The sequence below is a fragment of the Bos indicus genome, chromosome 15 (assembly GCF_029378745.1).
Source record: "Bos indicus isolate NIAB-ARS_2022 breed Sahiwal x Tharparkar chromosome 15, NIAB-ARS_B.indTharparkar_mat_pri_1.0, whole genome shotgun sequence".
NCBI lineage: Eukaryota > Metazoa > Chordata > Mammalia > Artiodactyla > Bovidae > Bos > Bos indicus.
In genome coordinates this window covers 49,764,948-49,837,036 of record NC_091774.1, presented here as the reverse complement: position 1 = coordinate 49,837,036, position 72,089 = coordinate 49,764,948, and the positions used below count along the sequence as shown (strand labels likewise).

The following is a 72,089-nucleotide window of genomic DNA, read 5'->3' as shown; positions in this document are numbered from 1 at the left end:
AATGACTGTCTGGGGAGGTCTTAACAAATAGCTGTGAAAAGAAGAGAAGTGAAAAGCAAAGGAGAAAAGGAAAGATATAAGGATCTGAATGCAGAATTCCAAAGAATAGCAAAAAGAGATAAGAAAGCTTTCCTCAGTGATCAATGCAAAGGAATAGAGGAAAACAACAGAATGGGAAAGACTAGAGATCTCTTCAAGAAAATTAGAGGTACTACGGGGATATTTCATGCAAAGATGGGCTCTATAAAGGACAGAAATGGTATGGACCTAACAGAAGTAGAAGATATTAAGAAGAGGTGGCAAGAATACCCAGAAGAACTGTACAAAAAAGATCTTCATGACCCGGATAATCACAATGGTGTGATCACTGACCTAGAGCCAGACATCCTGGAATGTGAAGTCAAGTCGGCCTTAGAAAGCATCACCACAAACAAAGCTAGTGGAAGTGATGGAATTCCAGTGGAGCTATTCCAAATCCTGAAAGATGATGCTGTGAAAGTGCTGCACTCAATATGCCAGCAAATTTGGAAAACTCAGCAGTGGCCACAGGACTGGAAAAGGTCAGTTTTCATTCCAATCCCAAAGAAAGGCAATGCCAAAGAATGCTCAAGCTACCGCACAATTGCACTCATCTCACATGCTAGTAAAGTAATACTCAAAATTCTCCAAGCCAGGCTTCAGCAATATGTGAATTGTGAACTTCCTGATGTTCAAGCTGGTTTTAGAAAAGGCAGAGGAACCAGAGATCAAACTGCCAACATCCGCTGGATCATGGAAAAAGCAAGAGAGTTCCAGAAAAGCCTCTATTTCTGCTTTATTGGCTATGCCAAAGCCTTTGACTGTGTGGATCACAAGAAACTGTGGAAAATTCTGAAAGAGATGGGAATACCAGACCACCTGACCTGCATCTTGAGAAATCTGTATGCAGGTCAGGAAGTAACAGTTAGAACTGGACATGGAACAGACTGGTTCCAAATAGGAAAAGAGTGTGTTAAGGCTGTATATTATCACCCTGCTTATTTAACTTATATGCAGAGTACATCATGAGAAACACTGGACTGGAAGAAACACAAGCTGGAATCAAGATTGCCGGGAGAAATATCAATAAGCTTGGATATGCAGATGACACCACCCTTATGGCAGAAAGTGAAGAGGAACTACAAAGCCTCTTGATGAAAGTGAAAGAGGAGAGTGAAAAAGTTGGCTTAAAGCTCAACATTCAGAAAACAAAGATCATGGCATCTGGTCCCATCACTTCATGGGAAATAGATGGGGAAACAGTGGAAACAGTGTCAGACTTTATTTTTCTGGGCTCCAAAATCACTGCAGATGGTGACTGCAGCCATGAAATTAAAAGACTCTTACTCCTTGGAAGAAAAGTTATGACCAACCTAGATAGCATATTCAAAAGCAGAGACATTAGTTTGCCAACAAAGGCCCATCTAGTCAAGGCTATGGTTTTTCCTGCGGTCATGTATGGATGTGAGAGTTGGACTGTGAAGAAGGCTGAGCACCAAAGAATGGATGCTTTTGAACTGCGGTGTTGGAGAAGACTCTTGAGAGTCCTTTGGACTTCAAGGAGATCCAACCAGTCCATTCTGAAGGAGATCAACCCTGGGATTTCTTTGGAGGGAATGATGCTGAAGCTGAAACTCCAGTACTTGGGCCACCTCATGTGAAGAGTTGATTCATTGGAAAAGACTCTGATGTTGGGAGGGATTGGGGGCAGAAGGAGGAAGGGACGACAGAGGATGAGATGGCTGGATGGCATCACTGACTCGATGGACGTGAGTCTGAGTGAACTCCGGGAGTTGGTGATGGACAGGGAGGCCTGGCGTGCTGCGATTCATGGGGTCGTGAAGAGTTGGACATGACTGAGCGACTGAACTGAACTGAATGAACTAAGGTAATGTGCCACTGTATTTGCATATGGCATTTAAATATCCTTTTGGTAATAAACCATGTATCTTCTACTTCAATTTGCTATATGCAGGACAACATATAAACTGTTTGTACTCAGAAACTAGTTCTGATTCCACTCTTACCATAACATCTGTAGGGCCCAAAATACGAAAGAAAGAAAGTGAAAGTGGCTCAGTCGTGTCGGACTCTTTGCGACCCCGTGGACTATACAGTCTATGGAATTCTCCAGGCCAGAATACTTGAATGGGTAGCCTTTCTCTTCTCCAGGGTATCTTTCCTACCTAGGGATTGAACCCGGGTCTCCCGCATTGCAGGCAGATTCTTTATCAGCTAAGCCACAAGGGAAGACCCCAAAATATACAAATAATTGATAAATATTTGTTGAATGGATACATATCTCAATTAATTAAAAATAAATTCTAGTGATTTTATGTAACAACCCCCGATATATCTTTATGTATTATGTATGACATACAATTAAAACATTCATTTCCTTTCCTCTCAAAAAAATTTCCTTTAGCATCCACAAGTATGACTTTCTTATCTCTTCAGGACCTTAGTGTATTAAAGATTCTTTTGGTGACAAACAATAGAAATTACCTTTTGTTAGTTAAAGGAATCAAAAAGCAGGATATGTCATGGTAACATTCTGTGGGATATTATGACAGCCAAGGATAATTGAATTTCTATTTCTCAGGTAGGACTAAAGTCAGGCTGCAATTAGACCTCACCAGCAGGAATGGATAGCTTCTTAATTGAATTTGGGCTTCCCTGGTACCTTAGCTGGTAAATAATCCTCCTGCAATACAGGAGAACCCATTTGATTCCTGGGTTGGGAAGATTCCCTGAAGGGGGACATGGAAACCCACTCCAGTATTCTTGCCTGGACAATCCCCATGGACAGAGGAGCAAAGAGGCCTACAGTCCATGGGGCCGCAAGGAGTCGGACATGACTGAGCAACTAAGCACACATACCTGGTCTTAGTTACAACGACTGTGGGACAAAACATATGATTTCTGTATATAGGATCAATTGCTAAACTTGGATCAAACTGTTGTATTTCTTATTCTGATTTAATGGGGGTGAAATTGTGTCAGGGTAATTCTGAAAAAAAGGGAAGTATAAGTGGTCTGAATTCTGTTCACTGGATTCATTTGGCGTGTTTATATTAGCACATGCAATCGTCCTAGTTTAGCTCTTCCTACACTAAACATTCTATTATATTCCATAGTACTGGGACAAACTTTATCATCTATGAACTCTCATACCATAATTATTGCAATGTAATTCCTTATCTCCCCTAAGAAATATTCACCTCTTGATTTACAAAGGAGATAAAATACTTCTCTGGCATCAAATAGTAAAGACGTGCATCATGAACATAATAGAAACATATACATGGTCAAGTGGTTGAAGTAATTTGACTGTCTTGAAAATATTTATATTGTTTATATTTATATAAATATAAATATTTATATAAATATAAATATTTATATAAAAAGCTATTTATATAAGCTTTTTATAAATTATCTATATAATCATGTAATTATCCATACTATAGGTTTTTTAAAATTGTTTTAATAGTTATTCAATGGAAATATTAAATGACTAAGTGTGCTAATGAAATATTTTGCAGCAATATTTTATATAGAGGAAAATGCTAAACACTTAGATGGTGAAATTGGTACTGATCTTCTCTGCTCTGACTTTTTGCTTGCTATCATGTTTTGCCACAAAGTGTTTTCTGCAGCACGTTGTTGTTCAGTCACTCAGTCATGTCTGACTCTTTGCAACTCCATGGACTGCAGTATGCCAGGCTTCCCTGTCCTTCACCACCTTCTGAGCTTGCTCAATCTCATGTCCATTGAATCACTGATGCCACCCAACCATCTCACCCTCTGTTGTCCCCTTCTCCTGACTTCAATCTTTCCCAGCATCAGGGTCTTTTCCAATGAGTCAGCTCTTTGCATCAGGTGGCCAAAGTATCGGAGCTTCAGCTTCAGCATCAGTCCTTCCAATGAATATTCAGTGATGATTTCCTTTAGGATGGACTGGTTGGATCTCCTTGCAGTCCAAGGGCCTCTCAAGAGTCTTCCCAACACCGCAGTTTGAAAGCATCAATTCTTTAGTACTCAGCCTTCTTTATGGCAAGAATACACAGAAGGACTATATAAAAAAGATCTTAATGACCCAGATAACCATGATGGTGTGATCACTCAGCATAAAGATGACCAATGCATAGCACAAAGGTTAATGTTTGATATAATGAAAATAATTGCATTGCGTTTTTGCTTAATAATAGGGGATTGGAACACAAAGATAAATTATTATTTGGCCTTCTGGATATATACACATTTTTCAGGTAGGCAGACAAGGCTTTTAGAAGGCAAATAAATAATTATGACTTCATCAAACAACATAAAAAGCAAAGCCATCACTTTGCTGATAAAGGTTCATGAGATGTGATGGTTGGATAGCATCACCCATTCAATGGACATGAACTTAGATCAACCCCGGGAGATGGTGAGGCATAGGGAGGCCTGGTGTGCTGCAGTCCATGGGGTCACAAAAAGTCAGACAAGACTTAGTGACTGAACATTACTATATTTTACAATATGAGTAAGAGTGTCTCTTAATTTGTAAGTCCAAGTACAAATGAGATAGACACTTAAATCATATTATTGTGAATTTGGGGAAGGACAAGAGGCCTTCCTCTTTCAATAACACTATCTACTTGCTGGGACTCTAGCTTTTGTTAAATTTTTGAAAACAAGATAGTGCTTCTGTTCTCAGTTCATAATACAAACTTGATATCCATTCATTTGTATATTCAGTCACTCATGTCTTCAATGACTATATTTTATAGGGAGAGTTATCTTAATTTTGATAATGTGTTTTTTTTAGTGTGTTTAGTAAAGTATACTTTATGAATATGTATGTCGACTGCTCAGTCATTTCTGACTCTTTGCAACCCCATGGACTATAGCCTGCCAGGATCCTCTGTCCATGGGATTTTGCTGGCAAGAATACTGGAGTGGGTTGCCATTCCCTTTTCTAGGGGATCTTCCCAACCCAGGGATCAAACCTGGATCTCCTGCATTGAAGGCAGATTCTTTACCATCTGAGCTACAAGGGAAGCCCCATTTATGAATATAAAGTACCTCTAATAATATATCTTAAGAAATATATAGAAGATAGCAATTTGTAAACTCAAAAATTGGCCTGTATATTTACATACTCATTTGTATATTTTTGTATTTACATGCAATGCAAAATCTAAGATTCAATGGTTTAAATATATTTGTTAGCTAAAAAAATGATAAAACTTTTCATTTTTCAGAGCAGAAGCATTATGATAGATGTATTCAGCAAGCAGACACTAAAAATATATTTTGAATTTGAAGATTTTATAGAATGGCTATAGTTAAGTGAAGTCGCTCAGTTGTGTCCAACTCTTTGCGACCCTGTAGACTGTAGCCTATCCAGCTCCTCTATCCATGGGATTCTCCAGGCAAGGATACTGGAGTGGGTTGCCATTTCCTTCTCCAGGGATCTTCCTGACCCAGGGATCGAACCCTGGTCTTCCACATTGCAGACAGACGCTTTACCGTCTGAGCCACCAGGGAAGCCTGATATACTTATATGGTATACAGCAAATGATAATGTTCACATTGTCTTCCAATATTTATTTCTATTAATTTTATCTTATTTATTTACTGTAGGAAATATTATCTAAATTTGATGTTCATATATCTTGCTTTATTTTTACTTGATATCTGAAAGTGCTAAAGGAGAAGAGTATTTAGAAGTAGAGTCAAGAAATAGGATAAGAGGGATGGGAACAGATATAACTGAATTAAAACTAGGGAACAGAAATAAGTCATGGGAAGTCTTAGATGTCCTTCACAGGTTTGACATTTGAAATGGTAATCTCAAGTTAATAATACCTTTTTTGTCATGTGAAATGTGGGCTTATGACAGGTGAAATCTCTTTCTCCAAGATTTTTTTTTTTTAAATCAAATAAAACTAGTCGTTCTTTATCCAGTGATTGATTCATTCCTTTTCACTTATGCACTCAATAATTATTAAGTGCATAATTTAAATAAAGATAGTGTTGGTTCTCACAGGTAGCAAGCTGCATGAGACACAGTTCCTAGTGTAGATAGAATAAGATTTGTGAAAATTTATTATGTATTATTAAGATCAGTATACATATAAAGCATCCTTAAAGGCTTTTTTCTTTCTCACTTATTTGTCTTTGAACAAGTGTAGACATGTGAATTAAGAAATTTCAACTAGAATTGCAAGTTTCTTATACAACTCTATGCATAGCCATGCACTAGATCATTTGAATAATATGAAAAGACAGTTTATATGCCAAAAAATTGTAGAAAAAGATTTATATTTTATGACTCTTACTGTCATAAACATAAGTAGCTACACTTCAGTTAGTTAGATGTTTTATGTTTGAATACTATATCCTAAATTATTGTTAGATACACTTAATCCAGTGGATTATAATTACTGGCTTCATAAGACATCTCAGGGATTTCAAAAACTACTGAACTTCAGCTTTCTATAAGATTAAAATTATTTCAGAAAATTAAGTAAAAAATGAAGGTTGCCCATTTCTATACCTCGAGAAATTCAACTTCCTGAGAAAATACAGAGCATGTGTATAAAATTTTAAAAGATGCTTCTGATGCACCATGAAGATAGATAAAATGCTTTGAGCTCTAATATACTTTTATATCAAGATATGATCATTGCCATCTTTAATAAAGGTAACTTCAGCAGACTTACAAACACACTTATAACAAGAAAGATAATGTAAGATTCCCAGACAAATGCAGTATGTCAAAAAGCACAGAAATATGGGTTTAGAATGATCAAGGAAAATTTTATGGACAGGAAACCATGAATCAGGGTTAGGATTAGAAATGAGAGACAATAGATTTAAATGGTATCTAACACATTGCATTCCAACATATTCATGCCTAGAGGAGATTTAGAAAACATGTGTTAAGTCAGTCTGTATAATCCCAGTGGACACCAACTCTCTAATTTAGGACATCTGCAGGATGTAATGTCAATTTTATTTGTGTCATTTTCAGTAATATTTTATTGGAAATTCTGGTGCCAACATAGCATGTAGAAAAATCGCTATATATTTACAAACTTAATATTTATGCCATCATTGTCTTGAGGACAAACCTACATCACAGAAGAACTGATTTTTAGGGGGAAAAGAAGGCACAGAACTCCTTGGCGGATCTGCTTTGTCTTCACACTATAGATGACTGGGTTGAGCACAGGTGGAACTAGCAGGTAGATATGAGCCATGAAGATGTGGATGAGAAGGGATGAATGTTTGGCAAAACGATGGGCAATAGAGAGCCCAATCATAGGCACATAAAGAATAAGTACAGCACAGATGTGGGATGCACATGTGTTGAGGGCCTTAAACCTCCCCTCCTGAGATGAAATTTTTAACACTGAGTGAAGGATGAAAACATAAGACACAAAAATACCCAGAGAGTCCATTCCCCACAGCAAAGTGATCCGAACTAACCCATAAATAACATTAAACTTAGTGTCAGCACAAGAAAGGCAGATCACATCCTGGTGCAGACAGTAAGAATGAGAAAGTGTGTGAGAATGGCAGAAGGGAAAGAAGGCCAGCCGGGCCACATTTGGAATCACAGGAAGGGCACTTCTAAGCAGGGCTGCAATTCCAATTTTAGTGATAAGTGTAGGAGTGAGAATGGTAGCATATTGCAGTGGGTGGCAGATGGCCACATATCGGTCAAGGGCCATGGCCAAGAGCACAGATGATTCAGTGAAGGAGAAAGTGTGAATGAAAAACATTTGGACTACACAAGTGTTGAACTGGATCTCCCTGGATATGGACCACAGCACCCTGAAGAGCGATATCATTGTGTGCAAGGACATGCCCATGTCAGTGAGAGAAAGCATGGCCAAGAAGTAGTACATGGGCTCATGGAGTCTGGGGTCTGTCCAGACAATATGTAGGATAGTGGAGTTGCCCACGATTCCAAGAAGGTAGAGGAGACAGAATGGGATGGAAATCCAGTGGTGAAATTCCTCATATCCAGGGATACCTGTGAGATAGAAGGTGGAGGACAGGATGTTACTAGAATTTGCAGTTTCCATAGGGCTTACTGTTAAACCACAATGTATATTCACAATCACACTCCAGAGGGGGAACAAATGATAAGATCAGCACCTGTGTCACAAAAACAAAACAAAACTTCAGTCTGTCCTATCATCACTCCTAGATTTACCCTCACAGTTTTGCTTTGTTTTTCTTCATTTCATTGCTCAATGTCATCAGTTAAGAAAAACATCCACTTTTATAACCATAACAACTTTCCCTTCTCCTCAGATGCAGAACTATTAACATGCTGTTTGAGCATGCACAAACTCCTTCTAAAAACACTATCCCCCAGAGCAGCACACACAAACCCACTGTAGATTACATTATTAATTAATACTTTTCTTTAGAACAATCTTGACCAGAGTTACTGGTCTTATATTAGTCTGCTTTGAAAAAAAGAAAAAAGACTCCTGCAATGACTTATATGAATGTCTTTGTCTGAGCTTGATAGCTTTTTCAGCAATACTAGAGTATCATGCAAGGCATCTCTACAGTATTCAGGCAAGATTTGGTCAGGATGTTTTTTATTCTTACTAAATTTATCTCAGACTATATAACTAATACCACAGTGATGGCATTCACATATGCATGCTAAGTTGTTTCAGGCATGTCCTACTTTTTGTGACCCTATGGACTGGGACCTGCCAGTCTCATCTGTCCAGGTGATTTCCCAGGCAAGAATACTGGAGTGGGTTGTCATATCCTCCTCCAGAAGATCTTCTTGACCCAGAGATCGAACCCACAACTCTTAGGTCTCCTAATTTGGCAGGCAGGTTCTGTAACACTAGTGCCACTTAGGTGATGGATAACAAGGGAATGGTAGCCACATAGAATCAACTCTGATATCAATATGTTCCTGGATTAGCATCTCCTTGAGACAAATATAGCTTAAGATGATTTAGTAGAATGTGTACAATTTAAAATTTATAATTATAAAATAAATAATTTTATATGTGATGTTAAGCAAACTATAATTGATTTTGAATCTGATTTAAAAGATTCAGAACATTCTTCCTGTTATGTTTCAGAACTAATTAATCATTTAGAGACTGATTCATTCTACCAAAACTACAAAACAAAGGATATAGGGGTTTTTGAGAGAGTAGAAATTTATCCTTCAAACCAAAAACAAGAGAGAAAACAACAACAAAAAAAGTAAAATGCACAAAAAATGTCTACTGGCATCTGACCTCCACACTAAAGCTCTTCTGCTCAAATGAGAAAATATATCTTCCCCCTCTAGATTCCAGGATTTCTTCTGTGGTCAAGAAAGACATTATTAAGAAAGGTGAGCCATTTCTTAAACTCCACTTGCTCATCAACTGCCCAGCCTCCATGCTCACCAAAATATCAGTTTAGGAATTTAAACTCTATGGGACAAATTACCTTCCACTGTAAACTAATAAATCAGTATCTTCTGTCTTGGAAAGTCTTCTTTGACGTTCTGTGACATGAAATACCCTAAGTCTCCTCTAATTCCATGTAATATCCTTGATTACAGAAGATATTTCCCCCAATTGTTTAATAATTTTTTAAAAAAACACAAGATCCATAATCAAGACATCAAATAAATAAATTCCAGAAACAAATTCAGTCTTCCTGACTGTTCATATTACACTTAGTTCTATTGACATACTGTATGAACTGATACTTCTTATGGCCCTGCTATTTAACTTCTCAAATTCCTGTCTATCTCCTTACCTTTCTGTCCAAAATTTCACTGATTATTACTTTCAATGCTCAGAGTGCCCAATATTATTATTTCTTTTTGATGATTCTTTTCTAATTTCTATTCTATAATCAAAATTTTAAAATCTGGTTCTTTTTATCTTACTGCTTAGTCAATTCAAACCATTTTTCCAATTTTATAAATGTTCTCTCCCATGGCCAAGAAGAAGTAAACATGAAGTTTCATTGAAAACTGGAAGATACGTGAACTAAAGGTCATTTTTCATCATATCACTGACCTTCTTCTGAAGTTGAAAGGAGACTTATATCTAACATCTCTCTTATGTAGAATCTATTTCTCTGGCTCTGCAATCACATTAACTTGTTATATTCTGGTTTCATAGCTTACTCACTTTAATTTAGACCAAATGACTTCTTTTTCTGTCTCTCTTCTGTAGAGGAGTTGTCTCCACTATAAACTGAAGATAATAATAATTTGATGGGATGTGCTAAGGTGAAGGAGATAATGTGTGTAAACTTGTTGGCATAGAGCCTTTTCTATGATGATGATAGTGATGAAAATGAGAACAATGATGATGACAACAATAACAATAACACCAACAACTGTTTGATGTATAATGAGAGGAGGAAGACAAGGGGAGACTGTGGAGTATCCTCCTCTAGAGGAAACACCATGAATGGCTATGTTAAAAGTGACCTAGATGGTCTGAGAAGTAGAAAGTGAACTGTATCAGTTTCATTTCCTTTTTATCAACTAAATATTTAGTATAGCCAGAGATATGAATTGCTCCTTAATATTTTTCTACCCAGAAATTCCTCTGATCAATATGATGACACTACATATACACTTTCCATTTTATTCAGCACCAATTTTGGGGGATAAAAATGTCCAAAATAGAATGAGAAATCTCACCAAGAGTTAAAATGAGATCTTTGGGATTTCAGTGAAATAGGAATCTGAGCAATCACATTAGTATTCTGATGTTACTGCAACATATGTATTCATTATTCTCCATATTCACTTGTATCTGGTCCATCTATTTTTTTCACAGCCCCCATGTTGCAGTACCTGTTTGATTAGACAATCCAATATCCACTGATCCTGATGCTCTAGTTTCAAATTCTTTCACATTGCCTTTTGATACCTTCTACATCCCCAGAGTAGGACAGTAGAGTCTGGAATTAGTTAATAAATTCAACAATATGAAGGTCTTAAGGTTTAGAACATAATTAATAATTAATATCATGTTAAAAATCACTGATACATGGGATTAGAAGGGACCTGAAATCTTATCTGCTGTAATCCCACTCTTATATTCTGGATTCCTCTTCTGTTATGTCTGGTAATATTCCTTTACGCTGTGTAAACAGTCACGTGCACTGACAGACAGGGGACTACTTGCCATGAAAGTCTAGGGTATATTAGGCAAGTTCTATCTGAAAAACCTATGTCTGGCTTGAATCCTCTGTCTATGGGTATGGACAATAAAGATCTGGAGAAGGTACGCACTCTAATCACCTGAGAACCTCTTCCTTCTCAAACCATTCCCCTGGTCCTTCTTCTCACACTTTGGGTGTCTGCCCTGCTCTCTTTGATCTCTCAAGCCCCCTCTGTATTTTCCTATTACCTCCCATTTTTACTTCTCCCAATCCTCACCTAATGATAGAATAGTTGCTCTTGTCATGAGTGACTGCTCTAATTCTCAAGGAAAGAAGGATGAGTTAATAAGTGTTCCTCCAGTCCTTAGAGATGTGAGTCCCCATGAGAAATGCAGGACCATGCCTGTAACCCTGTCTGAACCACTATTTTACTTTAGGGCCCTTCCCCACATTCTCTGTTTTCCATTTCCTATAATGCAGTTTGGGAATGCAAAGGCAGGAGGTTATAGAAAGTTCCAAATATTTATCACCTCAATGTCTGGAACAAATGTGGTAGTGTGACATGTAATGAAATACTATCTTGCATCCAGAATATGGCAAGGTAATAAAGATGCTGGGCTTCCCATGTAGCTCAGTGGTAAGGAATCTGCCTGCTAATGCAGGAGGCACAGGAAATGTAAGTTTGTTGCTGGGTCAGGGAGATCCCCTAGTTAGGAAATGGCAACCCACTTGTCATTCTTGCTTAGAAAATTCCATGGACAGAGGAGACTGGTGGGCTACAGCGCATACAGTCATAAAGAATTGAGAGAATCAATTTCTAGGTAGATTGACAAGAAGTCCAGGGTCCCTGAGGAGGAGAGAGGGGTCTGGGGCTTTCAAAGAGGAGACAGAGGTCTGGAGTTCTCAAGTAGGAAAAAAGGACAAACATTTTTTCTACATTGTTTTGTTTTAGTCAATATAACAATGTAGCTTGCTCGAGGACATGTTTTTCCTTCTTAAGACTCTTCTGACTAAGCCTGTCATTTAAAAAATGTATATTGTGGGAGTGGGTCTGGTAAGATCTCTCTATTGTTAGTTCTAATTCTGTTATATTAAAGTGCAAATTGTGGAATTGGGTCTGGTAAGACCTTTACAACCTTGAGACATTCTTTTGATTTACTGTAATAAGCAATTGAAAAAGTATATAACTCCCTTGTTAAGACTATCAAAGGGGGCACTCTATGTCCCCTTTCTGATATCTATGTCAGAAGCTTTCTCTGTCCCCTTTTATAATTTAATAAAACTCTGCTACACAAAAGCTCTTGAATGATCAAACCTAGTCCCTGGTCCCGAAGCTAAATCTTCTTTGGACATCAGGAACCCTTCACCATGAGCTATCAGAGTCTTATAAGCCTGAGTGACTGACAGGCATGCTTGCACTCAATAAAGAATGTTAGCTATGGAGTAGCCAATCAGAGGGACTTATTAAGGACTTAAACTGTTGAGGAACATAGAGTCTACAACCTAAGGGCTGGGAATGACTCAAGTTCAGTTCTGTTACTGTGCTTACTCACTTGTGTCCAACTCTTTGTGACTATAGCCCACCAGGCTCCTCTGCGACGGGGATTTTCCAGGCAAGAATACTGGACTGGGTTGCCATGCCCTCCTCCAGGGAATCTTCCCAACCGAGGGATCGAATCCAGGTATCCTGCATTGCAGGTGGATTCTTTACTGTCTGAGTCACAAGGGAAGCATGCGACATGGCTAGCCTATCCAACCCCCGCAAAGCAGGACACTTCGTTGAACTATTCTGCAAATGTCATGACAGCCAAAGGTAATCTTAATGTCTACAACTTAGGTAGGAAAAGGAGCCAGGCTGCCATAGGACCTCAACAGCAGGAAAGGATGAATTTTTTTAGATTTGGTGACCCTATCTGGTCTCAGCTACAATGATTGTTGGACAAGGAGTTTAACTGCTCTATATTGGGTCAGATTGCTAATTTGAATCAATGTATTTTATTCCTTCTTCTGACTTAATGGGGGTGAAATTATGTCAGGACAAATTCCAAAGAAAAGGAAATGTGTGGTAATGATCAGGATTATGTTCACTGGATTCATCTGGCACTTTTATGTAAGCACATGCATTTTCCTAACTCAACTTTTCTTATGCCATTCTTGCAAATTGTATTCTATGGTTCATGGGACAAGATTTATCATTTATAAACTTATTTGTCATAATTCTTATAATGTACTTTCTTATCTCCACTATAAAACATTTACCTCTTCTTCATTTATAAAAGAGCTAAAATATTTCTCTGGCATTAGACAGTAAAAAAGTACATGATGAATATAATAGAAACCTATATATGGTCAAGTTGTTGAATTAAATGAATTGGGTGTCTTAAAAATATCTGTACTATTATTCTTTTATAAATGCACATGGCTTTTTCTCGACTTTCTGGGTAATGAGGTGGTTATCCACACTGTATTTTTTTTAAAAGATAATGCTTTTATGGTTTAAGTTATTCAAATGACTGAATGACTAAGTGTGCTAATGATGTATTTTGGAACAATGCATGTATAAAAGAAAACACTAAACACTTAAATGGTGAAGGGTGTTATTCTCTATTCTGATTTTGTGCTTTTTTAATTTTTTTGTATTTTGCCACAAAGGGCTTTCTGCAAATAAAGATGATCAATGCATAATCCAAAGAATAACATTTGACATCATGAAAATAATTGTATTGCATTTTTTCCTAGTGATAGGAGACTGGAAAAAATGAATTATTATTTGGTCTTCTGGATATCTTACAGATTTTTCAGATAGGCAGACAATACTTTTAGAGGACAAGCAAATACTCATGGCTTAATGAAGCAAAACAATATGTGTAAGAGTGTCTCAGCTTATAAGTCTATATAAAATTGGGTTAGATGCTTATACCATATTATCATAATTCTAGGCAAGAGTAGGAGGGCTTTCACTTTAAGAGAGATAGCTACTTGCTGGAAGGCTGGACTGGACAAAATAATGCTTCCCTTTTCAGTTCATAATATAACTGTGGCATCTATTCATTCGTTCAGTCATTCATTCATTTGTATAGTCAAAACTCATCTCTGATTCAACAATTGTACTCCTGGGCAAACACCTGGAGAAAACATGGTTAGAAAGGATACATGAACCCCAATGTTCAATGTAGCACCATTAACAATTGCCACAACATGAAAGCAACATAAATGTCCATAGGCAGATGAATGGATAAAGATGTTGTACATACATAAAATGGAATATTATTCAGCCATTAAAATAACAAAATAATGCCTTTTGCAGCAACTTAGATGGACCTGGAGATTATCATTCTAAATGAGGTAAATCAGACAAAGGCAAATATATGATATTGCTTACATGCAGAATAAAAAAAAATACAAATGAACTTATTTACAAAACAGAAACAGACACACAGACTTAGAGAACAAACTCATTGTTACAAATTGGGGGAGAGTGGGAGTTTGGGATTGATATGTACACATGGCTATTTTTAAAATAGATAACACAGTATAACACAGGGACCTCTGGTCAATATTCAATAGAAATCTAATAGAAAAAGAATTTTAAAAAGAATAGATACATGTGTCTGTATAACTGAATTACTTTGCTGCAACATTATTAATCAAATATACTCCAATAAAAATACAAATTAAAAAAATGAAAATAATAAAATACTTAGGAATAAATTTACTTAAACAAAAGACATATATAGGAAAAACTATAAAACACTGATGAAAGAAATCAAAGATGACACAAATAGATGAAGAAATATACCATGTTTATGGATTGGAAGAATCAATATAGTGAAAATGAGTATACTACCCAAAGCAATCTATAGATTCAATGCAATCCCTATCAAGCTACTAAAGGTGTTTTTCACAGAACTAGAACAAATAATTTCACAATTTGTTTGGAAACATAAAATACCTCAAATAGCCAAAGCAATTTTGAGAAAGAAGAATGGAACTGGAGGAATCAACCTTCCTGACTTCAGACTATATACTAAAAAGCTACAGTCATTAAGACAATATGGTACTGGCACAAAGAGACAAATATAGATCAGTGGAACAAAATAGAAAGACCAGAGATAAATCCACACAGCTATGGACAAAGAAGGCAAAAATATGCAATAGAGAAACAATAATCTCTTTAACAAGTGGTGCTAGGAAAACTGGTCAACCACCTGTAAAAGAATCATACACAAAAATAAACTCAAAATGGATTAAAGATCTAAATGTAAGACCAGAAACTATAAAACTCCTAGAGGAAAACATAGGCAGAACACTCTCTAACATAAGTCACAGAAAGATCCTTTATGATCCACCTCCCAGAATATTGGAAATAAAAGCAAAAATAAACAAATGGGACCTAATTAAAATTAAAATCTTATGCATAACAAAGGGAAATATAAGCAAAGTGAAAAGGCAGCCTTCAGAATGGGAGAAAATAATAGCAAATTAAGCAACTGACAAAGAATTAATTTCCAAAACATATAAGCAACTCATGCAGCTCAAAACAAGAAAAATAAATGACTCAATCAAAAAATGGGCCAAAAATCTAAACAGACTTTTCTCCAAAGGAGACATACAGATGGCTAAGAAACACATGAAAAGATGTTCAACATCACTCATTATCAGAGAAATGCAAATCAAAACCACTATGAGGGACTGTCTCACCCTGGTCAGAATGACAGCCATCAGAATGTCTACAAGCAATAAACGCTGGAGAGGGTGTGGAGAAAAGGGAACCCACTTACACTGTTGGTGGAAATGCAAACTAATACAGCCAATTATGGAGAACAGTGTGGATATTCCTTAAAGAACTGGAAATAGAACTGCCGTATGACCCAGCAATCCTACTGCTGGGCATACACACCAAGGAAACCAGAACTGAAAGAGACACATGTACCCCAATTTTCAACACAGCACTGTTTACAATAGCTAAGACATGGAAGCAACAAAATGTCTATCCACAGATGAATGGATAAGGAAGCTGTGGTACATATACACAATGGAATAGTACTCAGCTATAAAAATGAACAAATTTGAGTCAGTTCTAATGTGGACCCTATTATACAGAGTGTCGTGTCCGACTCTTTGTGACTCCATGGATTGTATAGTCCATGGAATTCTCCAGGCCAGAACACTGGAGTGGGTAACACTTTTCCCTTCTCCAGGGGGTCTCCCCAACCCAGGGATTGAACCCACGTCTCCCACATTGCAGGTGGATTCTTTACCAGCTGAACCATAAGGGAAGCCCATACAGAGTGAAATAAGCCAGAAAGAGAAACACCAATACAGTATATTAACACATATATATGGAATTTAGAAAGACAGTAATGGAGACCCTATATGCAAGACAGCAAAAGAGACACAGATGTAAAGACAGGCTTTTGGACTGTGTGGGAGAAGGTAAGGGTGGGACGACATGAGAGAATAGCATTGAAATATTTATATCAACCATAAGTAAAATAGATGACCAGTGTAAGTTCAATGCATGAAGCAGGTCACTCAAAGCTGGTGCTCCTCTGTGACAACCCAAGGGATAGGGTGGGAGGGAGTGGGAGGGGGATTCAGGATGTGGGGACACATGTAAACCCATGGCTGATTCATGTCAATGTATGGCAAAAACCACAATATTATAAAGTAATTGTCCTCCAGTTAAAATAAATTAATTAATTTAAAAATAAAAAATAAAATAACACCTCTACACCAACTAAATTCTTCTAGGAAGAATTATCTTAATTTTGAGAATAGGTATTTCTAAATTTTTTTGTAAAATATATTTCATGAAAATCATGTAACTAGTGATACACGGTAAGAGTTAGAATGTGCTCAGTCACTCATTCATACCTGACTCTTTGCGACCCCATGAACTGTAGCCCACCATGCTCTTCTGTCCATGGGATTTTCCAGGCAAGAATATCGGAGTGGGTTGCCATTTCCTTCTCCAAGAGTTAGTATAGAGGGTGATATTTTGTAAATTAAAAACTTAGATTATCTATGTAGATGTTCATTTAAAATAATTTTACTGGCATGCAAAATGCAAAATTTAAGATGCAATGGTTTGAATATATGTTAAGGAAAAGCTTTAAAATGTTTCATTTTTTGGAGTAGAAGCATTAGGAAAGATATGATCAGCATATCTTTTTTAAAAATGTAAAATTAAAAATAAATTAAAAATATTAAAATATTATAAATACATTTTGTATTTGAAGGTACCATATGAAGGATGAATATAAATATTTAAATGTTGCTTGTACATCTGAAATTAATGTTCACATTTCTCATTTTTTATTTTTCATATTAATTTTATTTTACTTATTTACTATAGGGAATATTATCTAAGTCTGATGTTCACATATCTTTATTTTTATTTGTTGATGTTTCAGACAAGGTGAATGTGCTAAAGGAGAGGGGTAATTAGAATTAAGAAATAGAATAAACAGGGATAGGAACAGACATAATTGAATTAAAACCAGGGAAAAGATATAAGCTAATGGAAGTTCTAGGTGTATTCAATATGCCTGACATCTGAAATCATAATTTAAAGTAAGATATGTTTTATTATAGGAAATATGGGTTCATGAGATGTCAAATTTTTCACTCCAAGTTTTTTAAAAATCCAATCCAAATGAGTCAGTCTTTATTCAATGATTGATTCACTTCTATATAACTTATGCATTAAATAATTATTAAGTGACTCTTTTACACTAAACATAATGTTGATTTTCACAGGTAGCAAAGTCCTTGAGACACAGTTCCTACAGTAACAGAATACGATTTGTGAAAATATGCTACCTATCATTAAGATCAATATAAAAACTGGGAGTTACAAAGCATTCTTAAAGTTTTATTTTCTGCTTCATTCCTTTCTTCTCTTTCAGTAAGTACAGACATTTGAACTAAGGCATTTCAATTAAACTTGCAAGTTTGTTAATACTACTCTGTGCACAGCTATGCATTCAATAATTTCAGAGAAATGTGAAGACAGTTTATACATTGAAAAGGGTTCTAGATAAAAATTGAGATCGGTATTACCTGTTTCCTACTACTATAAACTTATAAGTATCTACACCTCAGTGAGTTAGATTTTTTTATGTTTAAATACTATATCCTAAATTATTATTAGATACATCTAATCCAGTAGATTATATAATCACTGGCTTCACATGACATTACCTCAGGGACATAAAAAATCACTGAGTTTGGCTTTCTGAAAGAGTAAGAGTAATTCTAAAAATTAAATAAAACTATGAAAGTTGCCCCTTTCTATTCCTGATGAAAATAAATGTCCTCAGAAAGAACAGAACATGTGAGTAAAATTTTAAAAGATGATGCTGATGGACCATAAAAGTTCAAAAATTTCCTTTTTGAAACCTAATATGCTCTTACATCAAGGTAAGGTTTTTTTCCATTTTAAGAAAGTTAGCATAAGTAGATTTACAAGCACATTTACATAATGAGAAAGGTAATATAACATTCCCTGACAAATATACTGTATCAAGACGCAAAGACATATGGGTTTAGAATAAACAAGGAAAACTTCATGGGCAATCAGCAATGAATCAGGATAGAATTACAAATGAGAAACCACAGATGGAAGTGATTTCCAACACACTCTGCTCCAACACATTCATACTTGGAATTTAGGAAATTTGTGTTAAGTCAGTCTATTATAAATCCAGTAGACACCAACTCTCTCCTGTAGGATTTTTCACAATGCACTGTCAGAACTATTTCAGCTTTTTTTTTTTTTAATTAATCTTTTATTGGTAACTCTGGTGCCAACATAGAGAGCAGACAAATCACTATATATTTACAAACTTAATATTCATGTCATCACTGTGTTGAGGACAAACCTACATCAGAGAAGAACTGAGTTTTAGGGGGGAAAGCAGGTGGAGAATTCCTTGGCGGATCTGCTTTGTCCTCACACTATAGATAATTGGGTTGAGCACAGGTGGAACTAGCAGGTAGATATGAGCCATGAAGATGTGGATGAGAGGGGATGAGTGTTTGGCAAAACGATGGACAATAGAGAGCCCCATCATAGGCACATAAAGAATAAGTACAGCACAGATGTGGGATGCACATGTGTTGAGGGCCTTAAACCTCCCCTCCTGAGATGAAATTTTTAACACTGAGTGAAGGATGAAAACATAAGACACAAAAATACCCAGAGAGTCCATTCCCCACAGCAAAGTGATCCGAACTAACCCATAAATAACATTAAACTTAGTGTCAGCACAAGCAAGGCAGATCACGTCCTGGTGCAGACAGTAAGAATGAGAAAGTGTGTGAGAATGGCAGAAGGGAAAGAAGGCCAGCTGGGCCACATTTGGAATCACAGGAAGGGCACTTCTAAGCAGGGCTGCAATTCCAATTTTAGTGATAAGTGTAGGAGTGAGAATGGTGGCATATCTTAGTGGGTGGCAGATGGCCACATACCGGTCAAGGGCCATGGCCAAGAGCACAGATGATTCAGTGAAGGAGAAAGTGTGAATGAAAAACATTTGGACTACACAAGTGTTGAACTGGATCTCCCTGGATATGGACCACAGCACCCTGAAGAGCGATATCATTGTGGGCAAGGACATGCCCATGTCAGTGAGAGAAAGCATGGCCAAGAAGTAGTACATGGGCTCATGGAGCCTGGGGTCTGTCCGGACAATATGTAGGATAGTGCAGTTACCCATGATTCCAACAAGGTAGAGGAGACAGAATGGGATGGAAATCCAGTGGTGAAATTCCTCATATCCAGGGATACCTGTGAGATAGAAAGTAGAGGCCAGGATATTGCTGGAGTTTGCAGTTTCCATAGGGCTTACTGTTAAACCACAATCCAGATTCACAATCACACTCCAGAGGGGCAACAAATGAGAAGATCAGCACCTGTGTCACAAAAACAAAACAAAACTTCAGTCTGTCCTATAATCACTCCTAGATTTACCCTCACAATTTTGCTTTGTCATTCTTAATTTCTTTGCTGAGTGTTGTCCGTTAAGTAAAACATCCAGTTTTATAACCACAAGGATCTTCCCTTCTTCCTCTCAAATGCAAATGTATTATCATGTTCTATGAATATGGGTAGTCTCCTTCTAAAGACACTACCCAGAACAGTACACACAAAACCCATTCTAGACTACATCTTTAATTTCATACTTTTCTTCAGGAAGATCCTCAACCAGAGTCACTGGCCATACGTTAGAACTTTTTCTTTAAAAAAAAAATGACTTGGGCAGTGACTTACATGAAATGGATTTTCTGTCTTAGCTTGATAGATTTTTCAGTAATACTAGAACACCATGCAAAGCATATTACAGAATTCAGGTAAGTATTGATCAGCATGGTTTTTGCTCTTACTAACCTATCTCTGGCTATATAAGTGATGCCACAGGGTTAGTACCCAGTGAAAATCAACTCTAATATCAATTTAGTATCAGGCTAGTATCTGCAAGAGCTAAACATAAGTTAGGATAGACAGAAGAATGCATGATTTTTAAAAAGTATAAATATATAATTTTTATGTAATATAAGCAAAGAAGAATTGACTGACTCTGCATTTAAAGAGTCCAAACCTTCTTCCTACTATGTTTAGGAACTGATTTATTATTTAGAGAGAGGCTCTATCTGCAAAAAAAAAAAAAGGCAAAATAATAGGTATATAGGGATTGGGGAAAGATTGAGTAGAAACTCATGATTCATAGCAAAATCAAGAGAAAACAAAATAACAAAAAGAGTGAATGACAAAAAAAAAGCCTACTGTGCCTAATCTTGACACTAAATATTATATACTTGGATGAATGAGTTAATACATTTTCACCTATTAGATTCCAGTACTTCTTCTGTAGTCAATAACAATGCCTCTGAAGTAAGAAGATGAGCCATCACTTGCCCTTCTCTTGACAAGCATCCATGCTTACCAAAATTCTAATCCATGGGACAGATTGCCTCTAACAGTAAATTAATAAATTGTCATCATGCTATCTTGGAAAGTCTACTTTGGCTTTTGGGAGATCAAATCCTCTCAGTCTCCTCTTGCTGTTGTTATTTTAGTTGCTAAGTCAGGTCCGACTCTTTTGTGACCTCATGGACTGTAGCATACCAGGCTCTGTCCATGGGATTTTCCAGGCAAGAATACTGGAGTGGCTTGCTGTGTTCCACTTCAGGGGAATTTGCTGACCTAGGGATCGAACCCGTGTCTCCTGCATTGGTAGGAGGATGCTTTACCACTGAGTCACCTGGAAAGACTGCAGTCTCCTCCAGTTACATGTAAAGAAACCCTGACTGCGAAAGATTCTTTCCTTGGATGTTTAATAACTTTCTAGGAAATGAAAGATTCATAAGCAAGACACCAAATATGTATACTACAGAAACAATTTCAGGCTTTTTAACTCTTATTACAATTAAGTTCTACACACACACATAGTATGAACTGATACCTCTTACAGCCCTGCAGTTTAAGTCCCCAAATTCCTATCTACTTCATCTTCCTGTCTACACCTGCACTAATTATTACCTTTAATGCCCAGATTTTCCAATATTATCCCTTCTTTTGTTGATTATTTTCCAATTTCTACACCATAATCCAAATTTAGAAATCTGGTTTTCATTTCATTGCTCACTCGATTCAGAAACTTTTAATGATTTCACAAGGTTTCTTTGAATCATCAAAAAGGAGTAAACATGAAGTTTCTTTGAAAACTGGGAAGATACCTGATCTAGAGTACATCTTTTGTCGTCTTACTGACTCTTCACTGAGATTTTAAGGAGACAGTTATTCAACATCTTCCTTATTTAGAATCTGTTTCTCTCCTTCTGCAGTCACTTTAACCTAAGCTGTATTCTGGTTTCAATGTTGTGCTCCGTTTAGTTTTGACCAAATCACCTTTTCTTCTCTCTGTACCAAAACTGCCTCCTCTCTGAACTGAAGAAAGTAATAATTTGAAAGGATGTGCTAAGGTAAAAGATATATTGTGTGTAAAATACTTAGCAAAGAGCCTTCTGGATGATGATGATAATGACAACAATGATGATGACAACAGTAATACCAACAAGAATTGTTTAAAGCATAATGGGATTAGGAATATATGGGGAGACTATGAAGTATCCTCCTTTAGAGGAAACCATCATGAACAACCATCTCACAAGTTACTTAGGTGGCCTGAGAAGTAGAAAGTGAATTGTATCAGTTTCATTTCCTTTTCATCCAGTAAATTTCAGTATAGCCAGAGATATGAATTGCTTCTTAATCATTTTTTTTTCTATCCAGAAACTCCTCTGATCATTATGACACCACATATTTACTTCTCATTTTATTCAGTGCCAGATTTGAAAAAAGCAACAACAAAAACTGAGTCCAGGATAGAATGAGAAGTCTCATCAAGAGTAAGCATGAGATCTTTGGAACTTTAGTGAATTAGGAATTTGAGATATTAGCATTCTGAAATTACCACAACATAAATATCCATTATATTCCATATTCACTATAATCTGGTCTGTTATTTCACAACCCCCTTCAGGTAGCACCTGTTCATTTTGATAATCCAATTCCTATTGTTCCTGATCTTACAATTTTAAATGCATTCACATTGCCTTGTGCTTTCTTCCACATCTCCAGAGGAGGATGGATTTTGTGGAGTTAGTTTATAAACTCAGAAATCTGAAAGTCTTCATTTGAATTTATAATAATTAATTTCATTAAAAATAACTGGTAATTAGGATTATAAGGAACCTCAAAGGTTATCTGGTGTAATCCCACTCATATTCTGGAATTCCTCTTTGTTATGTCTGATAATAGTCCTTCACCCTGTGTAAGCAATCATGTCCACCAACAGAAAGCAGACCACATGTCACGCAAGTCTAGGGTATATTAGGCAAATCCTATCTGAAAACTCTGAGTCTGGCTTGAATGTTTTGCACAGGGTATGAATAATAAGGATATTTGGAGAAAGGATATCCTCTAATAAACTAAGAATCTTTTCCTTCTTGAACCATTCCCTTGGTGTTTCTTCTCACACTTTGGGTGTCTGCCCTTCTCTCTCTTGTCTCTCAAGCCCCACTTTGTGTTTTTCTATTACTTCCCACTCTTACTTACCAGTCCTTACCTACTTGGTAGAATAGTTCCTCTTTGCATGAGAGATTGTTTTAATTCTCAAAGCAAGAAGAATGAGTTAATAAGTCTTCCTCTAATCCTTAGAGATATGAGTCTCCCTGAGAAATGCAAGACTGTGCCTATAACCCTGTCACTGTCACTATCTTAGTTTATAGCCCTTCCCCCAATCCTCCCTTTACCATTCCAGATATTGCAGTTTGGAAATTCAAAGGCAAGAAGGCTACAGAGAGTCTCAAGTATTTATCACTTCAATGTCTAGAACAAAGCAGGTAGTACAACATGAGATGAAATACTAACTTGTATCCAGAATACGGTAGAGTAGTAAAAGGTTGTTAGCTATGGTGTAGCCAATGAGAACAACTTATTCAGGACATAGAGGTGGGAATGGCTCTAAGTTGGTACTGTTACCACATACTAGATAAAAATGAAATTTACTTATGTGATTTGCTTCCTTCAAAACTATTGTAATAAAGAGTATATGGGAAATCTCTGTAGCTTTCACTCAAATTTGCTGTAACCTTAAAATCACAATGAAAAAAGAAACCCATTTTAAAGATCATAAACAATAATGCTAAGTGTGATTCTCTGTGCCATAGCTTTTACTGATGAAAGGGATTGTAAAAATTGATTTGATTATGTATAGATGGTTTCATTCAATGAATGAAGGGCCATATGTCTGTCAACAATTTTGATTTCTAAGCGTCTACTGGTGATTAAGCTATGTAGCAGAGTTGGCATGTGGACTACTGAATGATAAGAAATCTCCTCTCAGGGTGAATAAAACTGTCTTAAAAATATTGATTTCTAACTGTTTAGTACAGGAATTTCTTTTAAAAATGTGTTTTATTGTTAATCTTTTTTGACTCTGGTTTTGAACCTTGTAATACCAATTTATTTATTTTTTATTTTATTTTATTTTTAAACTTTACAATATTGTATTAGTTTTGCCAAATATCGAAATGAATCCGCCACAGGTATACCTGTGTTCCCCATCCTGAACCCTCCTCCCTCCTCCCTCCCCATACCCTCCCTCTGGGTTGTCCCAGTGCACCAGCCCCAAGCATCCAGTATCGTGCATCGAACCTGGACTGGCAACTCATTTCATACATGATATTATACATGTTTCAGTGCTATTCTCCCAAATCTCCCCACCCTTTCCCTCTCCCATAGAGTCCATAAGACTGATCTATACATCAGTCTCTTTTGCTGTCTCGTACACAGGGTTATTGTTCCCATCTTTCTAAATTCAATATATATGCATTAGTATACTGTATTGGTGTTTTTCTTTCTGGCTTACTTCACTCTGTATAATAGGTTCCAGTTTCATCCATCTCATTAGAACTGATTCAAATGTATCCTTTTTAATGGCTGAGTAATACTCCATTGTATATATGTACCACAGCTTTCTTATCCATTCATCTGCTGATGGACATCTAGGTTGCTTCCATGTCCTGGCTATTATAAACAGTGCTGCGATGAACATTGGGGTACACGTGTCTCTTTCCCATCTGGTTTCCTCAGTGTGTATGCCCAGCAGTGGGATTGTTGGATCATAAGGCAGATACTAATTTAAATCTTAACAAATCTATCATCTCACTCAAGTAAGATATTGCTGATTACACATGTCATAGCTTGCTAATCTTCCTGTACTCTTATATTTAAGATACTAATTGACAATTAGCTCTTTCAGGAGTTAAAAAATATAAGTAATTACTACAACAGAAGTAATAGTTCTCATAAATAATATTTACTCAGTTATTAAAATAAATTCACCATCCAATAACAGTCCATGAAAATAAGAGGCTATTTCTATCCCACCACTAGAAAAATCTTCACACTTCCATCTTCCAATATCTTGTTGTGAAATTACCACAGAAATGATTTGAACTTACTTCCTTCACTGACATGGGATGCCTCAGAAATATCCTTACACTTAGCTTTTTGTAATATTAACTTAAATAATTGGAGAAGGAAATGGCAACCCACTACAGTATTATTGTCTGGAAAATCCCATGGACAGAGGAGCCTGGGTGGGCTAAAGTTCATGGAGTCGCAAACAGTCAGACACAACTGAACAACTGAGCACAATTTAAATCACTTTGACATCATCCAAATTGGATATGTTCAAAGATCTCAGATTTAGAGGATTGTTATTAGTCAGTGAAACCATACTCCTTTATATATGGTCTGTATATTTCTCATGTAAAAAACATAGGAACAAAAATTTAAAAAAAAGCAATTTCATCTCTCACTGCTAAATTTTTTGACAACCAAGATCATAAGCTCAATTTTGAATGACTCACTCTAATGGCAAGAAAATGATTTACAAATATTCACATTTACAGCTACAAGATAAAGCACTACAGAGACCACAAAGCCTGAACTATATGTGCATAGTTGAGAGCAGATACAAATATGAAAGGCAGACTGCTTGCCAAAGGGCATCCTTAGGCTGTTTTCCAGATTTGCTCTGCTCTGTCTTGACCACAGTGAGCTGAATCAACAGGTCCCTTTGCTCTCTGACTTCTGGTTTGACTTGATCGCTAACGGAAATGCAGGAAGCAAGATACAGTTGAACGTTTACCCCTTTGACTCCCCAACAACCCTCACCGTGGCCTCCTCATGGTGGCTGCATCTTTCTACAGAAAGGGAAAGCTCATGCTGGGTGTCCTTCTCCACATGCTGTCCTTCCCATGTTCTGGTAAAAAGTTTTGTTCCCTTGCCACTTCAGGACTAACGTTGGCATTAAATTCCCTTCTGTAGTACTATCTATGTTAATGATATATTTATAAAATATATATAAAAATATTTCTCGGTTTTACCAAATATTGTCCACATATTTTCAACAACCCCTAATGCCTGTATCAAAGTCTTCATATTATCCAGTTTGAGAACAATTTTGTTTTTTCCTGACAGAACCTTAATTAAGACAAAGGAGAGGTGTCTACCTCATATACATATGTGTACCTCTGATACTTTCTATCTCTGTCTTTGTGTTTATCACCATCACTATCACTATTGGCCGACTTAATACATGTTGAAGTTCTAATATGTGTAATTTTTTTCCCATTTTTTACAGGAAGCCTGATGTTCATTTTTTGGTAAATCAAATGAAAAAGTCTTTCTTCTCCTAGAATGGGGGATTCACCTCAGAAATGTCAGTTGCTCAAGTGTAAGAGAAAAAGCATCAGGTAAATCTTTGCATATTTAGTTTTTCAACACAGTTGACACAGTTCAGTGGATCCCTTTGCTATAAAATCTACATTCATATCTGATTTAATTTTAACATAATTTTCACAGATTTTTTTTTTTTTCTGTTTTCAATTCACTTGGAACTGCAGAGTTTGTTCTCTATTTTTATTTTTATTCTATTCCCTGAGCTGGTTTACTTTCTAAACGAATTGTTAAACCTATGATTCCTAATAGTTTTAATTTTTTAAATTATCTTATGTATTCTTTTCAGAGTATCTAGAAATAATCTTGAAAAAATGTGTTTATTATGTTTTTCAGCTTCCCTTTACTTAACCAAGGGATGTCTTTGAGGATGATTTAAAATAGTATTTGTACAAAACAAATGTATTCTCTTTGAGTCCTCTTTCTAACTACCTTACATCCATTTCTATTCTCCCACTAGAATATGTACTTTAATCTTGGGTGTTGAAAACTTGTTTCCTCTTGTATCCTAGGGAATTGTGTAAGACAGCAAGATCCTCAGACGATTACAGTTTATGGTGATGGGGGGAAGGGTTCTCTCTTGCTCTATTTTTGTTTAAAGTTCTGTACATGAGATATTACACCTAATAGGAGTGTACACTGATCAAGGGATTTTGATATTTTCACTACATTTCATGAATACAGATTCCCTCTATTGTGAAGTTTGGATTTCTCTTCTAGTTTTCTCCATTGAAGAACAACAACAACAAAAAAAACTAACTTTATTCATCACCCAGATTTTTTTCTGACAATCATTTCAATAGAAGTAAAGGAAATAAAGAAATACAATAGTTTCATTCATGCCATCTCTAAATTTAAACATCCACTTGCTTACAATTTGACTCAAAATATGGAGTGTGAAGTCTACTTTGACATAATAGAAAGAAAATGTAATGAATTATCAACATAAATTCTGCTGTGTATTACGTCTTTTACCATTGAGTTGTTCAGGGAATTTCTCTATTTTAGTTATTACATAGAAAATTGTACTTCCCTTCAAACTTGAATGGAAAATATCTCTGTAAAATATTTGAATGAAGTTATTCCCTCTTGCTACTTATCCTGAGAAAAGGGTTTTGAGATGATTTAAAGCTAGGAAATAATGATAGAAACTGAAATGTTTTTCTTGAAGGGACATGTGGAATTTGTGAACTATCATGGAATTATTATATACCAAATGTGTCCAAGAATTTCTAACAGGTTAATCTTTAGGATGAAGGTGATGGATGCAAAAGTTGAAATATCAAAGAATCTAAGTGTGAGCAAGCCCTATCCTTTTGGATAATAATATCCCTAGGAAGCCTTGGCGAATCTGCTTTGTCTTGATGCTATAAATAATTGGGTTGAGAACTGGTGGAACTAACAGGTAAATATCTGCCATGGTAATATGAATAATGGGAGAGAAATGTTTTGCAAAACGATGCACTAAGGACAACCCTATCATTGGCACATACAGAATGAGCACAGCACAAATATGGGAGATACATGTACTGAGGGCTTTGAGTTTCCCTCCCCGGGATGCAATGTGCAACACAGAGCGGAGGATGAAAGCATAAGATAAAAAGATTCCTAGAGAATCTATACCCCAATAAAATGCAACAACAAACAAGCCATACAAAACATTGAATGAGATGTCAGAACAGGCCAGTTGGATGACATCTTGATGTAAGCAGAAGGAGTGGGAGAGAACATGGGAGTGACAGAAAGAAAATGTGGGGATACGAACAAGAACAACAGGGAGGACAGTGGAGCATCTGATTACGATGAAGACCCCTATGTAGACAATGCGTTGTGGGGTAAGTTTGCTGGAATACCTCAAAGGATCGCAGATGGCAACATAGCCGTCAAAAGCCATGGCTAGGAGCACAGCTGATTCCATTAGAGAAAAAGTGTGAATAAAATACATCTGGGCTACACAAATATTCATCTCAATCTCCCTAGCATCAAACCAGAAGGTTCTCAGTACTGTGGGCAGGGTGGAGATGCACATGCCCATGTCCGTGAGGGACAGCATGGCCAGGAAGTAGTACATGGGCTCATGCAGACTCTTATCAGTGTGGATGATGTGAAGAACTGTACAGTTGCCCACTATTCCAATCAGATAGAACACACAAAAGGGGATGGAAATAAAATGTTGAACATCCTCACAGCCAGGAATCCCAGAAAGGTAGAATGAAGGTGCCTGTCCAATACTGGAATTAGTGCCTGTCGTTACATTGTTCCAAGAAGCCATTTTTCTACAATTAGAATATGAACTCCTAAAAGGAAGAAAAACATACAACATTGAGAAGATAGCAGGTCATGTTTTTACATTAGGTTTTTTTTCTTAATGCTTGCTTTGTAGGGGCATTATTCATACAGATTTGGAAATTACTTTGAAACATGTTAATATATTACTGTTTAATTCTTAAAATGATTTGTGGTTATTATACTATTATCTGTCAATCTTTTAGGCTGCTGATTCTGGATTTTGAATGTTTCACAGAATGCCCTTTCCTCTCCTAAGTGTATAATATAGTCTCTTCCATTTTTCACTATTATTTTCATAGGTTAGTTTATTTTTATTCACTTTCAGTTGTATCATTTACCTTTATTTTTGATTGTGATGTAAAGTAAGAATATTTTCCCAGACCCTGACCTCTGTATGTTAAGCATTCATTTAGCATTCATTTCACTCTGACAATGACACTTGGTGGAGGCATTTTAGAATGAATGTCAGAAAAAGCTTAGGCAAAAAATGAATAAAGTTTGTTTTATCCAATGGAAAAAATCACACAAGACTAATCAAGTCATATAGGATATAAAATTGATATTTCAAAAAAAAACAAAAAAACAAAAAAAACCACTGCATATGCAGCAAGTATGGTTATCAATTAGAGAGGTACATAAATCAGCCCTCAAACTGATTTAAATGTGAACCAGAAGTCCCCAAGTATCTAAGGGTAAATGAGTGCCTACCTAATTGACACAGTCTCAGGGATTTGGAGTTCAGTTTCTCTTTCATATTCTCCACCGAGGCTTATTTATGTGTACCTACCCTGCAATAAGGCAAGAGTTTTAAGTAAATTTTTATCATTTGTTCCATGGCTGTAATTGATTTGTGAACTATGTCAGTTTTGTTAATCCTGGAGACTCCCTTCAATTGTCAGTGGAGTCCCAACTAGTTTGCTCCTGTTGCCATCTGTGAACACAGTCTTCAGACATCTCTGACAGCAAGGAAAACATCAGCCATCACAGCCTCATGATCCCTAAGATATTAGAATGAAGTTAACCCACCCTCAGGCTGTGATCCCATGGTCCACTATAATGGCAATAATCTAGTGTCCTGCTTTTTTTTTTTTTCCTGCTCCTTTGCTCATTTTCCCTCATGATTCAATCTTTCTTTCATAAGAGTAAGTTGGCTATTAATGGAGATCTCCTCATAGAAAAGGTAAAACAGATGTTATTATCCAGTTCCTTAAAAGTATTCATTAGTCACAATCACATCCTAATAAATAAGAGTACTTTTAGACTCATAATTATTTATATATTTATTATCATATTTGAACCTTGGAATATGAGATCAACAGAGACTTGGTTATATATGAGTAACCTGAGGTTCAGAAATACCATTGATCAAACTAAAGATCAATTTTGTTTAGAATCCAAATCCCTGATTCTAAAACATTACTAAAATATTTTAACTCTAAGTTCAGAAAGTAGCCCCAGTTCTGTCCTATAATGACCTTCCATAGCACACTAGGAAGTGTGTATTCTTGCCACCTTTTAAAAGGCCCTTCCTCCTTAGACTGCAGGATATTTTTACCAGGTTTCCCTGAGTAATCCTGGGAATTACTTATCTTTTTCTGCAATTGCTTCCAAGTTTTACTTGAAAATGTGCAGTCTTCTCACTTTCCTTTAGAGTTTTAACAAAACAGTGGCTTAGAAGAAAACTGAGAGAGAAAAGCCTTAAAACAAAGAACTTTTACTGGACAGAGAATGGCAAAACAGAAATCAGATTGATTACATTCTTTGCAGCCAAAGATGGAGAAGCTCTATAGTCAGCACAAGACTGGGAGCTGACTGTGGCTCAGATCATGAACTCCTTATTGCCAAATTCAGACTTAAATTGAAGAAAGTAGGGAAAACCACTAGATCATTCAGGTATGATCTAAATAAAATATCCTACAGTTATACAGTGGAAGTGAGAAAGAGATTCAAAGGATTAGATCTGAAGAACTATGATGGAGGTTCGTGACACTTGTACATGGAGGCAGTAATCAAGACCATCCCCAAGAAAAATAAATGCAAAAAGGCTAAATGGTTGTCTGAGGAGGCCTTACAAATAGCTGAGAAAAGAAGATATGCTAAAGGCAAAGGAGAAAAGGAAAGACATAAGCATCTGAATGCAAAGTTCCAAAGAATAGCAAGGAGGGATAAAAAAAGCCTTCCTCAATGATCAATGCAAAGAAATAGAGGAAAACAATAGAATGGGAAAGACTAGAGATCTCTTCAAGAAAATGAGAGATACCAAGAGAATATTTCACGCAAAGATGGACAAAATAAAGGACAGAAAGGGTATGGACCTAACAGAAGCAGAAGATATTAAGAAGAGGTGGCAAGAATACACAGAAGAACTATACAAAAAAGATCCTCATGACCCAGATAACCACGATGGTGTGATCACTCACCTAAAGCCAGACATCCTAGAATGTGAAGTCAGGTGGGCCTTAGGAAGCATCACTACAAACAAAGCTAGTGGAGGTGATGGAATTCCAGTTGAGCTATTTCAAGTCCTGAAAGATGATGCTTTGAAAGTGCCGCACTCAATATGCCAGCAAATTTGGAAAACTCAGCAGTGGCCACAGGACTGGAAAAGGTCAGTTTTCATTCCAATCCCAAAGAAAGTCAATGCCAAAGAATGCTCAAATTACCACACAATTGCACTCATCTCACACGCTAGCAAAATAATGCTCAAAATTCTCCAAGCCAGGCTTCAACAGTATATGAACCATGAACTTCCAGATGTTCAAGCTGGTTATAAAAGGCAGAGGAACCAGAGATCAAATTGCCAACATTCGTTGGATCATCAAGAAAGCAAGAGAGTTCCAGAAAAACATCTACTTCTGCTTTGTTGACTATGCCAAAGCCTTTGACTGTGTGTACCACAACAAACTGTGAAAAATTCTTAAAGAGATAGGAATACCAGACCACCTTACCTGCATCCTGAGAAATCTGTATGCAGGTCAAGAAGCAACAGTTAGAACTGAACATGGAACAACAGACTCGTTCCAAATCGGGAAAGGAGTATGTCAAGGCTGGATACTGTCACCCTTCTTATTTAACTTATATTCAGAGTACATCATGCGAAATGCCAGGCTGGGTGAAGCACAAGCTGGAATCAAGATTGCCAGGAGAAATATCAATAACCTCAGATAGGAAGATGACACCATCCCTATGGCATAAATTTAAGAACTAAAGAGCCTCTTGATGAAAGTGAAAGAGAAGACTGAAAAGTTGGCTTAAAACTCAAAATTCAGAAAACTAAGATCATGGCATCCAGTCCCATCACTTCATGGCAAATAGATGGGGAAACAGTGGAAACAGTATCAGACTTTATTTCTGGGGGCTCCAAAATCACTGTAGATGGTGACTGCAGCCATGAAATTAAAAGACACTTGCTCCTTGGAAGAAAAACTATGACCAACCTAGATTGCATACTTAAAAACAGAGGCATTAATTTGCCAACAAAAATGTCTGTCTAGTCAAAGCTATGGTTTTTCCAGTAGTCATGTATGGCTGTGAGAGTTGGACTATAAAGAATGCTGAGTGCCAAAGAATTGATGCTTTTGAACTGTGGTATTGGAGAAGACTCTTGAGAGTCCTTTGAACTGCAAGGAGGTTTAACCAGTCTATCCTAAAGCAAACAGTCATGAATATTCATTGGATGGACTGAAGCCAAAGTTGAAACCCCAATACTTTGGCCACCTGATGTAAAGAACAGACTCACTGGATCAGACGCTGTGCTGGGAAAGCCTGAAGGTGGCAGGAGAAGTTGACAGCAGAGGATGAGATGGTTGGATGGCATCTTCAACTCAATGGACATGAGTTTGAGCAAGCTCTGGGAGTTGTTGTTGGACAGGGAAGCCTGGCATGCTGCAGTCCATGGGGTCGCAAGAGTCAGACAAGAATGAGTGACTGAAATGTACTGAACTGAACTGCAACAAGAATGCTACCTTATGAAGTTGTGGTCTACAAAATATACACTCTCATTACTCTAGCATCCTGCCCAAAATCCTCTCCAAATGCAACAGTTCCAGTCAAATTAATCAATAATCCCTAGTCTCCAAATCCAAAAAATGTTCCTGTTCTCATTATAACTCTCAGCAGTATGCGAAACTGTTGACCATGTTCTCCTCTGAAAATATTTTAAATCTATATTATTTTTGAAAACATGCTTGCTTTATTTCCTCTTACCCTACAAAAAGTCCTGGGTGTTCTTCGGAAGGAATGATGGTAAAGCTGAAACTCCAGTACTTTGGCCACCTCATGTGAAGAGTTTACTCTTGGAAAAGACTCTGATGCTGGGAGGGATTGGGGGCAGGAGGAGAAGGGGATGACAGAGGATGAGATGGCTGAATGGGCGTCACTGACTGGATGGATGTTAGTCTGAGTGAACTCTGGGAGTTGGTGATGGACAGGGAGGCCTGGTGTGTGGCGATTCATGGGGTCACTGAGTCGGACATGACTGAAACGACTGAACTGACCTGAACTGAACTGAACCCTACTAATTGATCTATTTTATTTCTTTAAAACTTCATTGGTTCCTACTCCAGTGCCAGATTTCTAAATACTAAAAGTACCCCAGGTGTTTCTTCTGTTTTTATTTCTAATATATAGCTACACTTTTTCCTAAAATATTCTATTCAGTAATTGCTTTTAAAAACTACCCATTGGTAACTTCACCACACATCTCTATCCTTAACTCTCTACTGATCTCCAGAGTGATATCAAATAGTCTATCAGATGTCTCTGTTTTATGTCTAAAAGACACAAGAAAGATCACATGGCCAAGAAGGAACTCTTGGCAATAGCCTTAATATTTCCATCGTAGTAAATGTAACTCATGCTACACAATTGATCAAATGTAAAAACTAGGCTTTGTCCTTGGTTATTAAAATTCATGTCCTCTCTCCTCTCATTTCAAGGTCCAGAGTACTTTAACCTATTCACTTCTGTTGCTTACCTCAGCATTCCTCTTCTATTTTATTGGTCACTTAGCTAATCTCATTTCTTTCATTCTTATGTCATTCCCTCAAATCAATTTTCCTTAGAGCCATAATTCTTAAAGACACAGGCAAGTCAGTTCATTTCTGTATTTAAAATGTGTTAATTGCTGTGTACTTATCTCTGAAGAAAAGGGAAGCCATTGTCATTATTTATAAGATCCTTCTTCCTTGTGTATAGAAAAAGGGAGGTGGATTATACATGTGATTTTGGCCAGGTTCTCCTTTCAGCTCATTATGTGCTCTCATGCTCAAATCCCCTAGATTGCCTCTTACACCGTTTACTAGTTATGACCTCATTTCCACTCTCATTTTCAAATTACATGCTTTCCTTCTTTCTTTTTGTATAAAATAACCCAAAGCCCTTTCTCAGAACTGTATTCAAATGCGCTCTTCTGCTTATCTAAAATACCCAAACACATTTCATCTCACATTACTGCATCACGTTAAACAATTTTTTTCCTACAAAATTCATTACTTTTTCACCTCACTCAAATTCCCTGTCTCCAACTACCCATTACCAACCTCTTTCCCTGAGCCACAGTTATCCACTTCTTTCCATCAGCAAAGTGATAGCTGTTTTGCCTTCCACCTTTGCCCTTCTGCCCCATAACAGACTTACTCCTGTCTGTTGGCCACTTCTGTTTATTCTTCATTTAAACAACTTTCACTGCTTTGGTTTTTTGCCCATATTTAAAGTGCTCAAGTTGAAGATAGTATTTTCTAAGGGGTATAGAACGTTTCCAGCTTATACATCTGTGATGATGTATATGGTTATATGGGGTTATATGGGGTTATATGGGGTCCTGGTTATATGGGGTCCCTGAAAGCCTGAGGGAATCAGAGCCACTAATGGTACATTAAAGAGTAAGGGCCTGTGAGCCTAAGGGATGGATGTTGTTCAGGATGAGACAGCAGGAATTTCCACAGGAACAGAGAAAGCCTAAGGGAGGCACAAATGGACAAATGCAAGGAAACTCTGACTCTACCTCTGATGGCTGCTGAATTTAGATACACAATGGCAGGTTGAAGGGTTCCAGCTGAAAACTCCTTAGTGGAATAAAATAACTAAGAATAGTAAGGCTACACAATAAAATAAAGGGACTACAGAACTAAAATAGATATTACAGCTGGGCAGCTTCTAACACTCGGCCTATTTGGGGTCTTCCCTAGATGGACGGGTGAATCACAAATAGATATGTTCTTAGAGGGACTAAAATAGGTGTCAGTAACCTCAAAATCTGATTTTATTAAAGAGATATGAGATTATTAGTGCCAAAAACCATCTGCCAGAAGTGCATACAAATCCTGTAAACTTGTGTAATATTGCATGTCATTATCCTAAGCTTAAATTATTTTTAGTTTAATTTTACAGAAAATATTTGGCTGTAGCATAACCAAGCAGAAAAGGAAACACAGATGTGTAACATAAGACTAATATTAAAAAATAATAATACTAGAATAAACATAGAGGATTCAAAAATATAATTTTTAGATAGGCTTTAAAATAACTGTGAAAAAACATATTCAAGAAAATAGAAAGTAAGATTTAAATATTCAGGGGGAAACTGGAATATTGCTTAAATTTAAAATGAAAATTGTATAATTGAAGAAAGATAATTATAATTGAAGACAAAATGTTCTTTTTTATATGCATTAGGTATCATTACTTAACTCTTAACTTCTTAAACATTTTAGTGGTATAAATATATGTTTACTATTAATTTTCTGTCGAATGGATACTAAAATAAACATATATTTGAATCTTTTTGAAACAAAACAAATATACATAAATTAATTAGTTATAATTATATATATATATATAATTAGCTGTTGGAGAAGGCAATAGCAACCCACTCCAGTACTCTCGCCTGGAAAATCCCATTGACGGAGGAACCTGGTAGGCTGCAGTCCATGGGGTCACAGATTCAGACACGACTGAGCGACTTCACTTACACTTTTCACTTTCATGCATTGGAGAAGGAAATGGCAACCCACTCCAGTGTTCTTGCCTGGAGAATCCCATGGATGGAGGAGCCTGGTGGGTTACAGTCCATGGGGTCGCTAAGAGTCGGACACGACTGAACAACTTCACTTTCATTTTTCACTCTCATGCATTGGAGAAGGAAATGGCAACCCACTCCAGTGTTCTTGCCTGGAGAATCCCAGGGACAGAGGGGGTTAGTGGGCTGCTGTCTATGGGGTCGCACAGAGTCGGACTGCTGCTAAGTCACTTCAGTCTTGTCCGACTCTGTGCGACCCCATAGACAGCAGCCCACCAGGTTCCCCCGTCCCTGGGTTCTCTATATACTATAATTATTAATCAATACATATATGGACTATAGTCCACCAGGCTCCTCTGTCCATGGGATTCGCCAGGCAAGAATACTGGAGGGGGTTGCCATGCCCTCCTCCAGGGCATTGTCCCGACTCAGGGATCGAACCCAGATCTCCTAAGTCTCCTACTTCGGCAGGCAAGTTCTTTACCACTAGCACCACCTGGGAAGCCCATAACTAGTTACAATTATACAATATATTGTATAATTACTTACATATATATATAAGTAATATACATATTTATATAATATACAAGTAACATTATATATTACATATAATATACTGCTGAGTCACTTCAGTCATGTCCGACTCTGTGTGACCCCATAGACATCAGCCCACCAGGCTCTCCTGCCCCTGGGATTCTCCAGGAAAGAACACTGAAGTGGGTTGCCATTTCCTTCTCCAAAGCATGAAAATGAAAAAATAAAAGTGAAGTCGCTCAGTCCTGTCTGACTCTTAGTGACCCCATGGACTGCAGCCTACCAGACTCCTCCATCCATGGGATTTTCAAGGCAACAGTACTGGAGTGGAAAAAAAAAAAAAAAAGAGTACTGGACTGGGGTACCATTGCCTTCTCTGACATATAATATACTATATATACTATATATATTATACTATATATATATATCAATTATTAATACATAATCACTGCAGATGGTGACTGCAGCCATGAAATTAAAAGACGCTTACTCCTTGGAAGAAAAGTTATGACTAACCTAGATAGCATATTCAAAAGCAGAGACATTACTTTGCCAACAAAGGTCCGTCTAGTCAAGGCTATGGTTTTTCCTGTGGTCATGTATGGATGTGAGAGTTGGACTGTGAAGAAAGCTGAGCACCAAAGAATTGATGCTTTTGAACTGTGGTGTTGGAGAAGACTCTTGAGAGTCCCTTGGACTGCAAGGAGATCCAACCAGTCCATTCTGAAGGAGATCAGCCCTGGGATTTCTTTGGAAGGAATGATGCTAAAGCTGAAACTCCAGTACTTTGGCCATCTCATGCGAAGAGTTGACTCATTGGAAGAGACTCTGATGCTGGGAGGGATTGGGGGCAGGAGGAGAAGGGGACAACAGAGGATGAGATGGCTGGAAGGCATCACTGACTGGATGGACGTGAATCTGAGTGAACTCCGGGAGTTGGTGATGGACAGGCAGGCCTGGCGTGCTGCGATTCATGGGGTCGCAGAGTCGAACATGACTGAGCAGCTGAACTGAACTGAACTGATACATATATATTTGAAATCTATACTTGAGACAAAACATAAACACACTTTTAAAAAATAATAAAAGCAACCCCTTTAGCAGGGAGAATAGTGGCTTATAATAGTGGATAATAGAATATATCCACATCCAAGTCCTAGGAACTTAATATTACTTCACATGGTAAAGGGGTATTTAAGTTATTGATGTCTAATGATCACCTGATCTTAAAATATGGAGAATGCTCTAGCTTATCTAGGCAGGTCCCATGTAATCATAAGGGTCCTTAAAAGTGGAAGTGGGAAGCAGCAGAGAAATCAGTGTTTTAGTGATACATGGTGATAAAAACTTAATTATCCATTGTCAGCCTTGAAGATGCAAGGAGACTCTGAGCCAAGGATTAGGAGCATTCTCTAAAAGCTGGAAAGTCAATAAAATTGATTCTATCCTAAAACCTCTGGGAAAGAATGAAACCTTTAGTGCAGTGACACATGTGTTGAATTTCTAACATACAGAATTAAATAAAAAGTTTATGTTGTTTTAAGCCATTAAATCTGTGGTAACTTACTATGGCGGCCATAGGAAACTTAATTCTGATAGGATTCTAAAGAGTATTTGGGAAGAAAAAAGACAATTAGTAGAACTGATCTAGTCACTATTTATGAAACTGCACATAAAATTATACAATTTTACTTTCAAACACACACCCCTAAAAACTGGCAGGTAACAGATCATAAAATAATTATGATATTACTAATTAATAATCATCAGAAAATGGAAAAATTTGAATAGTTGGAGGAATGAACTAGAATAGCCAAAAACACATATATCAATAAATGTAGAAGAAGGTAAATAATAAATGAGAGGAGAAAATACTTTAAAAATGAATAATAATTACTAGAATGAAGGAAACACAAAAAATCCAAATTTATAGGACACATGGTATAGAAAAGAAAATAGATTTTTTAAAAAGTTCAATGTTAAAGAAATTAACTGCTATCAAACTCAAGATAAAAATTCTAAGCTTTCTATATTGCAAATTCATGTTGGAAAAGAACTTTTTATTTCCTTAAATATTATGTTCCCTTATTTGTTTATTATTGATTTTAACCACTACACCAAATATTCCTAAAATGAAGGACCTTGTCTGCTTTATTACATTCCTAGTCTCTAGACTATTACTATGTCTTAGTACATATAAAAGAGTTGATTTGATGACTAAAATAGTTATTTTTATGAATAAATTCAGGAATGTGAAAAATTTCCATATGTATGATAATGGAGCTAGAGATCATAGTTTCTTTGCACAGCAATGTTCAAAGCAGTAGATGCACATGGTTTTGTGATTTTTTTATTATTTCTATCATACTACATGAAGAATTAATCTTGATAATTTTTCCTAGTTAGTAAAACAATAAAATAATACATATATTCAGGAACTGGAGAATGGTTAAGTAAACTATGCAACAAAATTCAATGACATATTTTGTGACCATTATAATTACAATTATGAAAACTCTACATTTCTTTAAAGAAAGATCTCTGCTCCATTATATTTTCTCAGAAGAAATTAAGAATTACATGTATTCAGATAAGTCATAAATTATTACCTAAAGCCAATGTTGCCAAAAATTTGAAAGAATTTTGTGAAACAAGCATATCTTTAAGTATTTGTGACCAGTCAATATATCCCTAATGAAATTACTTATACAGTGAGACATAATCCACTGAAAAAATTATCTGTTTATTCCTATTTTCCTGTCTCTTGTGCAAGTGGTGTGAGAATAACCTGATCCCCTCCTCAAGAAGCTCAACTCTTGTATATCTTAGGCTCCACAGGGAATCCATGCACATGTGGGCCACTTTCTTGGCTCCTGGGAGCCTGTGATCCTAGAACTATTAATATAATTGAGGTTAGTTGAGAAGAAGTAGATTTGAATTATGACAGACCTGTTCTGATGATATAGGACAGATGGGGTGAAGGATAATACAACCACCTCAGCATATTTTTTCATTACTAGAGTTGTAGAGCAAGAGGCCCTGGGTTTTTCATCAAGGCCAAAGGGATCAGAAAACAGAGTGATATTAAAATTCAATGACAGTCATATTAAAATTAATTTAAAATTAATGGTTTAGAGTAGTAGGTGGTGAGAAGATGATTGAGCGATGATTAGTATCTTCTATAAATGAACATCCTCATTGAATTGACAAGATGTTATAAAATATTTTCATTGCATCTCTCTCCTTATTTCTGTCAATTCATGGTTTGAATCAAAGCTGATATTCCTTCACCACTAGATCTTACTCCTCTAGGATTTTCCTTTTCTCCAAGAGTTTAGTCTTCCTATCTGATCATATCTCTAAGAAAGGCATGGCATTCAGTTGAGGTTCTCTAAGGATAAGTAATGCCACTGAAAAGAGGAGACATAACAGTAACTGCTCCTTGACCTGTTCAATCAAACTCCAGGGCGAAGTACCCACATCAGCATTTGGTATGTACAGCAAACTCAAGAATAAGCCATGTTATCAAATCTATTTATCTGGGAGATAAGACTGAAGAAATTTAGGCTGTGCTGCAGAGAGCGGTACCTGGGAGGACAGAAATTGTGTAAGTATTACTTTCTTCTCAGATTCTGCAACAGGAATGCTACTTGCACATGAAGTCTAAGTATATATTATTATTGCTGAAGTGGAAGCAGGAGCTTTGTGATCCACTGAAGAAAAGTCAGTTCCTACAGTGGCAATGTAACAAAGGAAAAAAAAAAAAAAAAATTCTAAGCAAGTATGTATGGGCCTGCTCTTACTTTTTTTTTTTTTTTTCCTTTTCTCACTTGTTTGCTATATCCCACTTTTTATATTTTTCTCTTTCTTCTCATCATTTATTTTCTCCTGTTTACTTGAAATTATTACTGGTGTTATTTTAAAATTCGTAATTCAAAGTTTTGTTATTTGATTTTATCACTTATATAACAAAAACAATGCAGTCCAGGAATTTATTACAAATTTTAGAATTGAAATTTATGCCATGCCGATGGCATGTTTTCATATTTTATAATTACATAAGGGGGTGTTGCTCTGAACTTGATTTACTCTTTAAATGAAGAGCTATTCTGAGAGGGAACTTAACTGCACAATAATGTATGTGTTTTGCCTACCCTTTACATGCTAATATCTACTTTCTAAACTTTTATTTGCTGAAGTAAAGCTATTATTCAAAGTAAATCTTAAACCATATGTATTAAGACAATTTACAGCTTCGTTAGCAAGTAATTTTAGATTTCCCTTATTGTCTTTTCTCTTATTCAATTTCAGATGAGAAAGCTCCTCAGTGGTTGCCAACTCCAAAACTGAGAGATATGTTTATTTCTGCCCCCATGCCATCTTCTAGATGTTAGGACTTCTAGTCCTTTTTAGCTCCCTGGCCTACATTTGAATTAGGCAAACAGCATAGTTATGAGAAGTTATACATCTATATATTTCCTAACAGAAGCGTACTTATCTGCTTAATTATCTCTCTAGTCATCTTGGAATATGAGTGATACAATATGCACTTATTATTTTGCAGGCTCTACTCCCTGTATTTTCAGCTGGTTTTCCTCGTTTTGACTTGTATCTCTCCATGGGCAAATGTGCTGCCACTGTTGCTCTTACATAGCTGGTGTCCTCAGAATTAACAGTGGTACTTGTCAGCACAACACAATTTAGCTATATATTGCTAAATTACAATACCTCCAGAACTCTGAAGTTTAAACTTATCAGATGGAAAGGATGGAGAAAAGAGGTGATGTTTGAAGGAGAAATGAGATATTGGTTGAAAGAGGATGATTATTACCTGGTTCAAAATAGTTACCTTCCATATGAGGAAGGTGGCTCTTAATTTTAACATAATCTGAGGAGACAAATGCAGAATGTGTCCTCATTTAGAACCTTCTGCTATCACTTTTATAGTTCTCATTCTGTGGAAAAAGAGTCTAGACTATGTGCAATTAAAATTATTCATCAAAGCATGCTAATTGATGTGGTACAGTAGACAGTCAAGTGAAATTTAGGACAGAGTCTTGTGTTCTCTTCATTCTGCAATATCACTGCCATTTCAAAGGACAATTGACACTTGAATATGAGTTTAAACTGCACAAGTCCACTTGCACACTGATTCTTTTAAATAAATACATGTAATACTACTACATGATCCAGGGCTGGTTTCAGGTACAGACGTGGAACTGAGGATACAGATGACTGACTAAGGGATTTGAGCATCTGAGGATTTTAGTATCCATGGTGGGTCCTGGCACCAATCCTCCATGCATACCGAGGGAACACTGTATTTCACAAATGAAAATATTAGTCACTCAGTCGTGTCCAGCTCTTTGTGACCCCATGGACTAGAGCCCAGCAGGCTCCTCTGGCCATGGGGTTTCCCAGGCAAGAATACCGGAGTCGGTTGCCATTTCCTTTTGCAGGAGATCTCCCTGACCCAGGGATCAAACCCAGGTCTCCTGCATTGTAAGAGGATCTTTACCATCTAAGCCACCAAAGAAGCCCCATTTCACAAACAGTCTTGAACAAATTAATTTTCAAGAGGGCTAATACAGTTAAGGTTAGATTCATCTGATTGTGAATTTACTTACGTTACAATTTTTCTTTATCTTACCGGTCCAGAGTGCTTCAGAACCAAGACTAAACATCTTATCTGTGAATCCTCTGACTCACAGAAATAGAATAAATGTCTCTACCTTTTTGTTCATAAAATGGTTTGTTCATAAACCTTTTACTGCATTGATCACATGGGAAATTAATCATTGGTTTATATCAGTTTCTCCCCTATTAGAATGTTAATCTGAAATTAGGAATTAGGTCCTATTTATCATTTTATTTTTAGAGTATAAAACATTCTCAAGATTTATATTAATAAATGAAGTCATCAGTAAATAGATGGTCATATGAATATGAAAATATACACATATTCTGCAACTGAACACAACCCGTATTTTTCATCATGTCACTACCAAACAACACCAGTTTTCATCTCAGTACCTTTCTTCTCCTTGGCATTCCAGGGATGGAGGCCATTCACACTTGGATATCAATGCCCTTCTGCCTTGGAAATTTCTCCATTCTATTTATTATCAGAACAGACTCCAACCTGCATGAGCCCATGTACTTCTTCCTCTGTATGCTCTCTGTGGCCGACTTGATCCTTTCCACTACTGCTATGCCCAAAATCCTCAGCATTTTTTGGTTCCATGACAGGGAGATCTATTTTGAAGCCTGCCTTGTCCAAGTATTTCTCATTCACTCACTATGCAGCATGGCCTCAGGGTTTATCTTGGCCATGGCCTTTGACAGGTATGTGGCAATCTGCAATCCTCTGAGACATTCCATTATCCTGGCACACAGAGTCATCCAGAACTTGGGGCTGGTTACTATCTTCTGTGGAGTTGTGCTTTATACTCCTCAACCCTTCATGCTTTGGTGGCTTTCCTACTGCAGAGCTAATGTCATCCCTCACAACTACTGTGAATTTATGCCCCTGATCAAGCTGGCTTGTGCAGAGACCAGGATCTGCAGAACATACAGCCTAACTGCTGCCTTCTTCACTGGAGGTTTAGATCTCATATTAATCCTCTGTTCCTATGTTGTCATCCTTTTCACTGTCTTCCATCTTCCATCTGAGGCTGCTCAGCTCAAGACCATGGGCACTTGTGGATCCCATGTGTGTCTCATTTTGGTAGCCTATACTCCAGTATTTTTATCCTTCCTTACTCACAGGTTTGGGCACCACATGGCTCCTCATATTCACATCTTTGTGGCTAAAATCTTTGTCCTCATCCCACCCATGGTGAACCCAATGACCTATGGCATAAGAACCAAAAGGATCAGAGAATGTCCTCTCCAACTTTTCACTTCTCACAAACTCTAAAACAATCAGCTTTTATGGAACAAGTTTCTATGACTTATGGGGAAAAAAAAAGATATTAACCTTCTTTCTAGAAGCCTGAATCTCTACATATTCTATTTGTAATATAAAGTATTAATTAGCATTGATTTAATGTCATTCTCAGGAAACTTGCTTAGAAGATGACTGACTTAGGTGATTTATTCTTAATGTATTTGCTTGATAATTCAATTTCTCCACTTTTCCGTGATCTTTTTCATTGTGTTTGCTTCCACAATACTATTCTGTTGTTCCATATTATGAGCTTCAAGAGACACTGGTATGATTCATTATTTTGACTTTCACTAAGCTTAATTAATTGTCTATTTCTCCTAGACAATAAAACTGAAAATACTTTAAATCTAAAACCTCAGAAACTGGGATAGTTTTAGCTAAATATCTTTTGAGAAGACAGATGAAGAAACTATTCTCTCCAGATTACTTCCTGGAATTTTGTGTGGCATATTACTATTTCCTCAATCTACCCAGAATTCTTATAAGTTTTCTAAATAATATCTAGTCCAACAAAAACTTCTCCAGAAGACTTCATGAATCCAATACTGTCCTACCATTTTCCCTTTTGTTTCCTCAATTGGTTCAAACTGATTAAACTGATTCACTGAAAATATATATAGTTCTTTCTACCATTATTTTGTGATCTTGCATACTCTATTTACTCACAATATGTATTATAAAACAGAGACATTGTATTCTGGCATTTCTTTATAAGTCATTTTTCTAGTTACTCTTGACTGTGATATTGTTCATTCCTCTTTCTTTCCGAAGTTTAGTTGCAGACTAAACTTTTGTATGGAATATCATGCATTTATCATAGGTATATAACTCATTTGGGGCATACCAAATCATTACGGGTACCTAATACAGTATAATGCTTTTCTTTGAGATATACACTATTCCTGATAATGACCTAAGCAGTTTTGTCATGAGGCCATAGTAGCATATATTACCAAATTATTCAGTAACCTGAGTACCTCTCTGTTAGTAGTTCTTCAGAATCATGTTACTTATTCTCTTTAAATTTTGTTTTCTTCTTTCTGAGCTAGTGGGTTATCAGATATCAGGTCTACATGACCCCTTTCTGTTGACTGCCCTATGATTTCATATCTCTTCCCTCAGTAGTAAAGTGTTAACTCTGTGCTCATATTTCTGGTTGTATAAACTTATTTTATTGTCATCCATTTCATATTATCTTGGTTAGTACAAAAATTACCTGAATATTCTAAATTCTAAGAGAAGCAAAAAATGTATCATTTAAGACAACTGGCTCTCAAGTGATACTGCTCAGTTTTGAATCCAAAAACAACTACTTCCTAGCTACGTTGATTCTCATCAAGTTATATTATCTGGCTTTCTCAGTTCTGAATGGTAAAATGGAGATATCAATAGCAGTTACTTCAGAAAGTAATTCTAACATTTAAGAATATGCCTATAAGTTAAAGCCTGGACTTAAGAAACATTATCCAGCAAGAGTGCTTACTTTGGAATCCCAATGTTGTAAACTGGAAATAATTGGAACATTTGAGGTCTATTTTCACTAATTCTGATGATGTATGATAAAAACTTGCCAGCGAATAGAAAAGAGGGAGATTCAAGAAATAGGAAGAGTCCAGTTAGAAAAGCTGATGAGTTCTTAGAATCATTATCATAGTTATGTTTGTACTGAGTTCAGGCAAGTCTTCTTAAGAAGAAACTAATGCTTTGGCTCATGGATCAACCCTCAGAGGCAAAGCTTTTTATGTGTGAGAATTATAATTAATATTGAAAAAATATATTTGATTATTTCTAGAGGGATGCCAGCACACATCCTGGAGTAGTGAGGAGCCCAGGCTACTAATCACACTGTGGTTCAGCCAGCTGCCTAATTAAAGAAGATTGAGTGAGTGAATGTACACTAAAAATCTACTACGGCCCAGATATGACCTCATGTGTTTAGGATGCAGAAACATACAAGACTGATATGAAACATACAGATTCCTTATATAACGTGTGTTTAGAGAGGAAGGGACATTTGGGAAGCTGTATGAACTATTTAATACACACAGTGAGCAAATACTTTTGTATTGTGAAAATCTGATATAAAAATATATGAGACATTCCAAGGGAACAGAAGTTAGGCTACTCTAGATGGAGTGATCACACTGTCTCTGAGAAGTAATCTGAAATACAATGAAAATATTTTCTGAAAATTTAGGGAAAGAAATTCATGCAAAGGGAAAGAGTAAGCAATATAAATAAACAATGACACCCCACTCCAGAACTCTTGCCGGGAAAATCCCACGGATGGAGGAGCCTGGTGGGCTACAGTCCATGGGGTCGCTAAGAGTCGGACACGACTGAGCAACTTCACTTTCATTTTTCACTCTCATGCATTGGAGAAGGAAATGGCAACCCACTCCAGTGTTCTTGCCTGGAGAATCCCAGGGATGGGGGAGCCTGGTGGGCTGTTGTCTATGGGGTCACACAAAGTCGGACACGACTGAAGTGACTTAGCAGCAGCAGCAATCAACATGCTGGACAACTTGAAATTACACAACATATGTCAATTATAACTGAATAAATATAATCAAGAGCGAGAGGATAAGACAATTTGTACATAGTTGTGATGCTGTGCTTTATAGTAAGAAACAAGCATTTATTTCTAGCCCCTGTTTCTGGCACAGAGCTTTTATTTATTTATTTATTTGGGGGGTTGGCAAAAGAGTTTGTTCACTTTTATTTTTTTAATTAAATTTATTTAAATTAGAGGCTAATTACTTTACAAAATTGTATTGGTTTTGCCATACATCAACATGAATCTGCCACGGGTGTACACGTGTTCCAAATCTCTTAAAATTTCTTGAGAGGTGAGAGCAAGGAATGAGTCTTTTGTTACCTTAATGAGGTGACTTTTGGACCCAGCCTAAGGAGGGGGCTAGTTGCTAGTGAAGCCAACAATGTTATTAAAGAGATGTGACTTTCACTCCCTCTCCCTGCTACCTCCAGGGAGGGGAGACTGAAGTCTCATAAAGACATTTAAAAAAAAAAAAAGGTTCAGAGAGCTTCTGGGTTGGTGAACATGCCTGCAAAGGATGTGGAAGATCCCTACCCTTTCTGGATACCTTGTCCTAGGACTCTCTTCTATCTGACTGTTCTTGAGCCATTCTTATTATCTTTTAATAATAAACTGGTAACCGAGTTAAGTAAAATAATTCTCTGAATTCTATGAGCTGCTCTAGAAAATTAATCCATCCCAAGGAGGGGGTCATTGGAACTGCCAATGTACAGCTGATCAGCCAGAAGCCCAGATGATACCTTGGTTTGCAGGGGGGCATGGTGGTAAGTCTTATAGGACTGAACCCGTGACTTGTGGGATTTGAAACTATCTCCAGGTAGATAGTGTCCAAATTTAGTTACTTTATAGGACACCCAGCTGGTGGTGTGTGGGGAAAACCTCTCTTCCCTCATCGTGGAATGGGATGCAAAACCGTGGAATGGGATGCAAAACCATAAGTCATGGTTTCATATAAGTAGTTAGTGGGAGAGTGATGACAACGTGACAAGATTCTCTCTGGATTTTCACCCCTGTTTTCCATTACTGACAGGAAACATCTATTTGAATCCATCATAGACTTCATGGACTGTAGCGTTCCAGGCACCTCTGTTCATGGAATTCTCCAGGCAAGAACACTGGAGCAGGTAGACATTCCCTTCTCCAGGGGATCCTCCCAACCGAGGGATGGAGCCAAGGTCTCCTGCATTGCAGGAGGATTCTTCATCATCTGAACTACCAGGGAAGATCATAGACTTCAGTATGATGGAAAACTGCATGCATTTCTTTACTTTGATGCTGCTGTTGCTGCTAAGTCGCTCCAGTCATATCCAACTCTATGCAACCCCATAGACCGCAGCCCACCAGGCTCCCCCATCCCTGGGATTCTCCAGGCAAGAAAACTGGAGTGGGTTGCCATTTCCTTCTCCAATGCATGAAAGTGAAAACTGAAAGTGAAGTCGCTCAGTCGTGTCTGACTTTCAGGGACCCCATGGACTGCAGCACACCAGGCTCCTCTGTCCATGGGACTCTCCAGGCAAGAGTACTTTCAGTTCAGTTCAGTTCCGTTGCTCAGTCGTGTCCAACTCAGTGACCCCATGAATCGCAGCACGCCAGGCCTCCCTGTCCATCACCAACTCCCAGAGTTCACTCAGACTCACGTCCATCGAGTCAGTGATGCCATCCAGCCATCTCATCCTCCGTGGTCCCCTTCTCCTCCTGCTCCCAATCCCTCCCAGCATCAGAGTCTTTTCCAATGAGTCAACTCTTCACATGAGGTGGCCAAAGTACTGGAGTTTCAGCTTTAGCATCATTCCTTCCAAAGAAATCCCAGGACTGATCTCCTTCAGAATGGACTGGTTGGATCTCCTTGCAGTCCAAGGGACTCTCAAGAGTCTTCTCCAACACCACAGTTCAAAAGCATCAATTCTTCGGCGCTCAGCCTTCCTCACAGTCCAACTCTCACATCCATACATGACCACAGGAAAAACCATAGCCTTGACTAGATGGACCTTTGTTGGCAAAGTAATATCTCTGCTTTTGAACATACTATCTAGGTTGGTCATAACTTTCCTTCCAAGGAGTAAGCGTCTTTTAATTTCATGGCTGCAGTCACCATCTGCAGTGATTGTGGAGCCCAGAAAAATAAAGTCTGACACTGTTTGTACTGTTTCCCCATCTATTTCCGATGAAGTGGTGGGATCGGATGCCATGATCTTCGTTTTCTGACTGTTGAGCTTTAAGCCAACTTTTTCACTCTCCTCTTTCACTTTCATCAAGAGGCTTTTGAGTTCCTCTTCACTTTCTGCCATAAGAGTGGTGTCATCTGCATATCTGAGGTTATTGACAGTTCTCCCAGCAATCTTCATTCCAGCTTGTGTTTCTTCTAGTCCAGCGTTTCTCATGATGTACTCTGCATATAAGTTAAATAAGCAGGGTGACAATATACAGCCTTGACAAACTCCTTTTCCTATTTGGAACCAGTCTGTTGTTCCATGTCCAGTTCTAACTGTTGCTTCCTGACCTGCATACAGATTTCTCAAGAGGCAAGTCAGGTGGTCTGGTATTCCCATCTCTTTCAGAATTTTCCATATTTTATTGTGATCCACACAGTCAAAGGGTTTGGCATAGTCAATAAAGCAGAAATAGATGTTTTTCTGGAACTCTCTTGCTTTTCTCATGATCCAGCAGATGTTGGCAATTTGATCTCTGGTTCCTCTGCCTTTTCTAAGACCAGCTTGAACATCAGGAAGTTGACGGTTCACATATTGCTGAAGCCTGGCTTGGAGAATTTTGAGCATTACTTTACTAGCATGTGAGATGAGTGCAATTGTGTGGTAGCTTGAGCATTCTTTGCCATTGCCTTTCTTTGGAATTGGAATGAAAACTGACCTTTTCCAGTCCTGTGGCCACTGCTGAGTTTTCCAAGTTTGCTGGCATATTGAGTGCAGCATTTTCACAGCATCATCTTTCAGGATTTGAAATAGCTCACCTGGAATTCCATCACCTCCACTAGCTTTGTTCGTAGTGATGCTTTCTAAGGCCCACTTGACTTCACATTCCAGGATGTCTGGCTCTAGATGATTGATCACACCATTGTGATTATCTGGGTCATGAAGATCTGTTTTGTACAATTCTGTGTATTCTTGCCACTTCTTAATATCTTCTGCTTCTGTTAGGTCCATACCATTTCTGTACTTTATCAAGCCCATCTCTAATTTTCTTGAAGAGATCTCTAGTCTCTTTGCTGCTGCTGCTGCTAAGTCGCTTCAGTTGTGTCCGACTCTGTGAGACCCCATAGACGGCAGCCCACCAGGCTCCCCCATCCCTGGGATTCTCCAGGCAAGAACACTGGAGTGGGTTGCCATTTCCGTCTCCAATGCATGAGAGTGAAAAATGAAAGTGAAGTTGTTCAGTCGTGTCCGACTCTTAGCGACCCCATGGACTGTAACCCACCAGGCTCCTCCATCCATGGGATTCTCCAGGCAAGAACACTGGAGTGGGTTGCCATTTCCTTCTCCAATGCATGAAAGTGGAAAATGAAAGTGAAGTCGCTCAGTCATGTCCGACTCTTAGCGACCCCATGGACTGTAACCCACCAGGCTCCTCCATCCATGGGATTTTCCAGGCAAGAGTACTGGAGTGGGGTGCCATTGCCTTCTCCGCTAGTCTCTTTAGGACAGTGCAATTAAACTAGATATTGAGTCTCTGTGATGAAATTATAGTGTACTTTTTTTTTTTTCTTTTTAGCTCTTCAGTTTACTAAATATTGAGCTAATATGCTGGCTGCATAACAGTAAGAAATATACCAAATTTAATATAGCCATTAGTGTGTATATATATATATATATATATATATATATATATATATTATGATAACTGGAACAGCACCACCCACCTTGAGGAGTTGAGGATTAAAAGCCTAGAACCAATCCCAGGAAATTTGGTGAGGAAAAAAAAAAAAATGTTTAAAGATTTTATAAAGCTAACAATAATAATAATTCCCTCCCTGGAAATAAGCTAATTGTAAATTTGAAAGTTTGAGTCTTGGATGGACTATTTATGTTTGGGGACATTCTACATTATTTCACTGAACAAGGAGTTGATTCGATCTCAGTTTTGTTGTTTCTCTGTCCCCTATCCTTCAGAGTATTCCAGTACAACAAAGTCTCAATCTGGAGACTGTGTCCACGGTACCAAAAACCCTTCCGCCAAATCAACTGGAGTTCAGAAGGATGTTAGGAGAGATTTACTAACTTGTTCAAGAGTCCCTGCTGGCTAAATTGGGTTTTAGAAGTGCAGATACTTTTTGTTGCCAGCTGAGAAGGAGGAAAAACCAGTGGAAGTTGGTAGGATAGGGATAAGAAAGGAAAACTTTGTGACTGAGGGAAGGGGATAGGGAACTGACTGTAAGAATGTGTTGGCATAAACTTTTAAATATAGTTGAGCAACTGCTGCCTTCATTCTTTCTAACATATTCTGATATAATCTGTGTGCAGTTCATATATCTGTTGACACTTTTGCTATTCTTTCTGTGCACCTGAACTCTTTACTGTCTTATATCCTGTCTATTTACTGATTTATCAAGCTTTATTTTCTTCATGTTTTCTTTCTCTTTCTCACTTTTACCTCTTCTTCAGTCCTTTCTAATCAAATTTAAAGGCTGGATAAATGCCCCATCCTAAGCCTATTTTTGGCACAGAGAGAGAAAGGTAGCTGAACTTACCTTAAACTATTCAGAAATTATCCTCACCAATTACAACCTAGTAAACACAAGCATATCACTTGTTTTCTTCCTTTAAGCAGAAGGTAGTCCTAATCAATCTAGAAAGGTGTAATCTCTAAATATGTAATGTATATGTCTGTGAAAATCTCTAAGGATAAGGGTAACAGATGCACTTCATTATGAATATTAAACACTCATCCAAACATTCATATGCAGTGAGGATCAGGATATAAAGCCTGTTGATTCCTGATGTAAGAATTAGCCAACAAGCTGAGATATGTCAGAACCAAGTTCACTACAGCTTTCTGATTTATCATTCTCTTATCAGCAGGTTCAGTTCAGTTCAGTTCCATCGCTCAGTTGTGTCTGACTCTTTGCGACCCCATGAATCACAGCACGCCAGGCCTCCCTGTCCGTTACCAACTCCCGGCGTTTACCCAAACTCATGTCCATCGAGTTAGTGATGCCATCCAGCCATCTCATCCTCTGTCGTCCCCTTCTCCTCCTGCTCCCAATCCCTCCCAGCATCAGGGTCTTTTCCAATGAGTCAACTCTTCACATGAGGTGGCCAAATAATTGGAGTTTCAGCTTCAGCATCATTCTTTCCAATGAACATCCAGGACTGATCTCCTTTAGTATGGACTGGTTGGATCTCTTTGCAGCCAAGGGACTCTCAAGAGTCTTCTCCAACACCACAGTTCAAAAGCATCAATTCTTCGGTGCTCAGCCTTCTTCACAGTCCAACTCTCACATCCATACATGACCACAGGAAAAACCATAGCCTTGACTAGATGGACCTTTGTTGGCAAAGTAATGTCTCTGATTTTGAACATGCTGTCTAGGTTGGTCATAACTTTCCTTCCAAGGAGTAAGCGTCTTTTAATTTCATGGCTGCAGTCACCATCTGTAGTGATTTTGGAGCCCAGAAAAATAAAGTCTGCCACTGTTTCCACTGTTTCCCCATCTATTTCCCATGAAGTGATGGGGCCAGATGCCATGATCTTCGTTTTCTGACTGTTGAGCTTTAAGCCAACTTTTTCACTCTCCTCTTTCACCTTCATCAAGAGGCTTTTGAGTTCCTCTTCACTTTCTGCATAAGGGTGGTGTCATCTGCATATCTGAGGTTATTGATAGTTCTCCCAGCAATCTTGATTCCAGCTTGTGCTTCTTCCAGCCCAGTGTTTCTCATGATGTACTCTGCATAGAAGTTAAATAAGCCAGGTGACAATATACAGCCTTGATGTATGTGTACTCCTTTTCCTATTTGGAACAGTCTGTTGTTCCATGTTCAGTTCTAACTGTTGCTTCCTGACCTGCATATAGGTTTCTCAAGAGGCAGGTCAGGTGGTCTGGTATTCCCATCTCTTTCAGGATTTTCCACAGTTTATTGTTATCCACACAGTCAAAGGCTTTGGCATAGTCAATAAAGCAGAGATAGGTGTTTTCCTGGAACTCTCTTCCTTTTTCCATGATCCCACAGATGTTGGCATTTGATCTCTGGTTCTTTTGCCTTTTCTGAAACCAGCTTGAACATCTGGAAGTTGACGGTTCACGTATTGCTGAAGCCTGGCTTGGAGAATTTTAAGCATTACTTTTCTAGCATGTGAGATGAGTGCAGCTGTGCAGTAGCCTGAGCTTTCTTTGGCATTGCCTCTCTTTGGGATTGGAATGAAAACTGAACTTTTCCAGTCCTGTGGCCACTGCTGAGTTTTCCAAATTTGCTGGCATATTGAGTGTAGCACTTTCACAGCATCATGTTTCAGGATTTGAACAGGTTAACCAGTAACTAACTGTTTTTTTGCTGATCCATCTTAAGTTATGTAAATCTTGCAACCGCCAGCATGTAGGCATTTTAGCTTCATTTAATAGGTGAGAAATCTCAGACTTACAGAAGGGAAATTATTTAATCAAATTTACATGGCAATGACCAGCAGAACTTGACACTTCTTTCTAGCGCCTGCATCTAAATACTATGAGGTTTCCCACACACTAAACTCTCAATTAGCTGAATCTAAGTCATAGAAAAGAAATATGATTATAATATTCTTGTTCATCTCCTTCCCAAATTCCTTCAATTTAAAAGCCTCTCCTTGCATACAGTCATCCATATTCAAATTAGGGATAGTTTTCTAGATAATTCTTGTTTCTTTCTTGAAATACTTCTTTTTTCCTCAATTGAGTAATTACTATTATCATTATTTTTACCTTTGACTAAATATCTTAACTCACATCTATTATCTTCTCTCTTAGGTGTAGGATTAAATTCTCCTTTCTAGAATGTTTTTTTTAAAGTTATGTGTCAAAACTCAAGCTGCAATGAACCATTTTCCTTTTGTTTTTTGACCAGGCCCATGTGGGATCTTAGTTCCCCACCAGTGATCAAATTCACACCCCCTGCAGTGGAAGCTGGGACTCAACACTGGACCACTAGGAAACTCCTACCATATACCTTTTCAAAACACACATACACATGCATCCCCAGAAATACTGTTCTAATACATTTTATCTGTCTAATGTAGCTGTTGTGTACAGTGATTTGAAGTCTCATACAATTTTGAGGAAAGGGGCAAAAATAAGTTCTAATTTTATAAGTGAGTGGACTACATCAAAGGAAAGCTACAATAGTAACACATGCCACTGTAGCTTTCCATATGAGCTCTTCCAGTCTTTTCATGTCATTAAGATGATAGCCTCCAGTGTAGAGTAAATCCACTTTCACAATGGTGATAATTCTCCTAATATTGGTAATTATTATTTCTACTGAGTATTTCAATGTACCAGACTATTTTTTATGTATAGATATAGAGACGGATATGGATATATAAATATACACTTTACCTACCTACTTTAGGTGTGTTGAAGAGAGAGAACAAGCTCTTGATTATAGTGTGTTTAGACTTGGAAATGGCAACCCACTCCAGGATCCTTGCCTGGAGAATTCCATGGACAAAAGAGCCTGGCAAGCTATAGGCCATAGGGTCACAAAGAGTCAAACATGACTGAGCAACTATTACTCAGTCATTAGACTTATTAAGGTGATATAGCATGGTGACAACTTAGTATAGTAAAAGATGACAGATTTTGTTCTAAGGAGTGATGTGTATAAATCAATTCATTTTACTTGACAATTCTCTGTTGTTTTATAAACCTGAAAATAAATATTTATGTGTATGTGTATAAATTTGTGTTTTTCTTGACAGTCATTCACAGGAAGACAGTTAAATGGCAATGCTCTATTTGCCTATAATCAGAACAAAAATGAGGAGGATATGTACATTCCATTCAAAAAGATACAGATTAAGAGAATAACCCTAAGAAGTTTTCTGTGACTTCATTAAGAAAACCCCAAATGCAAGGTTATTATTTTCTGTTACTGGAACCAGCAAGAAGAGAGAACAGGAGATGACTATGGCATTAGAAATGGTTTTGGGAGACAAACAGTAGTAAGAATACAGAGATCCAAAGTTGTCTACACTCTTACACTTTTCACATTCATGACATGTAAGTGTGCCCAGAATATACCACCCATTGTCAGAGAAGAAAATGGGATAATCTTAGGAACTGAGATGACTGAATATAGAACTGTTTAACTCAAACTGGACACTACTACCCCTTACACACACACACACACACACACACACACACACACACACACACACACACACACACTGACTTGACCTAATCCATGGTGAACTTTATTTAACTATCTACTTGATAATCTCTGGAACTATTTTCTGACTTTCTAAACTCCTTAGCCTTGGCTAATTAACTATTTCCTACTCCTATCATAGCACTTGTCACATTGATTTCAGTGTGTAATATAATTCAATATAGTGTAATTGTTAAGAATGCAAATGCGGTACCAAACTTCCTACATTCAAATCCTGGTTCAACTTGTAACCATCTCTGTGATCACGGGAAAATGATATAACTTCTCTATTACTCAGTTTCCTTATTTGTAAAATGAGGATATTAAGGTGACAAACCATGTTTAGTTTACATGATAATTTAATGGGTTAACATATATAAAGAATTTAGGAAGGGCAATGAAAATGCAATTTCTATACAAGTATAATTAGATGTTATTACACCAAAAACAAATCTCCCTATGTTTCAATCAACCTTATCAAACAGCTGGAGCAAAATATTTCTACCCTACTCTTGATGTTTATATATTGTAAAGCCAGCCTTCCTCTATACCCTTCTCCTCTATGTACTAGGAAGAAGCAGTAGATTGGAAAATTTAGTAAGAATAAACTGAGTAAGTTTAATTAAGACAACTTTACCCCCCACCCCTTCCTGGAAGGGAGGCTTTCTAATAAAGTCAATGTTCTTTGGTGTTCCTTCATGTGATGAGCCCTCTTATTCTGATTAGGAATACACACTTAACTCTGGGGCTTAGTTAGAGTGATTCCTGACTCACAAACCAAATTAAGTCTTCAAAATGGTCTTTATCACTCTGGACAAGAATACTGGAGTAGGCTGCCATTCCCTTCTCCAGGGAATCTTCCTAACCAAGGGATCAAACTCGGGTCTCCTACATTGAAGGCATATTCTTTTCAATCTAAGCCACTAGGGAAGCCTCTTATCACTAAGACAGAAATTTTTGAACTCACCTTTTTAAAAAAAAATCGATCTTTTCAGGAATCACATGGGAAGGAAAGAATATATTTATTCTGTACACCTCTGAGCCCCTGAAACTTATTACAAACCTTACCTTATGGATCTCTCTACCTCACAATGAATTCTGGTCAAATATAAAATACTGGCTAAATGAATCTAAACTGAGGATGACTATGATGGATGGAATGAACAGCAAAGAAACTTCAGCCTTTGAGAAGCTGTTTTACAGAGATTTCAGTGAAATTTGGCTGTATACGGAAGGAATCACTGTGAGACTGTAGGAAAATTATGGCTTCAGAGCTCCATAGACCCCCAATCCTAGCTCCTCTACTCACCGGATTATTGAATATATCTTTGTTGAGCTGTTTCATACGGGTATTTACAATAATTAACTCCACAAAAATATTGTGAGGGTTAAGTAATTATGTATACAAACCATATAGTGAAGAGCTTGGGACCAAGCAAATGCTTAAATGTTGATCTCTTTATATCCTTAGGTTGAGTCAGGGTGAAGTACTTGACTAAAACATTTTTCCAAACATTTTCCCACTGGTCAACTAACTTCTCTGTGCCTTAATCTGCATAGCTGTAGCTCAATTTTAGCTACATCTAAGAATCACCTAAGAAATTTTAAAACATGGGTACTTGAACACTAACCCCACTATAGTTTTGCCTTCTGTAGGATTTCATTTAAACAGAATCATATAGTATGTAGCCTTTAATCATTTAGCTAAGGTCTATGAGAGTTATATATGCTAAACTATAAGACACCAAAGAAAGCAATAGAATTAATTGACAAAGAGAAAGTATTAAAAATTAACGACAATTTGGTCAACAGATTTTTTCAAAGGCATAATAAGTTCCAAAAGACTGAAGGATAATGACTTCAAAGGCTAATAAAATGTAATAACTGGAGGATAGAATTGTGTAGCTAAAAAAATCATTCAAGAAGGAGGATGAGGGACTTCTCTGGTGGTCCAGTGGCTAAGACTCCACGCTCCCAATACAAAGGGCCTTGGTTCAATCCCTGGTTGGGGAACCAGATCCCGCATGCTCCAACTAAGACCCAGTAAGGCCAAACAAAAATAATAAATTAAAAAAAAAAAAAAAAAAGATTGAGGATGAAATAAATAAATCTTCAAATGAACAGATAACAGAAAAGCTAGCACCAAAATAATCTCACTAAGTACTGTCAAGTATGTAATTAAGAAAAAAGGACATTTAATCAAGAAGAAAGGACTGAAGAAAAAATAGGAAAATTTCTAAATCTGATAATGTCTAAAATGATAAACAAATAGATATATGATATATAGCTTTTATTTTTTGCCTCATATAATTCTCCACAGATTTTGTTCGTTTTCTGGGCTATTATAGGAAATAATATTTTAATACTTTGAAAGAGAGTTCTACTTGGTAATATATCTTCCTTAATGTAATGACTGTTATAACACAGAGTATACCATTGGATGAGTTACTTCCCACAGAAAAATCTAATCCCTCTGACCATTAAGACAGGGTCTTCATGAAAAAAATAAAAACACAACTTTTAAGATAGAAAATATATTATTTGTTCATTTGTTCACATCACTCAACAACTAAGAGGATTTAGTCCAGAAATTTTGAAAACCTAAAAAATTTAAGAAACTTGTCCTGTATCTTCTTGGTCATTACCCCACAGATGATGCGGTTCAACATGTGTGAGTCTAGGAGATAAATGTCCACAGATACGTGGACATGGGGTGCCACATGATGCCCAAACCTGTGAGTTTAAAAAGAGAAGAAGGCTAGAGTATAGGACACTAAGATTACACAGACACGAGAGCCACAAGTACCCAAGGTCTTGAGTTGAGCATTCTTGGATGGGAGGTAGAAGACAGTGTAGAATATGAGGACATATGAACAAATGATCAATATGAACTCCACTCCCCCTGTAAGAAATGCAATAATGAAGCTATAGGCTCTACAGATTCTGGTCTCTGCAAAGGCAATCTTGATGAGGGCCATGAACTCACAATAGGTGTGGGAAATGATATTGGTCTCACAGTAGGGAAGACACCATAGAAGGAAAGGGTGAGGAAAGAGAAGTGCTGTGCCCCGGAATACAACTGCTAGACCCATCCCCCAAGTTACAGAATGGGTCAGAATAGCAGAGTGTCTTAATGGATTACAAATGGCTACATAGAGGTCAAAAGCCAAGGCCAGGAAGAAGCCAGACTCCATGGTGGAGCAAGAGTGAATCAGTAACACTTGGGTGAGGCAGGCTTCAAAACGAATCTCTCCATCATGGAACCAGAAGAGGCTGAGAATTTGGGCACAGCTGTAGTGCACACAGTAAGGTCAGCTACAGCCACCATGCAGAGGAAGAGGTACATTGGCTCATGGAGGCTGGAGTCTGTCTTGATGATAAACAGAAGAGAACAGTTTCCCAAGAGAGCAAAAAGGCAGCCCCAATGAAAGGGGATGGAGATCCACATGTGAGCAGCCTTCAACCCAGGAATGCCAATGAGAATGAAGGCTGATGGATGGACATCAGTCTTATCATACACTGGCATAATCAGTGTCAGATATTTAGCTTTCTCTTCATGGATTTTCCTCTAAAGCAAACAAAACCTTAAAAAACTTTGAAACTTCTGACAAACATGCCAAATATAGGGAATTGCAGGTAGTGGATTGCAGGTAATTACAACATTTGTAATTTATTTAGATAGAAAATTTTCATCATATGACTCTCGGATATTTCGTAACAATCCAAACCAACTTTTTGGTCAATCCAATGTTAGACTTGGCTTGTGCCTAAGACACTGATTTCAAAGACCTCATTCTTAATATAATCAATTGCCCTAAGGATGTGATCATTTATTGCATTGCATTTGTATATGTGAGAAAGGGAAAGAGGATCCTGTGCATAACATTAGAAAATATGATCACCATTAGTTTTATTATGGATGTTGGTTGAAAATTTCCTTTTAAAAAATTCCACTAAGAAGCTGGCCCAAATATAAGTTTTTCTCTTACTAATTAACACTTTTCCAATGCACTTTCAATATATGTTATATCTCAGAGGTACAATTATCATTGTTAGATAAAAGCTTTCTCAGTGACATCCTGTTCTATCGATAGTGTAGATATACTCTGAGCTAATGCATTTTGAGCTAATGAACTTCCCCTCTTTTTTTTCCCTACAATGAACATTTATATCCTGTTTTTAAAAACATTTTTTAAATTAATTTATTTTTTATTGAAGGATAATTGCTTTACAGAATTTTGCTGTTTTCTGTCAAACCTCAACATGAATCAGCCGTGGATATACATATATCCCTTTTCTTTTATCTGTTATGTGTGGATCCATCAAGACTTTCATATTTATCATGCACCTTAGCATTCTGTCTTTTATTGCTCTGTCTCACTGTACCATTTAAATATACCATTTAAAAATACTTTCTTAATGGAAAATAAAATCTAGTCCTCACTGGCAATTAGGAAATTGAAAATTACAATAATATGATACAAAACACATATTATATTCTTAACCAAAAAAATATCAAGATTGGTGATATATTGTAGTGACATTTGGGTTAAAGGACAACTTTTACACTCAATTGGTAGGGGTGCAAACTGACCCAATTTTAGAGGGAAATTTTTTAGTAAACATTTTTACTAAAAATAATATTTTTGGTAGAACATTTTAACTACTTGCCATCCTAGAAAATAATTTTCTATATATACACGGAGATATATACAGTGTTTCTCATTGTAAAACTGCCAATGATAGAAGAAAAAATACAAAATTCAAAATGTCTCTCAATAAAATTAAGTTAAAAGTTGTGGCAAATTTATATTATTTATTATTAAGCGGTAATCAAAATAAGGTATACTTAACTAATATAGAAGAAATTCAAAATTTTAAAAATGCACTTAAATTTGTTTTCTATTCCCATATTAATATACATATATATATATATGTGTGTGTGTGTGTGTGTATAAATATGCATGTAATATATAGAAGATACATTCTGTAATATAAATTATTATATATATATGTACATATGTATATTCAGTTCAGTTCAGTTGCTCAGTCATGTCTGACCCTTCGCGACCCCATGGACCACAGCACGCCAGGCCTCTCTGTCCATCACCAACTCCCGGGGTTTACTCAAACTTATATCCATGGAGTCAGTGATGCCGTCCAACCATCTCATCCTCTGTCATCCCCTTCTTCTCCTGCCTTCATTCTTTCCCAGCATCAGGGTCTTTTCAAATGAGTCAGCTCTTCACATCAGCTGGCCAAATATTAGAGTTTCGGCTTCAACATATGTATTTAAGATAAACAAATGTATACTGAAAATTTATGCTGAAAACAATCCGAAAGGATACACACTCAAATTAGGAGTCATCTAAAATGAATGATGGATGGAAAAGAGTGGAGAAAGAATAAAATTGAGCTGTAACACAATGATTTGACTTTGTAAATAGTTTCCGTGGACTCAGTGTATACATGTGTTACCAGAATAGTTTAAGGTTAAGGTAAATTAATCAGTAATGAAGAGTTAAATTGTAATCTTCATAAAAAAATAGAAACAGAATTACAAATGAGAAGTGGCCTTCTGTGTCTTGCAAAATATCATGAAATTTTTCTAACCTCTTTAATTAGAAACTTTTCTCACATCTCTCTGCATAAGGAATTGGTCACTTATTCAATTCATGAAGGTGGTGACCCTGTGTTTTGTTCATGTTTCTTTACACATCCAACCTTCAGTAATTTTTGGTTAAAACTGAAGACTCTACTCACCTGTCAACTACCCTGAGATTACCTTTCTAGCTGCTCTGATCATCATTGACATCCCTCCTCAGTGTCCTTATGGTATGTGCACTTACCTGCCTTCTATCTCTTGTCATACTGTATTTTACATTTCTGCATATTTTTCTCCTTTATTATATTACACATTGTTACTTGGCAGAGACAATATCTTTTCTGATGTTTGCTGTTTTTTCAATTAATGAATAAAGAAAAAAAGAAACAAGATGTAAGGGAATGCTATTATTTTTGTTAGTAATTTAAATAAAGGATAACCAGTAAGTTGTTATAAATTTATGACACCAGACACTATCCCCAACTTCATTTATCAACCATTTCCTGATTTTGATATTAACTCTTTCACACATACCAAGGGATCAGTCTTCAGAAAAATTGAATTTTGTCAATATTTTGTTTCTTATTTGATAACAGGATGGAGAGGAAGAGGAAATAGCATGAAACTCACACTTGCTGATGGAAGAATTAAATATATGGCCTATAATGTCTTCTGGCTAAATCCTACTTCCTCTATCATTCTTTACAATAAACAAGGAAACAATCTAACAGGAACTGAGTATCTACTAGAACTATGTAAGTTGCAATGCAGGTGTTACCCCATTAAGTCCTTAAGGAAACTGTGACATGTCTCATCATGTCTGACTCTTTGTGATACAAAGAACTGTAGCCCACCAGGCTCCTCTGTCCATGGAATTCTCCAGGCAAGAAGACGCGAGTGGGTTGCCATTTCCTTCTCCAGGGGAACTTCCTGTCTCAGGGATAGAACACGGCTCCTGCACTGAAGGCAGATTCTTTACCATCTGAGCCACCAGATGGTTTTCTTATCATGACACAAATAAGAAAACAAGTTAAGAATGTTCATTTGCCAAAACCTATACTATACGAATTCGTGGACTATAACTTGAAACCAAGCATAATCACAAAATTTTTAATCTTTGTATTAGCCATTAGAATATATATTCTACAGGGTTTTGTAAATGTAAACTGACACAGTGCAGTTAAGATGGCTTTGAATATCATGGACCGTTGATTACATATCATCTATTTCTAAGGTCTGTTTAGAATATAGGGCTGATAGCTCCACACTCTTATCCTTTGCTTCATCAGCCTTCCTCTGAAGGAATGAACTAAGTAGGGAAGTTCACACAGAAATTTACTTTTAGGAAAGTTGCATCCTGGTCACAACCTTTAACAGAGTAGAGATGTTGTTGCTTCTAGGCCAGAGGAAGTCTTTTCATGGGCCACAATTCCAAATAGGTTCAATTGCCTCAAGAATTCATACACCAGCCTGTTTTTCAAAGCCGGTCTACCCGAACTGGAGACCTGAGACCTTCCATCTGGCTACTGTCCACTCAGCCCAAGACAAATGAGAACAACTGCACACTGCCTGAAGTCAGCAGCAGTTCTGGGGGATGAGCACCCACCTTACTGAGGAAGCCTTTAGTTCTGTCATGACTCACAGATTTTTCCAAATGAGCTCAGGTATAGACATGTAGACATGTTTCCTAATGTGTAAGACTCCCATGGGCATTGCATGTGGATGGTTTCCCTGTGGGGTCAGAGAAAGAAGCCATTGGGAATTGGAGATCTTAGTTCAAAATTCATGTTTGAAGACTTTAAAGGCAATATCTTAATAACAACAGAATCCAGGATGGACTATGGAGGGAAGTGAGTCTTCCTTGTCTCTGGAACCTGCCCCTCATCAGGATTGCTTGAGTCTCAGAATTTTTTTTCCCCAATATTCTGTGTATTAATTGGAAAAGGAAAGATTATGTCTAGTTCTTATTTTACATAATACCTTTGTATTTTTAACAAGATAATGCATATTAACATGCATCTCCCTCCAGAATCTTAAGAGTTAATACAGAGCAGTTGGATCAGTCACCAAAATTGTCCAGATGGTCTTGTGTTGTGCTAATCACTTCAGTCATATCTGACTCTTTGTGACCTCATGGACTGTACCCCATGAGGTTCTTTTGTCCATGGGATTTTCTAGACAAGAATACTGGAGTGGGTTGCCATTTCCTTCTCCAACATATGGTCTTAAATGTACATTATTCTCTCAAGGATATGTCCTCGGTTACTCCTGGAATGAGAATAATGGGTGGATTTTACATTCCAAGAGCAGAAGAGAGGGTAAGGAAACTCTGACTCCCTTAGTCTAGCTTCACAGTCAGTTAGCAGTGAAATCTTTTCAAAGACCTCTTCCAACAATGTATACCTTGAGATGAGCTCTTAGAATTTTATATGCCTACTCTATTCTGCACTGTGCTCTTAGTGCTCAGCAAGGGGTTTCACTAGCATGGAGGTGGCCTGTTGGGTGACTATCTGGATACACTAAAGGCACATGCAACAACAGTATAGCCATATGCAAAAGAAAACACAGGTCAAGATAATAACAAAAAACATTTTTTTTCATGAAGAGCCACATAAACTGACCATGACTTGTTAAGTTTCCCTAGGCTAGAAGTCAGATCAATCACAGTGCTTGCATAGCACATTGATCCAAGATGAGAGTTGGGGTGGTGGCTGTCTCTGTAACATCCATATCTTTATGGAGTTTGATCTCTCTGCAAGGTCCCTATTCTGCCATATGGATCAACAGATCCTACTGATTGATCATTCTTATCTATTCAAGTCTAGGATAGTACTTTAGCTGACCAAGATGGTTTTACACTTAGTATTTTAATCTAGCTGTTTAATATTTTACTCTTTCTATCAACTCTGCTGCCAAGTCACTTAGTCGTGTCCAACTCTGTGCAACCACATAGATGGAAGCCCACCAGGCTCCCCTATCCCTGGGATTCTCCATGCAAGAACACTAGAGTGGGTTGCCATTTCCTTCTCCAATGCATGAAAGTGAAAAGTGAAAGGGAAGTCGCTCAGTCATGTCCCACTCTTAGCGACCCCATGGACTGCAGCCTACCAGCTTCCTCCGTCCATGGGATTTTCCAGGCAAGAGTACTGGAGTGGGGTGCCATTGCCTTCTCCGTCTATCGACTCTACTGCTAGGTAATTATAGAGGAATTGGAGCTTCAATTCAGTGCCATGTTCTTTTGTCTGCTCTTGTATACCATGAATTTTAAATGTGATCTCCCAATAATTGTTTACAATGTCAACGCCTTGGACAGCCACAAGACAAGCAGATCTTCACACCCACTCTCCTGAGTCTTAAAAGTTTATATAGAGGCTTTAACTGGGTTCAGCCATATGTTCCATACAGAAGGTCTCAACAAAACATTGCTCTCTCCCAAGGCTAATATGTCCCTGGAATAGCTCTTAGTGTAGAAGTGGTGGGTGGAATGAGGACAGGGGAGGGGTTGAGAAGCTTCTCACTGGCATATTTTCACACAGCTTAGTGAGAAGAAGAAGGCTAGAAGGAAACTGGATTGTGGAGATTAGAGTTCAAGTATTCAATTGAAATACATATTACATACCCAGATAGAAAAGTCAATTTGTTGGGTGGATAGAGAAGTTCTATTTCAACAAACAGGGCAGAGATGGTGATACAAACTTGGAAATCTTCAATGCACAAGCTGTTATTTGTAGCCATAGAAATAAGTGTGGCCATAGAAGGAAATATGACAAATATGCAGGAAGATAAAGGCAGAATAGGAAAAATTAGGGAGAAGGAGAAACTGGAGAAACATGTAAGGAAGCAGATGATACAAAGTATTTTCACCAATCCTATTTTTCCTCATCCTCTACATTTAGTACAACAGTGAGTTCTGTTGATTGTATCTTAAACTGGTGTCATACCTTTTAATTCACTTTATTTTGACAATCGTCACATAGGATCCAAGCTGGTATTGTTTTTTTGAGGCACATACCCTGATTGTCAACCATCTATTTGCTTCTGCTCCTAAATTAGTAGTCATCCTTGATTCTTTTGTGTTTTATAATCATTCCACAAATTTAACTCCATAATCCATTTATGTTTCTACATATTTAGCTTCCTTAGAAAACCTGACATCATCTTAAACCTGCTCTTTGAAAACAGTCTTAATTTTATATCAGTAAATCTATGAAAGTGAAAGTGTTAGTCACTTAGTCACGTTCAACAATTTGCGACCCAGTGGACTGTTGTAGCCTGCCAGACTCCTCTGTCCATGGAATTCTCCAGGCAAGAATATTGGAGGGGGTTGCCATTCTCTTCTCCAGGGGATCTCCCTGATCCAGGCATAAAACCTGGGTCTCCTGAATTGCAGGCACATTCTTTTCCATCTGAGCTACCACGGAAGTAGATCTATAGAGGAGATCAGTGTACATTGCTGAAAAGGTTTCCTATTGTAATAGATTAAAGTTAAGCTTTTTTTCATTGATTTATAAAGTCCTAAATGACCTGACATGTGCCTCTTTTCAACTTTCTCAAGTACCACTCTTTCCTTACATAACTTGTTTCAGCTATCCTACTCTTTTCCTCTTCCTCAAAACTTAGTAAGAATTTCTCCCAGTGAGCAAGATACTCCTTCCATCATTTCTTTTTCTTGCAATACTTTTCTTCCTCTTTCTGAATGACTAGTATTTTCTTATCATCTGGATCTCAATTCAGTCACTATCTCCAACAGAGTTCTTTCCTGACCTTTCTTCTTACCTCTAGTCAGTCTCCAACACATTAACCTCTGATCTTTCGTAAGATAGTATTTTATTCCCAGAATATTATGTCTTTTATTTGTTTTTTGTTGATTTCTCTCATTACAACAAATATTCTAAAATAAAGGACCTTGTCCACTTTGATTATTACATTTTCAGTTCCTAGAATATTACCTATTTCTTGATGCAAAGAAAGGAATTGGTTTAATAAATAAACACAGGAATGTGAAAAAGTTCCATGTATATGGTTGTTTAGTAAGAGATTACACAGCTTCTTTGCGCAGTAATGTTTTAACAATAGATGTGGATAATTTTATGTTTTATTTTCATTTCTATTATGTTCCTATCACACTTACAAAAAAAATTGATATTTTCTTTTTTTTTTCAATTAGTGTAACAATGAAAATAACACATATATCCAGGAGATGAAGACTGGTTAAGTAAATTATGGAACATAAATTAAATGATGTATTTTATGGCCATAAAATAATATATGTTTCCATAATGTAATCATGGAGACGTCTCTATCAACATAAGGTCTTTGTTGCCTTACATTTTCCCACAGGAAATTATATATACTCAACCAAGTCAAAAAATATTGTGTAAAGCCACTGTGATTATACATTTGAAAGAATTTAAAGTTAAGAAGCATATTTGTAAACTATGTATTTCTAATGAATCAGCAGGCCCCAAGGAAAATAGTTTCACAGTGAGATAGATTACATTGACAAAATTATGTTTTCTTCCCCTTTTCTTGTATCTTTAATAAAAATGGAGGAGAATAATGCTGAAGACTGGCTTCTATCTTTTCTCAAGAATCTCTGCTCAGGCATATATTGGGCTCCACAAGGAACCCATGCACACCTGAGCCACTTTCTTGACTCCTGGGAGGCTGTGGGGCTAGAACTATTATAATTGAGGTTAGCTGAAAAAGTGGATTATAATAAAGACAGGTCAGGAGATTCTGGTAATATAGGACAGGTAAGGTAAAGATAACACAACCACCACAATATCTCCCTTTATGCCCAAAGGTTTGGAGCAGAAGGTACTAAGTACTTCCTCAAGGAGAAAGGGATCAGAAAACAGAATGATACTGGATGATTAAAATGAATCTCCAGGGTAAGTACTTCTTGATCACCAAATACTACTTCTCTAGGATTTTCCTTTTCTCCAGGAGCTTTATAGTCTTCCCATATGATCTTATCTCTAGGAAAGTCATGACATTCAGTTGAAATTCTCTATGGATAATTAATGCCAGTGAAGAAAGACATAAAAGTTACAGCTCATTGATCCCCTGCTTAATGAAACCCTTGGGCAAAGTACATACATCATCATTTGATATATACAACAGACTCAAGAATAAGCCAGGTTATTGAAGATATCTTGCCAGGAGCTGAAGAGGAAAATTCTAGGCTGTGCTACAGAAAGAAGCACTTGGGAGGAGACAGATCTTGTGAGTTTATTTTCTTTTCAGATTTTGCAAGCTCAAGAATGCTACCTGCACGTGTCATGTCTAAAAAAATACATGTTATTGCTGCTGAAGTAAGAAGCAGGAGCTTTGTGATCCACTGAAGAAATGTCAGTTGCTGTAGTGGCAACAGGACAAAGAAAAAGAAATTCCAAACAAGTATTAAATTCATGTGGCTTCTGTGGAAACAGGCTGAATGAGGGTGTCCTAAATAGGATCCAAGCTGTCTGACTTCTTTGCTTTATCACACTCTAAGGACAGGGAGTTTGAGTGAACTCCGGGAGTTGGTGATGGACAGGCAGGCCTGGTGTGCTGCGATTCATGGGGTCGCAAAGAGTCGGACACGACTGAGCGACTGAACTGAACTGAACTGAAGGACAGGGAAAGCTGGCGTGCTGCAGTCACCATGGGGTCACAGAGAGTCAGACACGATTTAGCTACTGTACAGCTATAAAAAATCTAAATATGCATTTCTAATTTAGGCCTTAGTCACTAGTTCTCCAGAAGAAAGTGAAGACCAAAAAACAGTGAGTCAGGGTTAATTTAAGTGGAAAGAGTTTGTGCACAAAAGAATATCCCTTTGCCAGAAGAACAATGAGCCTACTTTAGGGGTCATTTAATTCCCTAATGTGTAATTTCACAGTAAACACGTTGTTTGCTGGTTTGTATTTCTAAATTTGCTTCATTCATTTCTATCTTTTTTGTAAACTTGGTAGAATATTTTTTCAGGTTTGGTCCTATTTTAAATAACATGCTTTAAAAAATTATTTTACTTTTCCACTAAACCTCACTCTTTTTTATCCTCATCTTCTTTCTCCTATTTTCATAGGAGAAAATTGTTGGTGTTATTTTAACATTCTCAACTTCAAGTTTCCTTACTAAAATTTCTCTCCATCATTAATATAAATATATAATATAAATATATATAAAAAGAACCTCTAGATGAAAGTGAAAGAGGAGAGTGAAAAAGTTGGCTTAAAATTCAACATTCAGAAAACTAAGTTCATGGCATCCAGTCCCATCACTTCAGGGCAAATAGATGGGGAAGCAATGGAAACAGTGAGAAACTTTATTTCTGGGGGTTCCAAAATCACTGCAGATTGTGACTGAAGTCATTAAATTAAAAGATGCTTGCTCCTTGGAAAAAAAGCTTTGACCAACCTTGACAGCATACTAAAACGCAGAGACATTACTTTGCCAACAAAGGTCCATCTAGCCAAAGCTGTGGTTTTTCTAGTATTCAAGTATTGATGTGAGAGTTGGACTATAAAGAAAGCTGAGCACCAAAGAATTGATGCTTTTGAACTGTGGTGTTGGAGAAAACTTTTTTTTTTTTCCACAAGTTGATAAATTTTTTATTATTTTAAAAAACACAGCTTCTATAGTAATTGATATGGCATATTTCTTAGAAATTTCTTTTAGTGCTCAACTGATATTTATTTTTTTTTTATGGAATATTTATTTATTTATTAATTATTTTTTAATTTTATTTTATTTTTAAACTTTACATAATTGTATTAGTTTTGCCAAATATCAAAATGAATCCACCACAGGCATACTCTTGAGAGTCCATTGGATGGGAAGGAAATCCAACCAGTCCATCCTAAAGGAAATCATCCCTGAATATTCACTGGAAGGACTGATGCTTAAGCTCCAATACTTTGGCCACCTGATGTTAAGAACTGACTCATTGGAAAAGACCCTGATACTGGGAAAGACTGAAGGCAGGAGGAGAAGGGGATAACAGAGGATGAGATGGTTGGATGGCATCACCAACTTGATAGATATGAGTCTGAGCGAGCTCCGGGAGTTAGTGATAGACAAGGAGGCTTGGCATGCCGCAGTCCATGGGGTAGCAAAGAGGTGGACACGACTGAGCAACTGAAGTGAACTGAACGTAGTCAAAAAATTTATTGCAGATTTCAGAATTGGAATTATGTCATGCAGATGGCATATGTTCTCCTATTTTATAATTTTATAAGGGGATGTTACTTTGAAGTTGATTTGCTCTCTAATTGAAGAGTTATTCTGAAAAGCAAATTTAATTGCACAATTGTGGGTATGCTTTACCTATCCTTTATATACTAATATCTAGTTTCTAAACTTCTATTTTACTGCTAAAATGAAGTTATTATTCAAGTAAATATTGAACCATATATATTGACTCAATTTCCAATTTCATTATCAAATAATTTTAGATTTCTCTTTTTGTCTTTTCTCTCATTCATTTTCAAATAACAATCATCTATACATGCTCAGAGGTTGCCAACTTCAAAATTTAGAAATGTATTTTTCTTCAATGTCATTCTATAGGTGTTAGGACTTTAATCTTTTTTTTTAGTTCTCTGACCTACACTTAAAGTAGTTGTTGAGTAGCACAGCTCTGAGAAGTTATGCATCTTTTATATATTTCCTAATGGAAGTGAACTTTTTTATTTAGTGACCTCTCTGGTCATATTGGGATAATAGTGATAGAATTTGCACATTATTTTTGTGAGTTTTCTAGTTCCTATATCTTCAGCCATTTTTCTCTTGTTTTTGACTTATATCTCTCTAAGGGTACAGTGTGCTGCCATTGTAACATATCGCTCTTGTATATATGATCTATAAACTGTCCTCAGAGTTAACAGTGAGACTTCTGAGCATGGCACAACTTAGCTATATAATGCTAAGTTCTGCAAGCTCCAGAAATTTGCAGTCTGAATTTGCTGGATAGAAGGAATAGAAAAGAGAGGTGGTTTGGAGGAGAAATAAGATACTGGTTGAAAGATGATTACTGCCTGGTTCAAACTAGTTACCTGCCATATGTGGGTAGCTCCTAATTTGTACTTAGTCTGAGGAGATGGATATGCCCTGGTTTAGAGTCTTTGTTGTCATTCTTAAAGTTTTCATTCATTGGAAAAAGCACCTAGAATATGTGTAATCAAATTCTTTTTATTTTTTTAATTTAATTTTATTTATAAACTTTACAATATTGTATTAGTTTTGCCAAATATCGAAATGAATCCGCCACAGGTATACCTGTGTTCCCCATCCTGAACCCTCCTCCCTCCTCCCTCCCCATACCCTCCCTCTGGGTCGTCCCAGTGCACCAGCCCCAAGCATCCAGTATCGTGCATCGAACCTGGACTGGCTACTCGTTTCATACATGATATTATACATGCTTCAATGCCATTCTCCCAAATCTCCCCACCCTCTCCCTCTCCCACAGAGTCCATAAGACTGTTCAAATTCTTTTTCTTTCTTTTTTTTTTTTTTTTTGATGTACTTGTTTATTTTTTTATTTTTTTTTCTCTCTAATTTTATTTTATTTTTAAACTTTACATAATTGTATTAGTTTTGCCAAATATCAAAATGAATCCACCACAGGTATACATGTGCTCCCCATCCCGAACCCTCCTCCCTCCTCCCTCCCCATACCATCCCTCTGGGCCGTCCCAGTGCACCAGCCCCAAGCATCCAGCATCATGCATCGAACCTGGACTGGCAAATATGCTAATTTTATGTGGCAGAGTAGACAGGCAATTTAAATTTAGGAGAGAATCTTCTATTTGCTTCATTTTACAATGTGATTTACATTTTAATGTATTTTATAAATGGTCTGGACAAATGAATTTTAAATTAGAGTAACAGAGCAAAGAGGGTAATAGAGTTTCCTGATTGTGAACTTAACACAAGGTGTAATTTTATCTTATTTTTATCTATTTTAAAGGTACAGAATGGATGAGAACCAAGATTATGCATCGTATCTACAAATCCTCTGATGTACACAAGTGGAATAAATATCCCTTTATAATGCATGCATGCATGCTAAGTCGCTTCAGTTGTGTCTGACTCTGTGCGACCCCATAGACGGCAGCCCACCAGGCTCTTCTGTTCCTGGGATTCTGCAGGCAAGAATACTGGAGTGGGTTGCCATTTCCTTCTCCAATGCATGCATGCATGCTAAGTCACTTCAGTCGTGTCCGACTCTTTGCAAATCCATAGACAGCAGCCCACCAGGCTCCTCTTTCCACAGTATTCTCTGGGCAAGAATACTGGAGTAGGTTGCCATTTCCTTCTCCAATCCCTATATAATAGTTCATAAAATTATTTATTCATATAACTTTTGCTGCATTAATCAAATGTGAATTTAATCATTGGTTTGCACCAGTTTCTCCCCTATTTAGACTGTTAACATCTAAGTTTAGAGATTGAGTCCTATTTATCCATTTTATCCTCGAAACATTATAAGTATTTTATATAACAAATAAATATAATGTATATAAAATATATATGTAAAAATAACACAAAGTCATCAGTAAATGATGGAGAAATGGATATGAAACAATCTAATCCATTCTGCACTTGAACACAACTGGCATTCTTTCATCATGTCACTGCCAAACAATACCAATATCCATCCCAGTACCTTTCTTCTCCTTGGCATTCCAGGGATGGAGGCCATCCACACTTGGATATCAATGCCCTTCTGCCTTATTTATTTAAGTGCTCTCCTTGGAAATTGCCCCATTCTATTTATTATCAGAACAGACTCCAACCTGCATGAGCCCATGTACTTCTTCCTCTGTATGCTCTCTGTGGCCGACTTGATCCTTTCCACTACTGCTATGCCCAAAATCCTCAGCATTTTTTGGTTCCATGACAGGGAGATCTATTTTGAAGCCTGCCTTGTCCAAGTATTTCTCATTCACTCACTATGCAGCATGGCCTCAGGGTTTATCTTGGCCATGGCCTTTGACAGGTATGTGGCAATCTGCAATCCTCTGAGACATTCCATTATCCTGTCACACAGAGTCATCCAGAACTTGGGGCTGGCTATCATCTTCCGTGGAGTCGTGCTTTTCAGTCCTCAACCCTTTATGCTTCGGTGGCTTCCCTACTGCAGAACTAATGTCATCCCTCATACCTACTGTGAATTTATGGCTCTGATCAAGCTGGCTTGTGCAGAGACCAGGATCTGCAGAACATACAGCCTAACTGCTGCCTTCCTCACTGGAGGTTTAGATTTCCTATTAATCCTCTGTTCCTGTGTTGTCATCCTTTACACTGTCTTCCATCTTCCATCCAAAGCTGCTCAGCTCAAGACCCTGGGCACTTGTGGATCCCATGTGTGTGTGATCCTGGTGGCCTATACTCCAGCCTTTTTCTCCTTCCTTACTCACAGATTTGGACACCACGTGGCTCCTCATATTCCCATCTTTGTGGCTAACATCTATATCCTTGTTCCACCCATGGTGAACCCAATGATCTATGGCATAAGAACCAAGAGGATCAGAGAACAATTCCTCCAGGTTTTGACTTCTCACAAATTCTAAAACAATCAACTCTTTCTGTAAAAATTTTCTAAGATTTATGAAGAAAAGAGATATTAACCCTCTTTCTAGAAGACTAAATCTCTACATCTGCTATTTGTAATATAAAGTATTAATTAGCACTGACTAGACTTATTCTTTAAAAAACTTGCTTTAGATGATAGCTGACTTAGATGATTTATTTTTAATATATTTGCTTGGTAATGAAATATCTCCACAATTATATGATCTTATTCACTATATTCACTCATACAAGATTACTCTGTTGTTCAGTCTTATTAGCTTTATTAGAAGTGTTGTTATTGATTTACTACCTCTGACTTTCATTAAGCTGCCATGCATTTGTAGGTTTCAGTTAATTGGGCTGTCTACATCTCTGGAACAACAAGATTGAAATTATTTTAACTCCATAACCTTGGAAACTGAGATGGTTTTTAGCAAAATGTCTTCGGAGAAGGCTGATGCAAATTTTAAAAACTGTCATGATATGTCTTCCAGAGGCCTTCCTGTAATCTCTTTGTAACATATTCTTACATGTTTAACTTAATTTATTTAATTTTGTTGCTAGAATCCTTTGAAACTTTCTAAGTAATATACATTCCTACAAATACTCCTCCAGAATGCTTAATGAATTCTAAAATTGCCCCACCAATTTCCCTTTTTTTCTGTTTCTTAAATTTGTTTCAAATCGATTCAGTATATTCTTTGAAAATGTCTATAGCTCTCTCTCCCATTAATTG

General features: G+C 37.2%; 5 protein-coding genes and 2 pseudogenes across 5 annotated transcripts; 3 read left to right on the top strand and 4 right to left on the bottom strand.

Moving 5' to 3' along the window:
- Positions 1 to 7,139: 7,139 nt before the first annotated feature.
- Positions 7,140 to 8,099, bottom strand: LOC109568966 (olfactory receptor 51L1-like). Its single transcript, XM_019974314.2, has one exon. The coding sequence runs from the start codon at positions 8,097 to 8,099 to the stop codon at positions 7,140 to 7,142; it is 960 nt and encodes a 319-aa protein (XP_019829873.2).
- Positions 8,100 to 18,916: 10,817 nt separating this feature from the next.
- Positions 18,917 to 20,204, bottom strand: LOC109568943 (olfactory receptor 51L1-like). The gene has a single exon (XM_019974296.2). The coding sequence runs from the start codon at positions 20,016 to 20,018 to the stop codon at positions 19,059 to 19,061; it is 960 nt and encodes a 319-aa protein (XP_019829855.2). The 5' UTR covers positions 20,019 to 20,204; the 3' UTR covers positions 18,917 to 19,058.
- Positions 20,205 to 27,699: 7,495 nt separating this feature from the next.
- Positions 27,700 to 28,760, bottom strand: LOC109568942 (olfactory receptor 51G1-like). Its single transcript, XM_019974295.2, has one exon. It carries the CDS (start codon positions 28,758 to 28,760, stop codon positions 27,780 to 27,782), a length of 981 nt encoding a protein of 326 aa, XP_019829854.2. The 3' UTR covers positions 27,700 to 27,779.
- A 13,564-nt stretch (positions 28,761 to 42,324) lies between these two features.
- LOC109568934 (olfactory receptor 52K1-like) lies at positions 42,325 to 43,248 on the top strand. Its single transcript, XM_019974288.2, has one exon. It carries the CDS (start codon positions 42,325 to 42,327, stop codon positions 43,246 to 43,248), a length of 924 nt encoding a protein of 307 aa, XP_019829847.1.
- A 13,517-nt stretch (positions 43,249 to 56,765) lies between these two features.
- On the bottom strand, positions 56,766 to 57,758 carry LOC109568940 (olfactory receptor 52D1-like; annotated as a pseudogene).
- Positions 57,759 to 70,407: 12,649 nt separating this feature from the next.
- Positions 70,408 to 71,352, top strand: LOC109568932 (olfactory receptor 52D1-like). Its single transcript, XM_019974287.2, has one exon. It carries the CDS (start codon positions 70,408 to 70,410, stop codon positions 71,350 to 71,352), a length of 945 nt encoding a protein of 314 aa, XP_019829846.2.
- A 439-nt stretch (positions 71,353 to 71,791) lies between these two features.
- The window catches only part of LOC109568938 (olfactory receptor 52M1-like), a 6,149-nt pseudogene continuing 5,851 nt past the window's right edge, over positions 71,792 to 72,089 (top strand).

Bases quoted from the DNA above. Each gene is read 5' to 3' on its own strand.
- LOC109568966 (XM_019974314.2), bottom strand. From the start codon at position 8,099: ATGGAAACTGCAAATTCTAGTAACATCCTGTCCTCCACCTTCTATCTC.
- LOC109568943 (XM_019974296.2), bottom strand. From the start codon at position 20,018: ATGGAAACTGCAAACTCCAGCAATATCCTGGCCTCTACTTTCTATCTC.
- LOC109568942 (XM_019974295.2), bottom strand. From the start codon at position 28,760: ATGGCTTCTTGGAACAATGTAACGACAGGCACTAATTCCAGTATTGGA.
- LOC109568934 (XM_019974288.2), top strand. From the start codon at position 42,325: ATGTCACTACCAAACAACACCAGTTTTCATCTCAGTACCTTTCTTCTC.
- LOC109568932 (XM_019974287.2), top strand. From the start codon at position 70,408: ATGTCACTGCCAAACAATACCAATATCCATCCCAGTACCTTTCTTCTC.